This window comes from Manacus vitellinus, unplaced genomic scaffold, assembly GCF_001715985.3.
Source record: "Manacus vitellinus isolate BGI_N305 unplaced genomic scaffold, ASM171598v3 scaffold_14_pilon, whole genome shotgun sequence".
NCBI lineage: Eukaryota > Metazoa > Chordata > Aves > Passeriformes > Pipridae > Manacus > Manacus vitellinus.
The window spans coordinates 9,728,354-9,799,189 of NW_021939063.1; the positions used below are offsets into that span (position 1 = coordinate 9,728,354).

General features: G+C 44.0%; 2 protein-coding genes and 1 long non-coding RNA gene across 4 annotated transcripts; 1 reads left to right on the plus strand and 2 right to left on the minus strand.

The window, feature by feature from the left end:
* Positions 1-9,790: 9,790 nt before the first annotated feature.
* CCDC51 (coiled-coil domain containing 51) lies at positions 9,791-14,305 on the minus strand. Of its 2 annotated transcripts, XM_018068440.2 has the most exons (5): positions 14,154-14,305; positions 12,827-13,067; positions 12,345-12,691; positions 11,845-12,009; positions 9,791-10,644 (listed from the first exon to the last, which is right to left on the minus strand). In XM_018068440.2, the coding sequence occupies exons 3-5, from the start codon at positions 12,660-12,662 to the stop codon at positions 9,868-9,870; spliced, it is 1,260 nt and encodes a 419-aa protein (XP_017923929.1). In that variant the 5' UTR covers positions 12,663-12,691; positions 12,827-13,067; positions 14,154-14,305; the 3' UTR covers positions 9,791-9,867. The 2 variants fall into 2 exon arrangements, with proteins under 2 accessions (XP_017923929.1, XP_029814164.1); XM_029958304.1 differs by lacking the exon at positions 14,154-14,305 and having other exon boundaries at positions 12,827-13,220.
* Positions 14,306-14,511: 206 nt separating this feature from the next.
* On the plus strand, positions 14,512-19,369 carry LOC108638883. Its single transcript, XR_001920121.2, has 4 exons — positions 14,512-14,562; positions 14,640-14,695; positions 17,047-17,134; positions 19,195-19,369. It is a non-coding gene; the product is annotated as an uncharacterized LOC108638883 (long non-coding RNA).
* Positions 19,370-23,035: 3,666 nt separating this feature from the next.
* Positions 23,036-34,225, minus strand: CCDC174 (coiled-coil domain containing 174). The gene is made up of 11 exons (XM_018068441.2): positions 34,152-34,225; positions 32,782-32,886; positions 31,797-31,897; positions 30,810-30,868; positions 29,563-29,743; positions 27,614-27,709; positions 26,635-26,771; positions 26,158-26,252; positions 25,811-25,958; positions 24,906-25,040; positions 23,036-24,105 (listed from the first exon to the last, which is right to left on the minus strand). Exons 1-11 carry the CDS (start codon positions 34,191-34,193, stop codon positions 23,174-23,176), a joined length of 2,031 nt encoding a protein of 676 aa, XP_017923930.2. The 5' UTR covers positions 34,194-34,225; the 3' UTR covers positions 23,036-23,173.
* Between the last annotated feature and the right edge of the window lie 36,611 nt (positions 34,226-70,836).

The window sequence follows — 70,836 nt, forward strand, 5'->3', positions numbered from 1 at the left end:
CGCCTCCAATAATAGGACGAGGAAAATGATACCAGCACAATGAAAGACCAGCTGGCACATTCCCATAAAGGCAAAAGCAGCCCTCCTGTGGTTTTGATGAACAGCAGAAGATGAATCCTTTCAGATACAGTAATCCTGCAATCAGATACTCACAAGAACCACAAATAAATGCAAATCAAATCCAGGGCTTTAAAAGATTATGGGGAATGCAAAGGAGAGTCAGTAGAGCACACCAGATCCCAGCATCCAGAGCACAAAGACGTTTCCCTGAAGATCCAGGTGAGCAAAAAGGGCACCAGTCCAAACCCTGCTTTCTGAAACTAGCTTATATCTAGAGGGCTAATTCTTACGAGAAAGCAGGCAGGCTCATGCCTCCTCTGACTGCTACCACCCTGCACAGCCTGCAAGCTGAAATGAATCAAAGTCCTATCATCTTCCTCCAGGATACCCTTATGCAAGTTTGGGAGGGCTCAGCTTAGAACTTGGCTACAAGAGACAATTTGAAGTTTCAGGAGAAAAAAAAAACAGCTACAAACAAAAACAGAACAGATGGAGAGGCTGTCATGAGGAGGAGAAACTGAAGTCCTTGTGAGTTTGCTTTGACAGGCAGCAGGAAGGACTGAGACAGAAAGGAAGATGACAAGAGAAATAATGTCAATCTGCCCAATTCAGAAGTAGAGCTTTTTCCAGAAAAAATCCCAAGAATTTGTGGGAAGTGGCTGCTTCATCTTCTGAACTTCCCCTCATCTGTTGTTCTCTCTCCCCAGCCAACACTAAACTTGCTAAAAAAGATACCATGCCTCCCTGTACCCATCACTGCTGGCTAAAGGAACCCCTCTAGAAAGTCAATAGCAATAGTGGGAGACAGCAAGTGCAAATACTTTTGTTTTCCCGTTGGACAGTGCTGGATAGCACACACCCCACACAGGCAACCTGGGTGGGTGCTTTTTCCTTCAGAGCACACCCAACATACAACTGGCATTGCTTATTTGGCAGGCAGCCTTTTACCAGGCTCACGGGGCCACCTTCGGCAGCAACAGATACTTTTCAGACTTGTTTCCTCGCAGTCTCTGCTGGCGTTGCCAGGAAAGCCCAAGCGTGCCAGCAGCAGCAACACTCGCAGCAACAACCCTGCTCCACACAAAGACTGGCACCGAAGGGAACGGCTCTGCACGCTCCTCACAGCCCTCTGTCAGCTATTCCCTCTGCCCTTATATGGGAACATCCCGTGGCCCCGCTGGGAATATGATGCTGTTGGTGGACATGAAAGGTAAGGCAATACCTGAGCTGTCAGCAGGCGAGGACAGAATTTTTCTGTTCTGAAAAGCAGGCAGAGTCTTGGAGCCCAAACTCTTCACAGCGCTCACGTGAGAGAAAGCAGAGATTAAGTGTCAACTGCTGACAGTCTGCACCCACCTTTCTCAAGAGAGTTATGCTGGTGATTTTAATCTTATTAAATATTGTTAATCGTATTACTAACCTAACTCTTTTCACATGTTGGAAGAAATTTGAAGAGAAAATTCCATATATGATCATGCTATGGTAAATGCTTTCTACCTAAATCTTAACTCAGAGCAAGTCCCTGGCTTACAGATTCCAGTTCTGCTACACAGAGGTGTGGATGAGCATGGACATAGTCCATTCAGTACCAGACTACCCACGAGTCACCTTCCCCGCCAGATTCTTTTCTGTCCATAACCTGTTTGCTTTCTTCTCTCTGGGATTCTGTTAGACATTCCTGGCCTCTCAAAGTGACCCTACTAAAACCTGTGCAATTCCATGCCCCATTTGTAATAAGGGGAAACAGCAATTTCCCCATTAGAATGCAAAACCACGTAGCACAACAGCTCAGTGCATCAGCTTCCTCCTGATTCGGGGTGACTGTTTTCATCACTGGCTTAGCTCCTGACGTCACACAGACACATCGTTAATATAAGTCATTGATTTCTGCACTTTATACACAAGGCAAAACAATCCTTTGACCCCTGTTCAAAAAGTGAGGCCACAAATGAGCAGATCACATTCAGCCTCACACAGAATAAGGCACTTGTTCAGTAAAATACTGACCCCGCTGTTTTACAAGGCACAGGGTTGTAGCCCCTTCCTTCAGCACTCCAGATATTCCCCCAGGACTATTCCTGTTCCAGACTGTTGCCCTGAGATAAAGCAGCAGCAACAGAAAGTTTAGATTCGAGAAAAGAAAGAGCTCAAATTGCAACTTCTGGAACAGAAAACACACCTGCTCGGGGAGGGGGGGACGCAAACACTTGCTGCAAACTCTTCCAAAAGGAATGCGTTCAAGGTGGAAAATGAGATCTCCAGACCAACAGGAATCAACCACTCAGTGCCATCCCAGGCGTGGGGCGAGGGCCAGGCACCCCTTCCAGCGCTGCCGCACGGGCTGCCCGACCGAGCCACCGCACAGAGTGGGCCGACACTCCCTCGGAGCCCTCGCCAGGGTCGCCGGGGGGCTCGCCCCGTCCCAACCACCCTCGCCACCGCCCGGTGCCTGCCGCCCGGCGGAAGGGCTCGCCAGCTCCCGCGCCCGCTCCTCCCCTCCTCCTGCCGGGGCGCGGAGCGCGGCGACCTCCCACGCTCTGGCGCGAAGCCCTCCGCGGGGCTGCCCGGGCCGGGCGGCTCTCCCTGTCCAAACCGGAGCCCCCTCGCCCGCCCGGGAGGCGCCGCCGCTCCGGAGGGGTCCGCGCCCACCCCCCAGCGGAGACAAAGCGCGCCGCCCGGGCGCACCTGTCGCCGGCCGCCGCCTAGACCCCCGGCAGCAGCTCCCCCGCCCGCGCCGGTCCCGCCGCCGGCGGTGTCAACCCGCGCCCCCTCCCGAGCCCCGTCGCCCGCCGCCCTCACCTGCGCGGCGGCCAGCCCCGCTCCACTCCGCTCCGCCGCCGAGCGCTGCCCCCACACCGCGATTACCGGTCCCCGCCCCCGCCGCCGCCCGCCCCCCCTGAGCGGCCTCCGCCCATAAGAAGACGCCCCCCGCCGAGGCCACGCCGCCGCGCGCGCCGGGTGCTCTGCCCGCCCCACGCCGCGCTGCGGCGAAACCCATTGGCTGCCGCGGAAGGGCGGCCGTGCGTCCTTCCTCGCGCGCTCCCCGCCCCCGGCGCGCCGTTGCCCGGACCCCCGCCGGAGGGCGGCGGCGGAGCGGGGCTTCTGGATGCCCTCGGCACGACGGGCCTCTGCCGTCTGCCGTTAACGAGCGAGGCCCGGGGAGGGGAGGCTGTTCTGGGCGCTGCCGCCAAAACGAGTGGCCGCTGCCGGCCGGCCCGAGGGCGCAGCGCCGCTGGTGAGAGCTGGGCTTAACACTGTGAGTTTGGGAGGAAATCGCAGCGTTTCTCTCCTCTCTTCATTTGTAGCGATGCGACTTTGGTGTTGGGTTCGACAAGCCTTTGTACTCGGCTGTCCTCAGCCAAGAGGTGCGAGGGAGCGAGAATCTGCAGCGGGCACGGGCCACAGGGAGCAAAACAGCAGCAAACCTGACAGCGAACCCGGTCTGTACCTACTTAGGAGTCACCCTGGACACACACAGCGTCGGGAGACTTAGGCACAGCCCAGTTCCCAGTTGCAGAGTATTTGTGAACCAGCACATTAGCGAGACTGAAGAATGTGACAAAAGCATACTTATCTCCAGTTGCAAAACAGCAAGGACATACCATTCCACCTGAAAGTCGGTGGAGACAAAAGCACCATAAAGCAGAAGTGCCTGAAGTGATATGTGTAATATAAACTGACTGCTGGTTTTGTGATTTTTATTCCTGTGAAGCTGGAAGCTCCAGTCATGAGCAGAGCAGAGGCTGGTGCACTGTATAAGAGACAAAGACATTTCTTGCCCTCAAGAACTGACTGCATAAAATCCTGTCTCTGAATTAGGGGTGAGTTCTGTCAGTAACAGCTCTACTGAGGGACAGAATTAATGCTCCCATTTTTCTCGCTCACAGTGTAACTTCTGTGTTCCCCAGATGTGCTGCATTCTGTTGTGTTGTTGATCAGAGAATATACAGTTAGTCTAACAACTGACTTGCTATACATGCAGTGACCAACTGTAAGTACTGGTCATTTGCCTGCTGAGCTGACTGCCAGATGTTTGGAGACCACGGACAAAAGATGAAATTATGACCTAAGCACCCAGCCACAAATGCTGTTTGGAAAAAGAACACGTATCTGAGGACATGCAGAAGTGATACAGGAGCTGGAGGTGTAAGCAAACTCTGAGGAAGAGTGGACTGGCCTGGGCTGTGCAAAGTATAGAGTTCAGCATGTTCCAGGGGTGCCCATCACTTTTCCTTTTTGGCTACAGATGAAGATACAGATCTCCACTGAAGACATAAAGCTGCTCTGAAAGTCTGAATCAGAATTCCCTCCCACATACATTTCTGGCATTTCAGAGGAACATAGTTGGTACAAGTCCCATGTCCAGAAGTGTCATTAAACATCTACTCTCTTTGTTACAATACGTCAGTCTCTCGTACTCCCACCCTCAACCCCCAAAAAGACCATTTTATGAAGGAAAAAATATGTCTGAAAGTTTAGAGATGCAGAACAGTCCCCAGGATCTGGCAGCATGATCACAGTCTCCCAAAGGAAGGATTATTGCAGAGGCAGCTTCCGGCTGCCTCTCTGGACCTTTGCTCCTTGGTGCTTCATTATGCTGAGGAGTCCTTGGGGCCTACTGTATGCAGAGCCCATGAGGACTCTCATGAGGAGATGATCCCTTACTTGCTCTTCTCCTCATACAGAAAAAGCCACCTGATTTCCACGCCCTACCCACTGAATCGCTCTTCAGCTTAGAGCTCACTGAACAGAGAATTATCATCTCACTAATCAGAGACATTTTAACTGCACTCAAATTGCATCCACCAAAATCCAGTTTTGGTGACTAAGAGCATTAAAAAAAAAAAAAAATCCCAACTTTTCTCTGCTCCAACCCATTCCTGACTCAAAACGCTAATCCTCTTTGTGCCTTTCCTCCAGAGCCAGTCCCAACCTGCAGCCCCTTCCGTCTGGCAAAAAACATCTGCAAGCTTCACTTAAAAAGCAGCAAAAAGTCCCATGAGAGCATATTGGCAAGGAGCAACTTTTCTTTCTGCCCCATGGCAGGGCTGGTACAGGGAGCTGGCTGCTTTGGGAGCAGGGCAAGAAGAGCTTCTGTGCACTTTAAGGATGTTATAGTGCTCCCCTCTTACCCCTCTTACTGTACTTTCAGCCCTCCTGAGTGATGTGGGATTATGCACTCCCCCTTCCGGGAGGAGTTTTGATCATTCTGCACAAAAATCTTGCAGTTCTTAAAAAAAAAAAAAAATCAAACCCGAACAAACTCTAGAGAAAAAGCTGTCCTCAAACATTACACAGCTGAAAATCGTATCACACAAAACGCAAATATATTGAGGAAGAAACTTAAACAGTTTTTGATTTCCATTTATTCAGAAGCTTTTTTTTAAAAAATATATTTAAATCCCTAAAGGATCCTCTTCTATAAAAGCCCTTGTTCATGTCTGGTTCTAAGCAGGTTAGCTAAGTTTCTTACATAACCATTATGATAATCACAAGGCTAGCAGCTGCTTATGCTCCTTTTGATTTTGTTCTCACTCTTCCTCCCCTCCAAGCAGGGGATGAGACGGTTAAGAAAGTCACAAGGGATGTGTGAATACTGTCTATAGCTTCTGGGAATTAAGTGCATTTAGAGCAGTAATTCAGGGACCAACAGAAGGTTAACTCTATCTACCCTATTTCATACCTGACTCTGTTTCTTTCAAGCTTTCAGTTTGTCAGAACATTTAGAAACAGCATTAAGGTCTTTGTTATGGTCTTTTGGGTACCTACAGTTCTGCTCACAGCAGTCTGCCAGTGTTCAAGGATCTGCTTTTGAATACGAGCAGTGCCTAGCACCCCAGAACCTTCAGGAGCAGAGCAAGAGACTCTGAGCACACACCTATTTGCATAGGTTTACTTTTCTCCCTGCAGAACTCAGCAAAACAAGCTTGGGATGCTTGTGGCAATCCCTTTATCTTGGAGCCTGCTGCTGTATTTGAGCACAGACCCTCTTGGATTTTAGAATTGCCAAGCACCAGAAATTGCACTTCTCTATGTTTTATAAGGAAGGTTATGAATATAACTTGCTAGCAGAAATCTGGCAATAAAGTACAGTTCTAAATATATTATGGACAAATCCAGCATTGTCTCCCTTTTCTTAGCTAACAAACCTCACTCCTACTGCAAGTCTCAGTCCTGTTTCTGAGGTAAACAGGACATCTCTACCACTCCTAAGCTCCACAAAGAGGGAAGTATTTGTTTTTGGAAGGTATTTTGTGAAAGGAACTGTCTTTTCCAGACAAAAAGTTACAAAGAAATCAACAACAGCACCTGCGACTTCCGACCAGGATCCTAGAATGGAACAGTCAAAACTGGAGTGTTAATAAATAAATACATATATCCTGATTGTGACACTACATATAATTGCTTTTGTCCTGCCTTCATAAGCAACATTTTCTAGTCCTTTCAGAGTGAAGGAATGGCAACTTTTCTCTTCAGAATGCACCTACTGTTAGAAGTCTGCAGTGACCTCATTCAAAGTTATTTCCATAGCCACGAGGCTGTTTGCTTTTGAGTTACTAGTGGTTTCTCATGAAGCAGTAAGAACTCAAAATAGCTTAGCTCAGGCCACTGCCTCTCATTTTTCTATAGTTAATGTCTATCAAAGGGCTTCCTGTTGCTCTTATTAGGTTCCCTCTCTAGCTTAGCTTCTGCGTCTTGACAGACAGTGGAATTAAGTCGAATCAGCACAGGCTTCCTCTGCCCTACACACAGTAACCAGGTCTGTCCCTGGCCTCACTAGATCTGTACACGCTATTGCAACCACCATCCCCCCAGACTGATGAACATCTGGGACACAGGGCTGGCTGAGCCATCCTGCCCAGAGAGAGGTCTTTGCTCATAGAAAGAGCAAGAATTTAAGTCTCAAAAGGCCGTGGCAAGCAGAACCTACTTGTTGAGGAGAGCTTCTGCTGAGAACCCTCATTCCAGAGGTAAACTCATCTATTATGAACCTTATTAACAACCCAAAGGTATAGAACAACAGAATGCCTTTTTTTTTTTTTTTTTTTTTTTTTTTTTTTTTTTTTAACTGAAGTAGCCCAGAAGAGCACAGGCAACAAAGTATTCACTTAATCCTGGCTGAATCATCAGGAAACATGCACTGAGATGTCCCTCGGCTTTGTGTAAATCACTGTTGCTACTGCAAATGTACCTGAACTAATGTGAGTGCCCAGGTAAACATCCCCAGAGAGCTGTGCTGGTTTTGTTCAAACTCGTGTATTTGCCACCTGCATTACCATGACAAAGGTTTAGCATAAAGTAGTAAGCAGATTATACATATAATCTATGTTATAGCATTCTGCTGGATATTGCCTTCAGCCAGCTCAGGTACAGCTGCTACTGCTGCAGCCACACCTTCTGGCTTTGGGGTGCACATACGGTGCAGCGCCAAACTGCACATTTAGATCACTGCCACAACGGAGTGATGATTAATCCAGGATTGAGGGAATACACAAATCTTCTCTCCTAATTATTATATAGTCACAGTTAATTACAAGGGTTTTTTCCTAATTGAAATTATTCTGCTGTCACTTCACATACGAGGATTTAGCAAAGAAGAGCAGAACTAAGCGAACCACAGTAATCGCTTGGAACAAGGAGCTTTGCCAGCTGTACAGAGCTGCACACAGAATCTATTCTTGAGTCTTCAAAACTCCCTATAAAGGATGAGACCCTGTTATTTTCATCCTGATACGTATCACACCTTCCAGCTCTTCTCAAACTTTAGGCTATTTCAAACAATCATTTATCACAGATTAATTTGCTACTGTTCATTGACTGTTCATACAGTCATTGACTGACTTTTGCCTCCTGTAACTCTGTGTAGAGCTAAAGCTACTGACTATCATAATACCATCTTTAAAAGGGTAAAAACCAGACTTCTTTAGAGCAGTAAACCATCCTTGGGTTTTTATTCTCATGTACTGTACACAAGTTTAGCTTCAGATCTCTGCTCATTTTTGATGCCACCAAGTACAATTCAGTGAGCATTGTCGTGACTTTCAAGTTTAGCTGCCTGACATTCAGCATTTAAAAACCATGTTCATATATATATAATCCACACTTTCAGTGATATTGAATAACAAATTCAGCCAGTTACATAGTAAGGAGGCCCTACATTATGTCATTAGACTAAAAAAAACCCAAACAAACTAGAATAAAATTCCGTTTGTGACTAGTGGCTAGTGACCAGTGCTGGCAAATTACAAATAGAACAATTGCACTATTCCTTCCCCTTTAATTACACGCTTGCCTCTTCTTTTCATCAAGCTCCTGCAAGAAGTACAACCTGTAAAAATATTTGTGAAATGATAAAATGAAATCTTACAGACTTGAAAAATTTTATTGATCTGTATGCACACTTCTTGACACAGCTAAGTGTATGGGAATTTTTATCCCAGTTTTCAAGCCAGTAGATCAAACTTCTGCCCCAACAAATGCTTGTTACTCACTTCCCACTCCAAACACTCAATATATAAATCAGCAGTGGAGCTTCCCAAAACCACCTTTTGCACATTTCACCTCTCTTATAGGTAGTGAATCATCACAGTTCATTCCTAATACTATTTATTCCACCATTCATTATGGAGCTGGATTTGTGATTTCCAGTTCAAATGATTCTTTTACTCTATCGTTGATCTAAACGCCTCATGTGTAATCCTCTCTACTTTTGCTCATGATTTCTTCACAGTTTTGCAGTTTGTCCATGCACAAAACATTAGGAGTCATTTTACCAAGCAAGTAGAAATTTTTGCCCTTAAGTTTTTTGTTTGTTTCTGGTTTTATTTAGTTCTAGGTACAATGCAGGTCCCATGTCTGTACAGCGTGTCTCGTGTATCACCAGGCTCTGTCACTTGGTCCAGCAGTGGCCACAGTGCTGGGCAGTGCAGAGGTTGTAGAGCCTCGTGGTGTCCTGGTAGAGAAGAAGAGGAACCATGGGGAGACACTGATGGCTCTGGGGGAGCACAGGACTTAGGGGGGTCACTTCAGCTCAGCTCTGGCACTGTGCGGCTGGAAGATGATGCCTCCTTGTGCCCCCAGCTGGGGAGAGGGGAACAGTGGGGATGGCAGGACATCAGAGCCCATGGGGCTGGGCCCCAACACTTGGCTGTGCCAGCAATAAATGTGCCTGAAGCCCAGAATCTCAAGGGGCCTTGGAGGCAGCCAGGGGCTGCAGCTGATGGGCCCTGGCAGTGCCTGCTGTATGGAGCTGAGGGTTGGGGCTGGGTAAGGGCATGTGGCTGAGGCTGGGTCAGAGTGTCTGGGGATGTACCTGATTACACTACGGGGCCTGTCTTGGGCAAATGGGGGCAGCAGGGAGGCAAACTGGGGCCCAGCGGGGCAAGTTAGAGCCTGATGGGGACATTTGGGACCGCTGTGGGGTGACACGGGCATTGGGAGCAACAAGGGGAACAACCTGGGGTCTGCTGGGGGCCATTTGGGGCCCCATGGCTGCAATCTGGGACTCAGAGGGCCATTTGGGGATGCTGTCTCGATATAGAAGACTAGACAGTAAGAGTGAAACAGTGAATGAAATCAACAGATCAGCTGTAGCAATTCCTTTGCTTGTTAAATGCACAGCACATGACAGAGACTTAACAGGGATCCTGCAGCAGAATATGGACCACGGCTTTACAAGTTTTTCAAATATACAGGAGAAGGCATAACGAGAAACGCTAAGGCAGCTTTATTTGGACTTGTACTCTAACTACTTAGAGTGCAAGTTTACCTTTATTAATCTAGCAAATTGTGGCAATTGATCAGGGATCAGTTCCCTTTAAGTATAATATAGAGTACAGGCAGAGTAATAGCAAACATAGCACACGTCAGTGCAGTGCTGTAAATAGAACTTCTCTTGATTTGCGTTTCCAGTCTCCGCTCGGTATCACACAATTCTAAAATCACATCTCTCACAGCAGAAGCCTGGCCCTTGCCCTCCCCTGAAGACCTCGGGATCACCCTTTCCGTAGGCCTAGAGTGGATCGCCAGTTTGACACTCTGCATCTCAGACAGCACCTGTGCGATACTTTCCTGCAGACTGTTAAACTGCTGCTGTAAACTCCCTAGACATGAACTGACTTGTTTAATGTAGTTTAGCTGTTCGTTTAAAGGAGTTAAAAGTGAATCTATTTTTATGGAGTCATTCCTGGTTTCTCTAGTTAACAAAGCGCCCTCTTTTACTCCTCGCGACGCTGTTGTTTGCAGCACACTTTTCAGGTCTTCTATGACATCACTGAGATCCTTCTGCTGTGAGTAATGGTTGGAGGCCTGTTCTTTGATGGCTTCTTGTAAATTTATTGGGCCCTTTTGTGCTTCAAGCACCAAGACTTTCAATTCTTGCAGCCTTACTCGATTTACATAGGTGGAACCCAGAACACCTATAACGGCTCCCAGCACAGAACCAATAATAGACCAGTTCTTAGTTTTTTCAGCTCTTGTGCGCTCTTTCTCATGGCTTTCCCTTACAGCTGCAGAGAAGAGAGAGAATTTTTCTCTCTCTGATTCTTCTGCATTTAAATATGCAGCTCGGTACCTCTTCTCTTCCTGCAAGAAATATAGTGATTAAAGGAGAAGGTATAATATGAAGCTATATAGTCTATAATAAATTAAAGAAGTCCCATAAACCCCGAAACCCTGATGCAGATGAAGGAAGGAAAATTGGGAACATCCATTAGTTCGGTTTCAGAAATTTTCCCTTAAATGTGGGATTTTCTTTATTAATCCTACTTAAGTCAATGAGACATCATTTTAAGTCAAAATTGAGAAATGGAAAAGGTTGTCAGGAATCACAGCTGAAGATCCTGTACATGAAAATCTGTCAAGTGCTGATGACAGAAAAAGGGTATGAGTTCACTTTTTCAGCCCTGATAACTTCTCCAGACACCACCCTTACTACACCTTTCACTTTCAAATCCCTTCAGAGGGCACTGAAAATAGGACTGAAAAGGACATCTCAGATAGTTTCATCTGATGAACACACTTCTTATTCTTCTGCATTCTCTATTTTACCCTTCTTACAGACAAACGTCTTCCCTTTCTTCCTGCCTCTCTCTGAATTATTTTTCCAAGTACATATTTCCTTTGTGAGATGGCACCACCACCTTACAGACAGCAGTGACTTGAATTCTACCCTTCTTCATGGTCATGCAGAGCTCAGTTCTTCTTTAAGTCTCATCCAGACAAATCTGATCCCATATTTAGACAATTACAGCTCTCTAGTTCTTTCCCAGTGTTCTACCCACTGATGCAGGAGCTCAGTTTTCTCTCAGACATTGGTACCCACTCCTTGCCTGAACTTTGCCACAAGTGTACCTGCTTCCAAGCCTGCTCCTGCTGCTCCTGCAGTTTCATCTGGATTTCCTGGGTGTCACAGCCACAGAAAAAGCAGCTGAATTTTCATGGATTAACCAGAAAGAGTTTCTCTCATCATATGGAAGGTTAATTCACTGAATGGCAGCTTTTTCTTGACTACTCATGTACAGGTCACCACTACAACAACTAATTCTCTAGGCTCATTATCTGCAGTTTTCTTCTCCAAATTTACTACCCTATTTTAGCATTAACATATACAATTTGCATAGTGGATCAAACCACTGATAATAATTAACTAAAGCAAGGATCCTAAGAAGTTAACTCGGATCACTTTCTTCAGAACTGTCAATCTACAAAAACAGCCACTAGTGACGGAAGCAAAGCACACAAATTTTCAACATATTTGCCAATGCTAAAGTACCAACAAATTACCTGCAGCAACCTGTGTTCCAGAGTAGCCAGTTCTAAATACTGGGTGTCATCCCGAGAGACCCTGTCTAAGCGGTCCCGAATTTCCTTCAGTTTAATCTGTTGGGCTTCTACATTTTCACGAGCCTCTCGTACTATCCCCCGAGCTACCATAAAGACATTTTCTGCCTGAGAAGAAAGAGCATTTATTTTAGAAACTTATTACCATACAGACCTATATTGCTATTCATACAATTTTTTTGGGGAGGGGATGGGGGATCTGGGGTGGGGGGAGGAAAAAAAACCCCAACAACAAAACAAACCACACTCCATTTCAATCCAAGAGATAAACTCTATTTACTACATGCATAGCCTGGAACACATTCACAGTACCTGCACAGTCAGTCAAAGCAGAAAAAAAAGACATGATTCTCCTTGGAGGATCTTTCCTGCCTCACAGCCAGTGATTATGCTACACAGCTTAACTCATAAGTTTTAAAATTCCACATTATCTTCATGTTTACCTCTGTTACTTTCCCTTGAGCCTCTCGAACTTCATTAATTCCAACAAACTCTTCATATCTGTCCCACCAATTCTTGCATGTTGCAGACACTTTTTGAAGGGAGTTTTTTCCCATCACAGTCCCAGTTTCCGTGAGCCGATGAAGGAGCCCCATGGCCATTTCTATGGCAGACTTGGCTTCAGGCCTCTTGGGCTCTGAGGAGCAGTAAGTCCTCACTACATGTAAATTCACTTTGGGACTCCACTTCATCAACGAATGGTGGTATTGCAGGCCACAGGACACTGAGGACACACTTGATTTATATTTCATTGGCCCCATGTCTTCAACTTAATCACGGAGTAAATGTGCTACAAGTAAGAGGAATAAAAATAAAAGTTATTGAAGTATAGCTGATTTATAGCTCTTAAAACTAACTACATGTGTACCAAAACCAACCAATTCAAGAATGGCTAAACCATTGCTGGTTTTACACCACTGCTTACCTAGAAAACTTTCCACTATTTCAATAAAGTGCAATTGTGCCACAGATTCCTGCTTTTCTGCTGTTAGGAAGTACTCCCCCCATGCTTCATGCTTCTTGATTATTAATTCACTCACGGCGTGCACACCAGTCATGTGCAGATCCAGGGCCAGCAGGAGTAGCTTCAGAAGAATTTAGTGCTTCAGCACAGCAGTGACTGCACTACGAAATTCTGCCTTATGGTTTCACAGGTACTCACAACTCTACAAAAGACAGAAAAAGAAAAAAGACAAGAGAGGGGAAAAAATCTTGTTAATAAAAGTGGTGTGGCTCGATCATTTCCTTTATCTTACACCGTGCCAGATACGTGACGTGTTGAAGGGTGCGCAGACAAAAAATAAAAGACAAATAAAAAACACATAAATGCTGAACTGAACACAAGAAGTATTCCCATGACAGTGCCTAGAAAAGGCACCTCCTACAAAAGGAAGAGCCACAAGATCAGAAAAATCTCATATAATGAACACACAGCTGGGCTGCATTTTAAAATGAGCTTAAAATTCTTGCCTACACTGCAAAAGCAGGCTGCTAGTTATGGTTTATTGTCTACTATTGTAAATATGATCTTAATTTTCTATTGAGTACATTCCTCCAAAAACTGGAAACAGGAAAACTTTCAAATAAGGTTTAATATGAAATTTGAGTATGACTATATTAGGTTTTGACTAATAAAATAAAAAACCAGGAATTACTGAGAAAGCTTGATAGCTGTTGCAGAGTATTTTTAATTATTTTAAAACAATAAAACAATGTTAATTTTAGGTGGCTATACAGGCATCTCCACAAGAAAGGGTTGTTCCATCTGGAAAGTGGTTTTTCATCAGCTTTTTAGCTGGCTAGCTAATTTTGAACACCACAAGTTCATTCCCTGCTGAGTATTTCTAACAAATAGTAATAACGCCAAGTGGCACTATGAAAATCTTAGCAGTTGTTTTATATGCATAACAACACGTAAGATCAAACCCAGAAGGCATGGAAATGAAGTGAGTTCTCTCTCCTTCCAGCATCACTCACACATGTCCCTGTTTACAACACCTAGTCTTATACTGCAGGCCATGTACTAAACCTCAGCTCAGCTTTGCCTGTTCCAGACTGCAAAATTCCCCTCTTTTAATCGCATTACTACACGAAGAGCTTTAGCAAAAGTTCAGCCTATTGGAATATAGCAAAAAGAGGGAGAAAGCTGAGATTTTAAGGAGAATTTCTATGCAGACAAGTCACATACAGCCAGTGAAGAAAGTGATCTCAGCCTGAGCTCACAGGACACGAGAAAGTTACGAGAGGTTAACCTGAGATAACCTGCCTGGCTCCGCTCTTGCTTCCCTTGTAAGAAACGCTTTTTCCGCCTGCAGCCCTTCACAAACACGCCTCCCGAAGCTGCCGCACACACCGACAGCCGGTGCCGGGCCAGACCGTTTTACGGGTCCGTCTCATCCCGGCCCAAAAAAAGGCGAACACAGAATTCCCGCCGCGCCGCCCCCAACCCGCAGCCGTTTTTCCCCCATGACCGACCCCCTCCGTCCCTCCCTTCCCCGCCCGGGCCCTTTCCCGCGCCGCCCCGGCCCGCGCCCGGCCCCGCCGCTCGCCGGCCCGGCCGGCCGCCGCTCCGTACTGCCCGGCCCCGGCGAAAGCGGGCGGCGAGGCCGAAGGGGCGGGAGCGGCGGCGGAGCGAGCGCGGAGCCATGTCGGGCCGGGAGGGTAAGGCCGGGCCCGGGACCCGCCGGTGCCGCCCGCCCGGCCCCGCCCGGCCCTCACTGTGTCCTCTGTCTTTGCAGGCGGCAAGAAGAAGCCGCTGAAGCAGCCGAAGAAGCAGACGAAGGACCTGGATGAGGTAGGGCGGCGGGGGAGGCCCCGGGGGCTCAGCCCCTGCGGGCCCGGCTGCGTTGGGTGTTCCCTGACGTTTACAAGAGCATCTCAGTGACAGGACAAGGGGGAACGGCCTCAGATTGAAAGAGAGTAGGTTTAGATGAGATATTAGGAAAAAATTCTTCACTGCGGGGCTGGTGAGGCCCTAGCACGGGTTGCTCAGGGAAGTTGTGGGTGCCCCATCCCTGGAAGTGTTCAAGGCCAGGTTGGACGTGGCCCTCTCTAAGGCCCCTCCCTGTGGCAAGGGGTTGGAACTGGATGATCTTCAAGGTCCCTTCCAACCCAAACCGTTCTGCGGTAGCATCCCCCCCCGTTCCTGGTGGATGCAGCAGTGCTGGCTAATGGAGGAGCCTGGAATGCCCTTGCTGAGGTCTGAAGTCTATAAGACAATCACTCTGGTCCCAGGAGCCTGAGACAGGGTACAAACAGAGTAGTTTGAATAAATTAAGTGCTAGTGGATCATGTGTTAGAGATACTCAAACATAAGGGCTCAGAGTATCGGTGTCAGCTGTTATTTCTGAGGATAGTGGATGATGGATGAGGCACCATTGACTGGAAAAAGGCAAATACAGTGTCTCTTTGAAAAAGGGGAAAAAAAATCATAGCTTTCTAAATAAGCTTTATTGTTAGAGAAATGGTAGAACCAATTAAGGGCTTACAAAGATCCAAGTTATAGTAATATAAAAATTAATAGCCATTGTGGATTTTAATAAAACTGTGGCAAACAAAGGAGGTTCTCTCCTGCAGCAAGGCAGTGCATGAGCATAAACCCCAGGAGATATGAGGTTATTGTTGCCAACTCATGTAGTGTTCTCAAATGCAAGGCAAGAATGGGGCCTTGGAAGGTGACAGAATGTGATGGTGCAGCTTGCTGAAATGCTGCACTCTCAAAGCATTGTCTGCAAGGATGTGCTGAGTGAGGTTTTGAAGGATTTTGTATTTGATCAGAGTCTGAGTAATATTTTGATTGGTGTCTTGGGTGGTTGACTGACTGACAATATGGCTTATTCTTTTGGTAGGAAACAGAAAATCTGGAGGAGCCACAGACTGTCAGAGACAAGACTAGTGCTCAAAGAAATCTTAACAAATCAGGGAAAGTTTGAAAAAAATGGATTATTTAATTAAGCGTATGTGCTAAGTCCCTTTCTTTGAAAAGATTGATGAAGTTATAAAATATGAGCGGAATGACTGGCTAAACTGCAGGTCCACATGAAAGGATCGTATACTGAACACCTGCAAAATCAGGTGTTGCAAAAGAAGAAAATCATAAAGATATATTAAAAAAAGTCTTGTGTGTTAAACATGATGTAATATTTATTTTTCCTCTCAGCCCTGCAGTACTGCAAGTACTTAGGGGCAACACATTGCAATAAAAAAACCCACAGAAGTGAATAAATGTGAGGGATTAATTTATTAGGAAAGACACTTTAGCCTACAGGACATAAAACAACAAACAGGAGAACCTGGAGATAGAAACAGAATATTCTGTTCTTTGAGGAGTAGTTAGGAGAAGTAATAGGGTGACATTGCAGTAAGAGAAGCTTTAACTGAAAGAAGAGGAAAGCTTTGCAGTTACAAAGGTAGTTGAGACATGGACTGGATTGGTGAAGAGTCCATGGAATCTCATTTGTCAAGGTCCTCAGTTTCGTTACCCAAAGTCCTGAAGGCCAAGAAAAAAAACTGTGTTCCCTTTCAGTCTTGGTATCTGTTAAGAATGTGTGTTTGAGGGACACAGTATGTCTGAGCTGTCCTGAATTCCAGAGGCTGTTCCAATAGGGATGCTCAACAGCTGGCTTGCCTGTACATTTTGCCAGCAATCTCAATAGATTTCTTGGAACTAATACGAATATATTAAACCCAGCAAAAGGTGACATATGTGTGAGAGGATTTATTTGAAATGAATGCTTTTTTAGGTAAAAGCAACCTTTTTACTTACATCCTATGTAATCCCAAATTTTGTTGTGCACCAGGCTGCATGTGCCACTGATGGCACGTTAGTGAATGGTGTTAGGTTAGACAAACCTTTGTCATTCAGAGGTATCATAATCTCAGAACAAGGTTATGCCAGGGGAAATAATTCCAGAAAGACCAAACATACAAAGTTAAAGTTTAGCCATTGTGTTGTGGTACAGCAAAAACCTTGGTGATAGTTCTGCGAAGTTTTGCACATTTAGCAGCATTCAGCCATCCTGCCTCAGTCCGGTCAGGTGTTGGTTGCTGCTGAGCATTACGTTTGTTTCTCAGTGCTTGTCAGTTGTTCTTCAATTTTGGGTGGGGGGAAGAGATGTTAACAAATGCTGCTGTTCTTTCCTTCAGACAGATCTGGCATTCAAACAAAAGCAGAAGGAGGAGCAAAAGAAACTTGAGGAGATGAAAGCAAAAGCTGCTGGAAAAGGGCCTCTGGGTAAGTGAGGTGCCATCCTGACAGGAGAGATGGAGGACTTGCTGACTTCAAAAATTTAATGTTTTTTCTTGACAAACATTAAAAGGCAGGTACCTCTGGGTTATTTGACATAGACCAGCAAGTTGATGGCAGGTACAGATTATATGTAACAAATAGAGGCTATTTATTTTTCTTTCTTTTCTTTGGCTGTGCAATTTCACCCCCAAATTCCTGATGCAGGTTCTGGTTTAGCAGGTAAAACACTGTGTTTGGCATGCTGACCTGTTCTGGTGGGATGTGCAGAGACACTCCTACTCTCAGCATACCAGCCTTTTCTTTCCAGGTGTATTATATGTAGGCTTTGCCACAGTGTCCCAGGTTTAACAAATCCAGTGCTTGTCCTCTGAGAGGATGAATTTCTTCTATAGTGGGAGATTCATGGCAGAAAAAAAAAAGATGGCTGGAAATCAGTCTGGCTTCAACCTTTTTGCCTTTAGACTGTAAAGGATGTGGTGTCACAGAGGAGAGTTCACAGGGTGCATCTTGGTGGCCCACTGAACCTGGTCTCTGTCTCAGTGACAGCAGGAGACTGTTAATGTGAGTCTGCACTCACAGACTGTTCAACTCCACACTTGGCTTCCTATTCTTCAGCAAACTTTCAGTCTTGAAAGGTCCCAGAAAGACCTTTCCAATAGTCCCATAGTTTCACTAACAGCCTTTGCTATGGAATCTTGTTGGATGCTGTGTGAAAATGTAATTATGATGATATGGATTCACTTTATCCATACACCTAATTATAACCTCAGAGTTCCAGCAGGTCACTGAGGAAGGATTTACTCTTTACAGAAGTCCTTTTTAACTTTCACAACACTGTTTATCCCTTTGCTTTGTTCCAGACTCTCTTATCTTCTAACAGATCGAGGTCAGACTGCATCTGTAGTTACCCAGTTCTTTACAGAACCTATTCAGTATCTGGGAGCTTTGCTGGCAGTCAGTGAGTCCTCTGACATTGTGGCTGTACTGATGTTTCAAATCTTAGCCAGCAGTTCTGCATTTTCTCGTTAGAACTTGTTGGTGCTGTTGGAGGAAGTGCCATCCAGTCCCACTGACTTGGGGTGGTTCTTGTTTATCTCAGATTGATCTAGCTCTTCTCATTTATCCCTGTACAAAAAATGTGTGGGTGTGGGACTCAGAATGTCTTTGGTGTTACAGAGTGATGCAAAAGAATTCCTTGAGCCTCTGCTCTGTCCTTACCATCCTAAACTCGTTCTGTGTAGGTCGCTTCAACTCACAGATCTTCATAGTTCTTTCCTGCCATTATTACTCTGCCTTTTTCTAGGCTGAATGTCAGTCATGTGGTCCTTGTCTGATGCCTGCCAAAGCAGGTAACGATTGCTGTGTTACTGTGGCAGGCTCAGCCTGTTCCCAAGAGCCTCAGCAAGGCAATGCTGCTGGAATCATGGTGCACTGCAGAGACTGTTGTTGACCCTCGGCCCTTGCAGCCTGTCTTGGTGCAGCCTTGCTGTTCCCTTCCCACTGGTTGTACCTGACACATGGGGTGAAAAACAGCATTTACAAAAAATGCCACACTTGTTGCTGTGTCAGTACGTGGTGTTCTTTCACCCTGCTTTAGTGTCTTCAATAATAGGACTGCAGGGAACAGATAATTCCAGAGAACTAGAATTCTCATCATTCCAGTACCTGCTTCTGTAGACCTTTGATCCCAACTTTTGGCTTTGGTTGCTATAGGGATAATGATGCATTTATTTCCTTAGCCTCGAATTTGATTTGACCAGACTATGCTCCTGCTGTATAAGAAATAAACATTAACAATGGAGGAACAAAGTAACTCTTGAAATATTTAGTTCTGTTGTAGATTCATGGGGCATATTTGCTTCCAGGAGAAACTTAGTTTCTAATGTTAAGTCAGTCTCTCATTCAGAGTAAAGTGTGTGAGATGAAAACCAGTGGGGATCTGGGCTGTACAGACGCCCAAGGGGGGAATCGACTTTATGAGGAACTGAATTTGTAGCTGAACTGTGTCACAGTCATCTAACCAGCTGTGTTGTTTCTTTTGGCAGCCAGTGGTGGAATAAAGAAGTCTGGCAAAAAGTAGTTTGATTAAACTGCAGGGTAAGAAGTGATCGAGTTACTCAATGGATTTGCAGACTTCAGAGAGTCATGAAAACTCACTGTCATTTTGGGAACATTGTACATTTTGTTTAGTCTGAATAAATACTTTTTGTTAAGATGTGATACTTTCTCTTTACATCTCGGTTTTGTTTAAAAATGGCTTTACTGTTTTATACTGGAAATGAAATGTGACCTTGTGCACCCTGAGTGCATCTGCTGGGGTTGGTAGTCATTTGCGAGAATAAGTTTCAATTTCTGCCCTCTTTTGACAATGGGAGACAGGGTCTGAGTGTTAAAATCTGCAATGCCCTATAGTCCCAGTGCCTCCTGGACGTACACTTGCCTTTGTCCTACAAAAAGTCACTACACCATGTTTTCCCGAACTTCTGCATATTGTCATCACAGCTCCTTTACACTCATGGAATGCCTTGAGTGGGGGGAGAAGGGAGGGGAACAGTCCTTAGGAGACTGTAACTTTACTATTAAAATGCAGAGCTGTGGCAGTACACTGGGTGTGGAAACCTCAAGGAAGAGTATGATGATCCCAAGGTAGGAGTTAACGGGAGGGGTAGAATTAATGCAGAGCCCTTCTTACTGAATAGTAAGAGTGGGACGGAGACTGCTCCTGCTGTCAGGAGGGGTGGGTGATGGCTGCGGGGAAGGAATGGCTTCTGTGGACAAGGAGGCACTCGGGTTGCACCGGGGAGAGCTACATGGGAAATCTGGGCTCGTACACATTCTGGGCTCATAAGGAAGAGAGCGCAGGTCTCGGTCGTCAGCGCACGAGGTGCAACTAAGAGGGTTTCCTTGTTAAAAAGACATTTTTAGAGGGCTGGGGGCGGGACCGGGCGGGGCCGCGCCCGGGGGTCCCTCAGCGCGCCCGGGCTCTGCCGCCCCCGCGCGGCGGCCGCGGGAACTGCGGGGGCGCGGGGCTCCATCGCAGGGGTGCGGCTGCGCACGCGCAGCGCTTCCCGCCGCCCGAGCTCCTGGGGCGGCCCTCAGAGTGCCCTCAGAGTGCCCTCAGTGCCTTCACAGTGCCCTCAGAGCCCCCACAGTGCCCTCAGAGTGCCCACAGTGCCCCCACAGCCCTCAGAGTGCCCTCACGGTGCCCCTAGTGCCCTCAGAGTGCCCTCAGTGCCCCCACAGTGCCCCCACCGTGCCCCTGCTGCCCGGCGGTGCCACCCGTTGTAGCAGCCTCAGCTCTAATGCCAGCAGTTCACAGTCGGATCAGGTCCCTGCTGCCCTCCAAAGGGGTGAAAACCAGCCTTTGACGGCACCAAGAGCGTTGGTGACTCTAAAGGTACTGCTCTGGAGAACAGATTGAGTCCTGCCAACTCACAGAGCTGGTGAAGGCCGGAATTCACGCTTGAATGATTTGTGTGTTTTGGATAAAGGTAACTTCTGTGTCAGAAAAATGTTCCCACAAAGATGTAGGACAAAGGTGCCTTAGATACGGAGCAGGGACTGCCCTGGCTCTGTGCAATGGCTGAAGGCAATGAGAGCCACCACTGGTGCATTTTGGGGCAGAGCTCAGTTCCAACACATGAAACACAACCACAGGCACTGTGCTCACAGTTCTGCGTGCTCAGAGTGAAAGCAGAAGCTGTACTTATATCAGTCATACACTGAAGGGGGCACATCCTTATCCACACTGCCCACGTGCACACCCATTTTCCGCTGGTATCAAAGTAGGTAACGTGGGAGGAATGGTTTAAAGGAGAAGGAAGAGAGACAGGGAGACAACATCCTCTAGATCTGGCCAGATTATGAGAGAAATAAAACCCTGGCAGTGTATCAATAAGAAATTGTTTGCCCCAGGAGGTACTGAATGAAATGAATGAGGTTGCCAATCCCAGCCAAGCTAACTTGAGGTGGTCTGAGTAGAGGACAGTGAACAGAGATGTGTGCTCTACAGCATGAGACAATATGCAAAAGCCTTTCAGCCAAAAATCAAGACAAGAGGGAAGAAGACCAAATGGCAAAGTGACAGATCTCTGCTGTGGGAGAGCTGTTCTCAATAGGCTTTACTTTAACACAGGCACTCAACTACCCTCCTGGCCAAGAGTCCTCCTGTGTTTTATATTAGGCCGTGGAAATGAAGCTGAACAAAGGAACAGTTTGATTGTATCTTTTTGCATAATGTTATGTAATAAATGGCATTTCATTCCTTACTGCAGCTACAGCTCAATGTTAAACTAATGCAAAGACAATATAACTCCTAAATCACATATATACATAAAATGACAATGGTCTGAAGGGCACAGAAAAAACGAAGTCCAAAAGGCAGTAGGAAATGGGTGTCAATTAAAATAGCAGCAGAATAGATGCAAATATTCTTTGCAGGGAAATCCTTTGAAGGATACAATTGCCATAATCATTTCAAGTCAAGCTCTACTGTTTTATAGGACTTTTCCCACTCTTTAGAGTTAGTTCAGCTCTAAGGAAATCATACCCTGCTCTGAATGGCTTCCAGATACTGATTCATGTGAGGTCTCAAAAAGGAAGCTTTTCTAGCGTAAGTAAGCCAGCCCGGAGAACTGGATGTGAACTTCTGCCACAGATTTGCTTCGTGACCTTCTGTAAGACATTTTGCATTCTAGTTTCCTTTGAAATGGGGAAAGTCGTATTCTCTTACTTCAGAATAAGATTCTGAGACTTAATTAATAAATAATTGTAATGTACTGTTCCTGCTCTGCAAATTCCAGTGCAAAAGCCCGCGATGTAGGAGCTGAGGCTAAATCAGAGTTTGAGGACAGAGAATGTGCTCTGCATGTTGCTAAGCTTGCTCAGTCACCTTGAACATGTCATTGTTCACCAGACTTTGCAGAGCAGCCTGAGATCCAGCTGAATCACACAACAAGAGCACATCGGCTCTGTCTCTTTGGCCAGTTCACTGTTGCATTCAGTTGTTCACTATTTTGACATTATCACTGCCATTTAACAGTCTACAAAATTGCCCAATCTAGCCTGCTTTTCTAGGTCTTATCCTTGTATGACATTTTAAAAGACAAGTGGAGGCATCTAAATTACCTTCAGAAATAAAAATCTTCTACATGACGAGTAAGTATTATTCTCATTTACTAAGATCCTGAAATAAAGTTTGTTTGGTAGAGGTTGATCTGCCTTTATATGTAATGACTCAAATATCACAGGTTTTGGGAAAAAAGTATTACATAAAATAAAGCCATAAATATAATGGCTGATACAAGAAAACTGAACTTGGAGAATTATGAGAGCATTTTCTAAAGCAGTAAGACAGTAATTTCAGGTGTCAAGGCTTCTGCTTCAGTGAAGTGTTTATTTTTAGCCTAACCATCATTATTTATCGATTCCTGCAATGCCTCTCTCCACTCTAATATGCTGCACAGAATTATGAGCTACATACAGACCTCAGGAAGGCAGAAGCCATTACAACCATGTGAACCCCCACTGTTCACTCGATAATATTCTGCACTTCCTAAAGGCAGGAGATTAGTTAGGTAACAAATTTCCTAAAATCCTTCTATATTTGGCAGCCTGCCATTTCCATACTGCTTCTACAGATATCACTGAACTTGTAGGACCTCCAAACCAGAAGCCAGCTGGGGAGCAACAGAGCAAACAAAGAGTTTGATCTTTTGAAAGAAAGTCATTCATACATCCTTAAATTCATGTGTAAATGGCAGAGAGTTAAAATTAAACCTGTACTAAACTAAATAAGTCCTCCCATAAACCCCACATAATTTTAGTAAAGAGAGAAGAATAAAAAAGTACCAACAGGGAAAAAGGGCAACTGTGATGTGAAACAGCTTAGGTGTTCATGAGATTTATTGTGATCTACTTACGGAAACTTGTTTTTCCCATATGTGGGAAAATAATATTCTTGCTGAGCAGATAATTCTATTTCAGTTCTTTAGATCACGGTTTTTGCCTATCTTTTTGCTCAGCTCAAGTCACTTGTCTGTAATAAGACAACATATCATCTAAACTTTGGTAAAGTGGTTCCTGCTTTGGGGTGTCACTGCTGTCGGTCTGCACTGGAGGTGCCACATCCTGGGTGCTGCAGCCACTGGCCTGCGTTCCTGGTGGCACATCTTGGGCACTGCTGCCACAGGTGTGTGTTCCTGGCGGCACATCCTGGGTGCTGCAATCACAGACCTGTGTTCCTGGCGGCACATCTTGGCTGCTGCTGCCACAGGTGTGTACTCCTGGTGGTACATCTTGGGTGATACAGCCGCAGGTCTGCATTCCCAGTGGCACATCCTGGGCGCTGCAGCCACAGGGCTGCATTCCCAGCGGCACATCCTGGGTGCCGTAGCCATAAGCCTGCATTGAAAAGGGCACCTCGTGAGCTCCGTAGCCGTAGCCGTGCATTGGTGGCACCATCCCTGGCGTGCCATAGCCATAAGCCTGCACTGGAAAAGGCACCTCGGGAGCGCCGTATCCGTACGCCGGCATGGAGGGTGGCACAGCCCGGGCTCCGTAGCCATAAGCCCGCATTGGCGGCGGCACAGCTCGGGCACCGTAGCCATAACCCTGTGCTGGGGGCAGCCTGTCCTCATCGTCACTGCTGTCATCCTCCCCTGACGACGATGCCTCCTGAGTGTCATGGCCAGAGGCCTCTGCTGGTGCTGCCTTATCCTGAACGTTGCTGTTGGAACCAGCGCTGCTGCCGTTGCCCTGCACCGATGGCATCTGTTGGTTCTGTGCCCTCTCTGTTTCCAGTTTTTCAGAGGAGGTTTCAGGACTGTTCAAATTTCGACTTCGGTAGTTATCATCTTTCTTTTGTCCCAAAAAATAATCAGAAGGTGGTGCAAATTCTGGATCTCGCTCATCTCTAAGTTCTTCCTGTTTCTTTTCCCACAGTCCAAACATCAGTTCTGTTAGAAACAGGAAAATGGTAGATTTAGCATAGATTTCAGAGGCTGAAGGTCAGTCAGAAAGGGGAGAAACAAATTAGCAAACAGAGTATATACAACTGTGTAAAGCCATCTGAAGTTACTTTTCCACCTAGTACTACATGGAAATATGAGAATCTAGTGCAGATTCCTTTACTGAACCACACATATTTCACTTTGCATTTTAGATTAAGCTGCCCTCTGCTTTCTGAGTGTAATATTTACTGCATAGTACAGTGCTGCTTGAGTGTCAGATACTAGGATTCCTCAGAGGTAGGAAAAAACCAGTGTCTGGCAGGAATAGGATTTAACAGATAGGATCTGAAATTTTGGAGCTTTAATGGAACCACAAAGTTTCCCCTCACAACGTGTCATCACTTTTTATCCTCATCGTGTACCTGTTTGTGTAAAACACCCTGCCATCGTGTAACACAAACCACAGAAGTACATCAAGAAGAAAGCACACTGAGAGACAGTAAATCTTATGAACTATGAAATTTGTCATTCTGTCAACCTGTCTGGATCATCCAGAAATGGAATAACTCATATAGAAGAAAAAATTATGGGGATGAATAACTCATATAGAAGTAAAAATTATGAGGATGTTATAGCAGCTACTGGCACTTGTCGGTCACTGCCCTGGACACTGGATAGTCATCGATACCAAGGCAGAAAGGACTTCATTATTTCTCAGTCTTACCATACTTTGTCACAAAACAGAAATGAAAGTAGCAGCATGCATGTTGTTTCCCAATGATGTTCCTGAATCTGCATTTTCTTACCTTTGCCTTTATCCCACTCTCGGACATAAGGCACGCCAGGCTTTGTATCTCTTCTCTCCTGGATGACAACCTCCACCTTCCTGCTTGCTGCAGTAACTCTCGGAGGTTCTGGCTCCTCAGTGACAGTTTTCAGCTCTGTGTTAAAGGAAGAGACAGAGGGTTTGTCAGTTACAGGATAAAATCTATATGAACCTCACAGGTAAAAATAAGAATGTTAGCATGGTATCCACATTTCATTTACTGGATAAAACCATTTACATTCTTATTCTTCTGAACAACTGTAACAGTGAGCAGTGGCACGTTACTGTTCTTCCTTTCCAGAACACACAGTTAATCACTGGCATAGAATTTTGACACAGTGAAATATTAGCTACGTTTTACAGTGGGAGACAGACAGTAAATTTGACTACCAGTGTCATAAGGGAGACAGTGCAGAGATAGGATTAGAATTCAAATTCATCATCATTAATCCTACAGTCAGCTGTATCTCCAATTTACAGACTGCATTGAAATTGTTATAGTGTATACTGTGTGATATAAAAAATAACTTGTTACTCCTTTTTATTCCACCTCCTCTTAATAAAAAAAGCTAGTAAAATGTCAGCAACTCTAACCTCAACCTGCATAATTAACCCATATAATTCCTGCTGTCAGGTGGGAATCAAAAAAAGGCTACAATCTACTTACTATATTTCTACCTACATTATTAATCTATTTCTAGCATGATTTTATATCTACACACATAGGAACTCTTGCTATCCTAACAGTTACACTAATTGTATATATAGAACACACAACACCAATATATATTAAATGTCCAAACATAAATCTAAATTAGAGTCTGCCCATCCATAGATCAAGTACAAGTTGAAATAACAAAAACTTAAAAAGGCAGCAGTTCATACCTCCATTCTCCAGTTTTTCTGCCTCCTCTTCTAATCCTGCTTCCCTTAACTTTTTAACCTTCCGTGCTCGAAGTTTGGACAGCCTTGCATCTAGAGCTGCCTTTCTCTTCTCTTTTAGCTGTTCACGTTTAGTTCTCTGATCCAGTGTCTTAACAGCAAAGAAAAATATGAATTAATCTCTCTTCACAAAGCAACTAAAAGCAATCCTTATCAAGTACCAGGTTTAACAGGAAAAAAGAAGCCTGAAGTCAGGCATCACCTGGTGTAACACTCACAGAACAAATCTATGACAGTGACCACTGAAACAAGGCTGCCCTCGTGTCCCAGTTTGCTCTTTGCACTCATACCTGCTCCCTCAGCATGTCCAGCGTTGCCCGTTGTTTATGCCTGAGTTCTTGGTCCCGAGAAAAGGCGAAGTAACCAACACCAAGCTGTCTGGCCTCTGAAAAGGAGAAACCCAATAAATTTAAGTTACACTCAGTTTGTAATAGACAGTAACTACAGGCACCAGGCACCCTGCTTTCAGGCATGGAATTACTCCCAACAACATACATTGTACAGATGGCTAAAAAGGGCTTGTTTCAGATGACACATAAAGTGAAGCTTCCTGAAGGAGAACAGAGGAGGAGTCTCTGAGAAATACACTTGAGAAAAATACAGTTTGAAGAAAAATAGATCTAGATTTAAGTACTGGTAAATTATAACAGTTATAACACATACCTATTCTTTTTCAAACAGACACAGGAAGTAACTTTCCCTTGCTTCCTCTACAACTAATCTCTTTGGTGATACAAAGGTAAGTGATACAAAGTATGGCACTGTACCATTTTCTCGAATGTCCTCATAATGTATGGGTCCCATGGGTTTTCTGAGGGCTTCTTCTTCTTCCTTTTCCCACTGCTGCCTCTGAAGTTCTCTTCTCATATCTTCAGATAACAGAGTATTCCCATCAGGTTCTTGTCTAATTAACAACAACAACAAAAAGTTAGGGATTACAGAGCAGAACTTAACAGTTTTACAGTATCAAACAGTGAAAGTATGATTGGGTCTGATCCAGTATTGCAGCTTTCACAAAACACAGATCATTTAGTAATACAACATTGATGATTCTGGTACATGAGGACAGAAATACGAAGTTACCTCTAGAACAAGGTACTGGCAGAACATGTTAATAAAGACTAACAAAATTATATCCTTTTTCAGAAGCTTTATGAAATTATTATCAAATCACAAAACAGAAGATGAAATAATCATGGTTATTGGTATCTGCAGGGATTCTAACAGTCACATAGAGAAACATTTCAGATGTAACATAAGAAAATGAAAGGTATTTGAAATAATAAGAAACCATTTACCCTAGAGGTCCATGCCAAATATTAATACCCGATATGGAAATAATTTTAACAGAAGACCTGTCAGCTGTTTAATGGAAGAGCAAAACCAAACAAATGGAGGTCAAACAAATTAATTTTAAATATGATGAATTTGGAATTGGTAAAAGACTATTGTCAGTTTCCAGGTTAAACAGAACCAGGAATCACTTCCCTGGAATTTTATGGAAGGTATAATAAAATACAGTTTCTATACAGGGGCCCCATTTTAAAAGATACAACAAATATCTGAGATTGCTAAGTCAATTTATTAAAACCTTTCTCTGCAAACTATGCAAATCTAGAGAAAGCAGTACCATCAACGATTATGGATTGAGAACAGGGTGACAAAGCACAGCCTTGCCTCCTTCTCATTAAAACAATGTATGTTAAATACTGAGAAGAATATGCAGCTCCATTAGAGAAACCACACCTTTTCCCCTGAAGTTCCTGATCCATTTTAAGTAGACTTGGCAAATCCTTCTTCATACAGCGTCTAGATCGGCCCAAGAAATCAACATAATCAACCCTGTCATGAAAGAAAAACAGAGATTTGATGCAAAACTCCTATTTGCAGATTTATAGAAATCTTAAGCAGAAGGTAGAAGTATCAACACTTTCCAAAGGGTACTCATCACCTCATAGTCTCTGTGTGTGACTCTACTTTTCACTTTACATGCTCCAAGGTTAAGAGGACACATTGTGAACAGGGCATACAACAGTTGTAACAGGCATTTACTCATCTTCCTTTGAGCTCCCTGTTCCCCTTGGCAATAAAATGGTGTAAAAGATGTTCAAAAGTAACAATGTCACGTAACTTTAACAACAAGATGAAACTCAGTCTAGTGCTTGCTTCCCATGGTGAAAATAATGACACAGCATCGATTTCTTGTGGATGTGAAATTGTTACAGTACATTTCAAATATCAGTCTAAGGCTCATTCAGAATAGGCTGATAGCGTGCGTTCAACTGGCATAACAAAGGCTGACTAAAATGCAAGTAAAATGTTCCTTTGAAGCTATTGTGCTTCTTATTCAGCTCTTTATAGTATTGAACACTTGATTTACAGTTGTCAAAAAAGCTGATAAGAGCTGTACTTATTATCCTGCAATTATCCCATTCTAAATAACTGATATTACATCTGATAATCTGGGTTCCAAAACCCAAACTTTTAAAGATCTGTACTTTTAGTAAGTTAAGCCTATTACACAGTTTCTAAGGATATCTACAGTTTAGTATATACTCAGTGGCCTTCAGTTTTTATAGTAAAGATTTAACTATGGCTGCAGAATAATTAGCATTAATTATGCTAACACCCAAATATCCTCATTAGGATATGGCCTCACTGAGATGGCCAATAATATGTGTCACTGACGAGAGATGTAGGCAATGATAGCAAAGCACCATGTGAACAGTGAAATGTATCAGTTTAATTTTCTGATACTTTACAGTGCTGGCAGCACAAAGCAGTTTGAGCCCACCACTCATTGGTAGTTTCATCTTGAATTTGAGTATGATGCTGGTGAGGGGTCTCTCTGCCTTTCCACCTCAGCTGTCTGCTGGATTTCTGCTGGATTCATTCTCCCAGTTTATTCTGAGACATTACATTGCAAATCTTATCTTGGCCGAATAAATTGAAGAATGGTGGTGCTGTTTTGTATTGGTTACTGCTGGTTTAAACAGATTACCAGAAGTGAAATCTCATGTTCCTTAAGCATTTCAAACAAATGGACAAGGAAAATGTTTAGTCAGACTGGTTTCTTAATTATTCCTATGTCTTGGATGAAAAATTAGTGGTTACTTGGAATGACACAGAAAACTGTCAGAGACTATTTGCTGTGCTGCAGTTAAAAAGTGGAAGAAATGCTGGAAAATCATGTTCCTCTTCCAACCAGGGTTTCTCTCCTTTAAGAGCAGGTCTTACAATGAAATAACTGCTCATTTTGTAAGTCAAGCACAATTAAAGAAGGGAAGATGAATACAATAAACCCCCCAAGTTTTTCTAAAATACATTTCAATTCAGTACATCAAAGTGTAAAAATTGTACCCACACTGTGATCAGAACTCCCATAAACTATGCAAGAAAATAAGAGTGGATATTATGATGTCTCCCTTATAGTACATTTCCCTGAATGCTATTTCTCAAAATCCTGGACATAGATTCTATTGCAGGGTTACCTGTGTGGAAAGGAAAGTAACAAGAAGGACTGTCTTTAAAGGAGAAATTAAAGAATGTTTCCACCTCTTCTCAATGTGCAGTATTAAAACAAAAAAAATAAAAAAAAAGGATGCTGCTTCACAAACTTTGGAGAATAATATTATTTTCACGTGCAATTGTCAAGAGGTAGCCAAGGACAGAGAAGCCCAGTCAGTAGCACCAACCATTCTTCCTCCGGGTCCTCGGGTGGTGGAATGTCTGCTTCAAGTTGAGTTTCCTCATCATCTGACTCTCTTTCTGAAGTCTTTCCAGCAGCTTCGCTCTGCCCCAGCTCCTGTACTTCGTGCCTTTTGTCTATGATCTTCTGAGTGAAATCCACCAGGTACAAATCCTCGGTTTCTTCATCTAAGGCAGAAAATCGATTCTCAGAGAACAGCCACGAAAAGAACAGAGCTGAGCACAAAATCAATACCAAATAGCTACAATCAGCTTTTCAGCTGCCAGCAATGCCCTTGGCCACACTATTGGGGAATATTTAAACCTCATTCAGTGTCAAACAAACCCGGAGCTATCAATTGGCTCCACGGTGATAACATCTATTTCTGAATCGAAGTTTTAGGGTATTGTGCACAGAACAGAAAAGGCTGCATTCTCTGCAGCAAAACATTCTCTGCTCATTAACTATTTCAGAAGCAAAGGGTTTGTCATGTAACAGCTCAAATACTTTTTTGATGTTTAACATTTGGTATGTTGGCAGCAGCCCAGCAGTCACAAGGGTACTTTTTAGAAAAGTAGAGAAAAGTGGTGGGGTCATGTGGACAAATATGGACATTAGTAAAGAAAACAGAGATTAATTGCAAGGAGATTTGTATTCTGTTTTAATTTAATAACTGTTTCTTGCAAGGGACTGCATGTGTGAGAGAAGAAAGGGACAGATTAGCATTCACTAACTCTCTTAGCTGCATGACTGGCATTCATATATGGACCAGCCAGACTCCCCTCCTGCTCTTCTCTTCATAAATGTCCAAGAATTAGAATGCAGGACAGAACATCAGCAATGCAATCCAAAGACTGCACAATGGAGAATAAATTAATTTTGTTTTTCTAAGATACTGTACTGAAAAAAACAGAATATAGTCCACCCACCTAATGAATGAGTCAAACAAGCCCCTAGTGCTTTACTACGTCAGGCAGTCCTTCAAAAAGTAATTATTTTATTTTCTCTGGCAAATTTATTTTTTCTCCCTTTCAAAGCAGAATAACACATGTGAATCACTTTGTATAAACAACTTGAAAAAATTTCCCATGAAGACCAGCCGTGAATTCATAGTGTAGTTGCTGTCAAACACCATACAGTCAGAAATACTAACTTTTAGGGTGAACTTCTCAAAAAAACTGTGTATATATATACACACACACACACACATATATATACATGCAAAATACTAATTTTAGACTGGTTTTCCTTCACCTGGAAAGTCGCCTTTTGTCATTTTCTCATACAGCTTTGCTTTCTCTTCTAGCTTCTTCCTGAAAAAGAAAACAAAAAATTAACATTGCAATCCCACCAATTCCAAACATAGATCAAAGTGATCAATTTAGCCTTAGATAAATGGAACTGGAAAGTACTGGGAAGGCTTGAGATGTTTATTAGAAGCTGACTTATCCCCGGGTTTTGTTTTGAACCTTCACTGGCATTTCTGAAGATACACAGTTATCCAGTTCCAGAGTTTATACTGAAAATACTTTTACTGAAGTTACAGAATTAATCTTAAGTGTTATCTGTCAAGTAGGCAAGAACATGATGTAACAAGTATTCCACCTCTATCTAACTACTATGGTCTGTCAGATAAATACTGGAACCTAAATTATTATTTGCAGCTATGAGATAGTGGAAGACAGTTTTACAGAAAAAAAAAGAAAAAAGAGATAATGTGGAGTTAATCTTCAAAACTGAAGAGAAAACTGTAGTTAATTTCTGGAACTGTAGAAGACAATTTTGAAGAGCAAGGAACTACTTAAAGAAGAACAGCAAATAGCTTACAAATGGCATTTTCAACATATATCTTTTTGTACAACCAACCCATTTAGAAAATGAGGCAATCCTTGCAAGAAAGTGAGCCATTTTCTGTTAATTCCAAGAAACACTTTGCTAGAGAATTCTAAAGTGTTGCTGTCCTGGCTTGTGATTCTAAAGATGACTTAAAAAAAAAAGTATTAACCTGACACATATAGACAACTGTGATAATGTGAGGGCAGGTATCCCTGCAAGAACATGACACTGCTGGGATGCAGTTTGTACTTTACTGGTAAAGAGCATGGAATTGATGCTGGTCTTACTGGTTGGTCTAATGAGAACTGCTGGCCCAAAACGTGTGTAACTTGCTTTTTGTGCTTTTCTAAACACTGAAAATCACATTCTACAAAGCATTCCTTTCTTACAGAGCCTAAGAGCTACCTTGATTGATCCAATATGTCCTGCTCTTCTGTCTTCTGCTCAACATCTTTTGAGGCTCGATTTGCAACTCCTGTGTTTTGTTTGGTCCAGATGCTTGGTTTCTGTAGAGAACCATTTTGTAACAAAAAATAAATGAAAATACTGAAATGGTAATGATTACAAAAACATTTCAACTCCATAATGCAAACACTGCAAATCAAACATAAAAGACTTTGTAAATAACATCTTAAACATGTTTGACTTGAGACTATACCTGTGCTGTGGCATACAGCAGGTATGTCCTAAATTAACACAGACTCCAGTATGGTGTCAGAGGGAAGGACAGGCTGAGAAGCTAAAAAAACCAAAGGCACTCAAAAACCAGACAAATTCTATTCTGGCAAAGATGTTAAGGTTAAAAAACCCCCCCTAACAATCTTGCTAATTAAGAACATAGTAACAAAGCTACAGATTGTTTCTATTCTCCATTACCTCCATCAGTTGGCCTGTTTGCAGCGTAACACTGTAAAAGCTGTGTGTGTTTGAAATATGACAGCAACAGCACATTCTGCTTCTAGAAAGCTACACAATGAGTGAAACACAGACTGCAGTAAAGAGCAAAACATGAGAGATAATTGTGTGTTCATTATGACACGTCACAAACACACAGCAGAGCTTTTAGCAAGGACAGTGACTCTGGAAGAGTCTCTCATCCTCCATCCTTCGGAACCATACAAGATCTTAGATGAAAGAAACCCCTTTTCCTTAGGATCCTTAGGGAATGAAGATTAACAGGTGATTTAGATGGGCATAAGCACAATATTAAGTTTTCTGCTGTGCACAAGAATGTCACCAGAAAATGAAATTTAAAGAACAATCTCATCACGTACATTTTATATTTGACCAGTAACACAGCTCTAAGCATTTATTTATTTATATTTGAATATTAACTTCCTTACTTTAAGGAGAAAGAATGACAAAAACAACAATGGAAAAATATTTCTACCTTATTAGAGGTTCTGGGCTTTGCAAAGACACCAGCATCTTTCAATAGCTTTTCTTTCTTGAATTCCTCTTGCTTTCGGAAGAGTTCAGCTTTTAGATCTACCAGCTACATCACCAGCAAAACAACAAATAAATAACCAGGACATATCAGAAGCATATACATCAGTTACTGCAATAAATAACTGTATTTCTAGTAAAACAATCTGCCATTTACAGTTATATGAGCCTTTGATTGCATTTTTATGTGGAACTTCAAAGCACTGATCTGATCACAGAGACCACTCAAGTTTACAGCAAACATACAGAATGTAAATTATGATTAGGGATTAAAACAACCCCCAAGGATATCCTTGGTTCTTTTCTACATGAGAATAAGGGAGACATAATTCCATACAGATCTTACCAGCCTCCTGAGGGCAAACAAATAGAGAAGGACTAATGAAGTAACACTACTGAATACAAAAAGGGAACTTTTAACTACTAGATAGTGAATAAAATCCTGTCTTGGGAAAGCATTGATAAAAGTTTTCTTTCATAAAATTTGTTTCCCACTGCTTTATATACTGTTTATATAGTTTTAGATTTTCTTTTTCTTTTTTTCTTTTTGTTTGTTTGTTTGGTTGGTTGGTTTTTTCCCTAAATATATAAGTGGCATTGCCATCTATGACCAAGGTCCATCTCAGCTTTTATTAGGAAAAACATCATCAGCAGGGATGTCATCTTGGAATTACAAAACTAGTCTGGAAGAGGATATTGTGCCACTTTCCCTGCAAGTCCTACAGAAGACAAATTTCACAGATGTACATGAAATGAGGAAAGCAGAAGACTTTGGCATTAATATTTGTCCCAAGAACTAAAGCATTTGCTTTTCAGGTCCCTAGAATAATGACGTGTAGTGCTGTAAAATCAACCTTTTCCCCACTGTTTAGAAGTGCCCTAATTTTATATGTACATCAGGAGTGAGGGCAAATCCAACACGGATACACTCAGGTTTGGAGGGCAGTGTGTGCTCCTGGTCAAGAAAGAAAGGGGGACAAACCCCAACGCCGAACATCTCAGACCCGGGATGTGAAACAAGGCGCCAGAAAAGCCCTTTAATTCAGCGTTTGCTGCAAGGACCGTGCATCTCAGTGGGCTTAAGGCGAGGGCACAGAACACCAGCACCTGCACCAGCACCACCAGCACCATTCCCCTTTCCCGGTGCCCTGTTTTCCCTGGAAGCGGTGGCACCCCAGGGTCGAGCCGCACGGCCTGCATCAGCCGGGCCCATCCCGCGTGGGCGCCCCGCATCTGAGCACAGTCGGCCGCCCTCCCAGCCGCGCGTGGGGAGGCGAAGGGGCTCATTTTGCCGCTCCCCGGCCCGTCACTCACCGAGGACGCGGCCACGTCCAGCGGCTTCTTCCTCCGGTCCATGGCGGACCCGCCGCCTTCCGTGCGGCCCTGCCGTAAAGCGCGGCGGCCGCGCGGCGCTGTCGCGACAGGCGGTGAGGGCCGGCGGGCGCCCCCCGCCGCCATGTTGGGGAGGTCAGGGCAGGGCATGAGAGGAGGCATGGGAATTTTACTCACGGTACCCCGGAATGCCCAAATAAGGGACAGTATACTCTTAGAGAAGTCCCAGAGAATTAGATAAGGGATGTAGCTCGAACGAGCAGGATGTAAACTAAGCCCCGTGTTCCCAAATAAGATAAAGAACGAGCGTTACAGTTTTTGGTGGTGGAACACAATGACGCTGTGCCTGCTCAAGAACTGAGGTCAAGATGACGGAGAAGACCTGGAAGAACCAAAAAAGGACTTCCAGTAGGGGTGTGAAATGAGGGTTTCTGGCAGGCACGGGCCAAACCCTTCAGGTCTCCTGTCAGAAACCTCCTGTGCAGCTGCAGGGCTGGAGCTGCTGTGGGGACGCTCTGAGCTGGGCCACTGTGGCGAAGAATTGAGCTTGGCAGGGGCTAAATGAAGAAGTACGTGGTTGAAACTTGCTACCAATGTTGTCCCAAACATGGACTTGTTACCCAGGGCCAGCACCAGTTCACACACTGAGGAGAAGTATTGCTGTTTTCTATTCTAGTTTGCTCCAAGTGGGGACGTGGGTGGTAACCCATGAAAGGCTAACTCACCTATCGTCAAAATTTCACACTATTCATAAATTTGAACAAAGGCATCAGCATTCATTGGTTACAAATTACAACACTTTTCTCTTAATTAGTACTCAACGCCCAAGTTATATCTCTCACTTCTCATGCTAATTAGTCCCCAGGCACAGTTCTTCCTTCTAGTTGAGTCTGGGGTCTATTTTGAGTAGGTGATCAATGAGTCGGTGGTCATGATCTCCCACTGCTGGAATTACCTTTCCCACAGTTACTGCTCAGTGCTGACTTTACTCCTGGTGGCTCTCATCCAGACAGCCCATTCCTCTTGGGATTGTGTTCTCTTTTCCTTAAAACAACAGATTAACCAAGCATATGATGCTCACAATGCAATTATTAATCATAACTGTCCACCTACAGCTACTGGTTAACAACTGAAAAAAAATTGCGAACTTTGACTCAACCCCCTGTTAAAATTTTGAGGGGCTTGATGTCATCAACAGAAAAAAACAATAACAAAAAAACCAAGAACCAAACCACATCAAAAAGTCCCAAGCACAACCAGGAAAAAACCAAAACAAACCCAAAACTCTCTTTCCTGCCTGATAGGTGAGTGCCACAGAGATGAGAGCTGGAGACAGCCACGTCCCTCAACACCCATCTGGGTTCAGCACCACTGCCCTCTGGGTGCCTTGTCCAAGCCCTGAGCTGTGTCTGTCCTGTTGTCCTCGGCTCTCTGCCTGCATGGATCCAGCTGAGGGAGGTGAGATTTCAGTCACAGCTTTGCAGTACCAAAAAAATGTTGTCCATAACAGCCAAGTACAAACCCACCTACAGCTTTGTAACCTCAGAGAGGAGCACAGGTGGCTGTTGGGGAGCAAGGTTCAGTCTTATGCTGGGAAGCTCTTTGTATTCTTTATCATCCCCCTGGAGAAATGGGACTGTCTGATAGGTTTTAATTCAAAGTGATTCTGAAGAACACATTTTAACTGTGGTTGCAAGAGGAAGCTACCTTTCACTTGTCTTTAATAAAGTGGAAAAATATAAGGTACTTCGATGTTATTGCTTGGCAGTGTGACAGCTGACAGAAGCACCAGATACAGTTCTTTTGATTTTTGAAATGTGCTGCCTTTGTGTTTGGCAAGCTGGGTCAGGCCCACATTTAATAGTTTACGGACACAGGATTGCAAAGCTGACAGAGATACTCAGTTGCTAAGAAAGCTGCATCGGTATTCCAGGGAGTGTGAAGTGTGTATTTGAGAAAGAGCAATTTCTGGCCCTAGTGAAGCTGTCTTGCTTTTGGTTTTTTAAAAGGAGAAGGGGAATTGGTGAGAGACAACAGATATAGAGAAGTACAGGTCATATCAGAGCCATGAAGTTTAGTATTTTAATCTGCAGTGGAAGAAAAGAAATGAGCGTTACTGAAAAATAGGACAAAGGAATGGAAACATCTGTGCTGTTCTAATTTAATCACACTTCAACAAACCTCACCTACCAAAAACACTGAGAAGAAAAGACAGCCCAAACCCAGCCTCAGGTTGGTCCTGATTAATTCCCACCTTTTATTTGGAGGCAGTGTCTGTGAGGGCACATTTCCCCCCTGAAGTGCATTAATCCTCCACATTGCTCATGTTCTACATTACAGCAACAGGACTCTCTCACCTGTCAGGGTTTCCAGTGTTCCAGGTGTTGAGCACTTTCAGGAGCTCAGGAGTATTTTTATCTTGGGATTCTCGTAACATGAAGTTCCTGAAGAGCTGACAGCCAGACTTGGTTCTGGATACCTCCTTACAACTGCAGGTGCAAAAACACATCAGGAAATCTTGGTCTATTGAAAACCTGGCCTGTAGAATATAATGGCCGTGGCTAAGATGGATGGTTGAGGCTCTGGGATAGAAACTCTACGTGACCAGCTTTGGAAATATAACACTAGACACTGTGTAGGTACTGCAATGCTTCTTGTTCTTTTCTGACTTAAATGTGAAATGATACAAATGCTGAGTCTATTTAGGATACTACTCTGGAAGCTACTTTTTTACCTGTCTTTTGTCTCTCCCCTCCAGATGCCTGAAACGAACCTTTGCTTGCAGGATTCCTTGGCACAGCCTAAGCCCCGGTGAGGCTCTTTGCAGCTCCTTACTGCATTCTGTCCCCACTGCTGCATTTTCCCCTATGACCTGCCCATAGCTCTTGTAGCTTGTGACACCATCCTGACTTCAGCTCCTTGTAGCACTTTTCTTCTTTACAAGCAAACTGGTCCTGTCTTGTAATGTTAGAAGCATGTTCTCTTTTTCCCTGTCTACAAATCTGTTTGGTTTTTTACTTGCTCTCTCCTTCCTGGACTCTGTTGTGTATTTACCTGTCTGAGCCATGCTGGAACAGCACTTTTTCTGGTTTGAGTGTTGTAAAAAATGTCTCAGTATCACCTCAGCAGCCCTCTATGTATCAGGTGTTACTTGGATAGTCTTAGGGATAGCCTTGGAATGAGGCCCCTGGAGGTGTCAGCATCACTCTTAAAATGTTCCTTTCTGGTTGAGGGTGAGATTCATGATAAGGGTTGTAGGGAAAAGCTGTGTTTTTGTAGGGAAAAGCAGTTACACGACAGGATGTAGAAAAAGGAATTAATATCAGGAATATTAATTCCAGCAAGCTGGCTCATGTTGCTGGGAGCGAGGATCTGCGCTTGCAAGAAAATAGGTTATTTCATGGGTAGCAGAGATCTGGCTGGGCATGCCTGGATTGGGAATGAGTCAGAGCCACTGATGCCGTACATAACTGATGGACTCGTGCAAGGAGATAACCTTTAGCTCACGTTCTCTCCCGGTTAACGTCAGCAGGCAGGGATAAAAGCAGACCCGGGCGGGAGGAGCGAGGCTCCTGCTGGGGCCGCGGGGTCGCCCTGCTGGGCTCCCCTGGAGGTGGGATTCGGCACTGAGTGCTCACCCACTCAGATGGCCTTCAGAGCACTGTGTGTTGGTTCAGTGGTCTTGTGTTTACAGCCAAAGAACTGACAAGCTTTCACACGTATTGTTCCCTCAGAAAGGCTTGGTGTCAATTCTAACCTGTGGAGGGCTATTCTGCGCATTTTTTTTAATCCAGCCCAGGCATTCATAAAATGCCAGTGAGGGAGAAATAAGAATATTTGCAGGTTGTGAAGCAAAATCAGCTTAACACAAAGGAATTAGGTGAGGAAGGGGAGGAATCTATCTCTGTGTGTACAGTAGAGCCTCAGTGTGTCTGTGCTGTGCTTATTTCTTATCAGAAATATGTGAAAGCTGTATAAGCTACCGTATCTGATCTCAGACTGCTGATAGCCCTGAATTCCTGGGGAATAATTGATTCGGCAATTCCAATTAGTAGGCTGCTCATTTTAGCATGAGGCCTAATTGTGTTTATTTCCACAAAGCTGCATCAACACAAAAAGCTTGTTTATTATTTTTGAGGCAGATGGGAGATCGCAGTGGATTGTTCTAAGGGGATTTTGTATGAAACAGTGGTGTTTCAGTGTCTTGTAACATTGGTGAGAGATGCTGCACACACTTGAAATGAATCAATTGCAAAACTTTGGTGTGGATTTCTCCTACATCCCCCTACCAAAACTAGACTTACCCGAGCTCCAGACCAAATTATATTGAAGTTTGGAGGATTTGCTTTTCTGAGACTGATTCTCTTATCACAGACAGTAAGGTTTCCTCCTACCCTAAGGCCTTGATGTCTGTCTTACTTTCTACATCTTAGCTTTAAGATGAAATGAAACCGGGCAAATAACAGCTGGACATTTTGTGAGATAAGCCTCAGTGCCAGGGCACTGTGTCCTCACACAATTTCAGACCCACTCAACATAAGACAACTCATCCATGTTTCTCTAAGGGAGGGAGAAATTCCTTCTGACTTTCTTTTTAATTTTTTTTCAGGCTCTTTGTCTTGGAAGTTATCACATGAAAACATTTGTGCTATGTCAACAAAAATCTTTTCTAAAACAGAGGAAGATTTTTCTTTTTTGCTTTCCATAGTTTTGCACATTCTTGGTCAGCTGGTGTATTAGTTTGTGGAATCTGTGTGTCTTAGTGTGTATGAGGCCAAAAATTACTGTGGCAGAAGCAAAATTTTTGCAAACTAATTGTTGCAACATCAGAGATCCAGAAATGTGTATTTCCTTCATAGCAAAGATTACATCTCTTCCCAAAATAAAGTCCCAGCATACCTTTCTTTACTTACTTCTCAATACTTTCCTAAAGGCACCTGAAGCATACCCTAGGCTTTTGTAATTTTGCATGGGATTTCTTCAGCAAAACAAACAAGCAAAAAAACCCCAAAAGCCCTTTGGTAGAAAGCCTAGATGGATAATTGTTTTTTTGCAGGAAGACTAAAACTTAAAGTCATTTTGGTAGGTAATTGGCAGGTGTGCAAAATAGGAGAAAAACGGCAATTCTTTGACAAATGTTGGAGTTCCTTTGCATGATCCTAGGCAGAAAGTCAAAACTGCCATGCATGTGGCTCTATTATTTTGCCTCTTGGGTCACAAGCTGCAATGCCAGAGTGCTTTTGTGCTAGTTTATTTTTGATTGCAAACTCAAAAATAGGCACATGCTAAATTGAACTGAGATCTAAAGTAGCCTTGTCCTTTTCTGTGGGAATCTGTATTTTATATGCAGTTTTATAATGCACTTTAAATCATGGCTTGTGTCAACAATATTGTCCTCTCTTCTCTCTTTGTATGTGTTATGAGAGAGGGGCTGCCGTTATGTGCTACTTGTGTAGAAATTGGAATTCCTCTCAAATACAGATGGAAAGTAGGGATTTCCTAAGAGTATCCAACAACTTCAATCAGAAATAGGCTTAATGTCATCTTACAGCAGAGTCTGTAGGAGGGACATAGTTACTGCAACTGGAATTAGGAAAGAAAACTCTTATTTTTGCCCATTTTTTTTTTTTAGTAGGCATTTTATCAAGCCTTGATGAAAATGGGCATAGTGACGCTTTCTCCATTGGGGATCGTTTGCATAAGGAAAAAGAATGAGCACCAGTTGAAAAGATGAATATTTTTCACTATTTTCCTGTACTAAGAGGTATCAATACATATGTTTTCTAAACTGGAGATGTAAGTAGCAGCAAGTTCCAAAAGAAATTGGCTTATCAATTACATTGAGGAGTGGCTGTGGATATTTTCATTCCCTGAACAGAAACTCTAAGCTGTTGGACTGCACTGTGCTGTCCATGGTTTCTGTGTGGCTGGCATAAAAGACAAACATGCCCTTTAAGGAATTGCTCAGCTCCTTGAGATTTACCCATTCATCTGTCCACCCTCCTTTCACCATCTGTTTCTTCTGCTGTGGACACGTGAAGTTGCTCCATCCCTGCAGCAAAATGCAGCCTGGATGGTTCACAATCAGGCTTTTGCACGAAGCAGAGTTTTCCTGTCTTTGCAAGCACGGATGGACTTGCCTCTCTGTCAAGGTGTAGCCCTATAAAGAAGCTGGATTTTGTATTGCAGCTGCACATCTGCAAGCTCCTTCAAGACACTACAGACCTGTATTTCTTTGTCTCTAGGTCGGGGATGCCAGGCTGGAGAAAGTGCCTTGTTTTTTGCCTGCGGAGAATACAGGACAGAGGTAAGGCAAGAGGGGAATACAACAGCAAAGGGGGAGACTAATCTAGGGGATGCTCATGGGAAGGGGTTCAATGCTCCTTTTTCTGCTCATTGATATTGTTAAAGCTGCAGGATCCATCCCAAAACTTGTGACTTTTTATTTAAAAGAAACAAAACCACAACGTAGCTTTCCCATTAGAAAACACACTTTTAGCATGAAATCTATTCCCCTTCCAAAATGCTGACCCAGATGTTAGTGAATGCACATGTGCTTTGCATACAGTTCTGTCTTTAATCTGAACCAGGCCTAAGAAATAGAGCTTTTACAGTGGTAAAGTTGTGTCTGTTAAAAGGCATCTACCAGAGCATAACAGTTGGGAACTATTAAGCTCATGTACCTACTCTATGCTCTGTTTTTCTTTTAAAGAAAACACTGTTCTGTTGATTGTGTCAGGTAGATGGACACATGCTCATTGTAGCTGTAACTTTAAATCCTATTAATGTTCATTTAGTGTCACAATAATGATTAAAGCCATATTTATATCATGTCTACTGCTTGTAAAATGATCCTGTTTATATCACACTGTTTGACCTGAATTATTTTAAACCATCAGGCTCATGGTAGAAAGTTCAGGTTTTCTGACATGGTGGCAGGAATCTGGGTCCTGTAGCACATTGCTAAACTAATTTGGAGGAGGGAGAATAATTTATATTTACTATTTCTTGCACAATATCATTGAATTGCTGTTGATGCTTTTAAAACATATATTGAATGGTGTTATTAAAGTGTAAACTGAGTGGGATTTCAGTCCAGTACAAAGCAGTGTGTTCTTTTCCCCCCTAACCACAGAAACCACTAGCCTGAGGCTTTTCATTTGTCTTCTCAGACTAGAAATGCCAGAGCATGTGTCCGTTTTAAGAATAAGTATATCTATATCTATATATATTAAAAAGTCTTTGTTCTCTGGTTATGAATGATCTTTGAATAGCTCTTTGAGATACAGACATGAAGACATCCCTTCTGCACACTTGGTATTTATGGGTCTAGTTCTTGACACTGAGCAGAAGATTAGCTGGCATAATAGAGCAAATTATGGCTCTACATGTGCTTTCCTGATGTACTGGAACAATTAAATCTGCCCACTTGGGCAGGACACATCTCTGGCACATGATCATTTTTACCTTGATGCACCAAAGAGAATTAAATCAGCATAATTGTGTATGGAGTTTCTCTACCATATGGGCATTGGTTACCTAGCAGTCATCTACCATCTGCCTGCAGAGATGGCTAAGTGGCAGCTATGATTAATTTATTAAGAGAACAAAACTATCTTGTATATATAATCCTTCTCTGATATTCGAGTAGTGAAAAGCTGCTGTCAGATGTTTTAGAAACAAGAAACTTTATCCCCCCAACGTATCTCAAAGGCTTAGTCCATTCTAGTTTGGATTCCTCTTTAGTTTCAACAGCTAGGTTTATCTGCAATAAAGTGTTCTTCCACTATCCATCATCCCATCAGTTGCCCCAAAAACATGAAGTGAAAGAGGTAAGTTGTCTTTCTGGACAAAGTAGTTGAGCACTGTGAGAGTTTAGGGAAATGCTCAAAAAGCTGTTATAGCAAATCTTCCCAGAAAAAGAGAAAGCAGAGTCCAAGGAAGACAGCGATAGCTGTGGATGGCTCGCTCCCAGCTTCCCTCTGCAGCAATGTCCCGGAGGTGAGTCGCCGGCGCTGGCAGTGGGACCTCAGAGCGGTAGGTGGCACTGCGAGACTGTTATTGCAGCTGTGTAATTTCCACCTCAGCGGTACCGTGAGCCCCCGGCAGAGGTGACCTCACACAAATGAGCGTCCCCTTCGCACTTCCTTGTCATCTCTCCAGCACTAGAGGAGCTAATTGGTTTCTTCTCTCCATTCCTCCAGTCTCATACATGTGAAGTTAAGTGAGAAATAAGACAAGGGGAGAACCCAGACTTGCAAGAAGAGCTGACCCTGGATTTCTGGCTGTTAGATCATATTCTGTGTGGGTTAGTGGGACTCAAGTTTTGGCTTCTGCTTTGGCCAGCTCTCTGCAGTAACAGTCAGACAAGGGCTTGTATGTTAAGTAGCATGAACATAGCAGCCACCCTTTTGATCTCACAACTGACAGTGGCTTTGTGAGAGATAAAATTGAAGATTAAATAGGTAAGGAATTCTCCAAAAGGGCTGTTAGCTTTGCAAGGACACAAAACCATACACCTTAAGGAAATCCACATTTCCTTTGCTTGAGTGATCCCTGCCCTGTTGTTAAACAGGACTCCAGGACTAATACAAAGGCTACTCCCCATACAGGCCTCCCAATACAGAGGTTACTTAGAATAGAAGTCCAGAAGGCACTGAAATGTTTCTATATTTATCACAAAAGAAAACTTAGAGTGATTATAGATGTTATTTTAGAAATAATTGAGAAAAGAAATATTGAGTCTCTTTGCATAGAGCTTGGAAGTGTGTGTGGCACTGCTGCCATTAGTCAAATATAGACAAGTGGAATGAGAACTAGAATAATACTTCAAAATGAATAACTACATCAGGCAAAAGTCCAATGATTTCTTTATTAAGGCCTTGATGAATTCCAACCAAGTCCTCAGCTATACCAAGGAGCTGTACAAAATGTGAATTCCAGTATTTTATGAAATACTGCAGGGGAGGGAGCCCACACTACATGGAAGTGAAGGGGGCTTTACATTTTTTAACTCTTGCCCACAGCACTTGTTTCCTTGCTAGCTGTTTTGGGAGAGATCAGAAATGGCAATTATTGTCTTTTTCCGTTCTCTTTCAATGTAGATGCAAAATTACAGAGTGTTTCTATTAAGACCAACAGTCAATATCAATGATTTGCAACTGTCTTGCCTCCTCTGATCTGAAATAGACTGCAGTCATTAATGTGTTAGTGACAGCTGGGGCTGGGTCACACTGAGAGGGACAAGGAAGCAAGACAATCATAGTAATGACTTTTAACATATGCTGACAGGGCTGTAGTGTTGCTTTCTGCACCCTGCTCATTTCTTGAACTGCTTCTGTTTATCAACCAGAAAAAAGGAACCGTACTTTTTTCTAATGCCAATATTGAAATTTATCTCCATGAAATACACACAGGGATGTGTCTTACTGAGAGATGGATGGGTAGTGTTTCTCTGCTTATTATCAGTGTGTGGTAGCTCTGATGGTAGCTCTGAATGGGTTTTGGTGAAATAGTTGAGTCCTTGATGCCAGCTCTGGTTTAAGGGAAGGTCAGGAGGGAGCCTGAGACTGTGGCATGAATGAAGGCTGGGTCCAACCCTGTCTTCATGTCCTGAGCCACCTGCCACTGATGCACAAGAGAAACCTCACAAACTCATTTAGCACAGCTCCTAGTTCATGGGGTCAGGATACAGTAGGATCAGCAGGACCAAACAAGTCAGAGTCAAACCTGCCAGCTGCTACCCCGAGTCTGACTGTCCAAAGCAACTGGGATGGTTGGTTTTGTCCTCCCTTCCCTTCCAGTGTAGTTGTAAATGGAGTTCTGGGCATGGCAGATACTGCTGTCATGTTAATACAGGGCACAGAAGTACTTCCACTGTGTTTTTCTTTCATGGTTGTTGAAAGACACTGAGCTATTCCTGGGAGAAATGACAAATCCCTGGAGAGCAACTTTTCTTACTTGCACAGCTAGTAACCAAGAAAGATGTAATTTGGGAGTGTAGGGACAGCTTAGAGATCCTTCCCCATAAAGAAAAGTTTGTTAATCGGGAAATCAAAGCAAAATGTAGAGTGTGTCCTAATGGGAAACTTTCACAGGCTGACATCTGTCTGATACCTGGTGTTCTGGGTGGTGCAGAGCCAGCTATCCCATATCTGATACCTCTTTCACTTAAGTGATTTGCAAAACTTCCCCGAGGCAGCTCTGCAATGAGGAGCAGAGATGAAACCTTCCATAGCCAGAGGCAAATCTTGCTGCTAAGTGAATGCCTGGAATGAAAACATCTAGGTAGAAGTGGGATGGTTTGGGGATCTCTGCTGTGGGTAAATGGTAATAAGCACTTTGATGGTAATAATAATGATGATAAGCACTGGAGAGGATTATGTGGCTCTATGAAGGTAAACACTTGGACATGGTGGAAATGGTGACATTTTATTAGTGATGCGGTGTGTGTGTCTAAGGGGGAAGATTGTGGTGTGTGCAGGGGAGAAACTAACAAATGAAAAAAGAGGAAGTCCTGAAAGCAGTTTTGAAAGGGAAAGAACATATTTCCATCAACAGCATCTTCAATCACAGTTTAGAAAAGTGGCTCTTCATTGCTGTGACTGAGTTCAGTCTTGTTGTTAAATTCTCCTGTCTTTCTAAATAACAGTCCAGATCACACAGCAACTTCACAGTAACCCAGGCAAAGCTGTCTTCTGCCTGAACTGAGAGGCCTTCACGCAGGATGGGACCAAAAGTGCTGTCTCTTATGTTGCAGGGTTATAAGCAAATATTAACAGTATTAAGCAGCTGTATCAGCTGCTAGCACTTCAGGCTCTGCTGTCAGAGAATAACATGTATAATAACAGAAAAACATGTAACATGCACGGTCACCTCAGCATATTGAATTTCTGACACATGCCTCAGTAGCCTGGAAATCAATAGGCAGCAGCTGCAATACTGCTCTGGCCACTGCCCAGCCCTAAGCCTCACTGCTAGCAGGGGAGGAGGCACAGACCTCTGGGTCTTGCTTAAACACTGATGTCGTGGGGCAAGTGCTGAGGAAGACGCAAAGCTTCTCTGGCTTTGTCTCTGTGTAGTCCTCTCAGCACCATCTTGTGAGTTGCTGGGTAGTCACTGGTAGAACGGGGAGAATCTCTGTGGTGTGGCAGTGGCAGTAAGCGACAAGACTGTTTGGGAACACAAGGTGGACAGCCAGTGGCATGGTTTTGGCAGAAAAGGTGACTGGTGTTCATGACTTGCTCTGAACACCATCTATAAGTGAAGAACTCTCAAAGGAAGCAAAGCCAAAGCTTCAGCACAAGTATTAGCCCAGCAGTCAAGTCAGCAAAGACAGCTTTGTGCCCAGGAGCAGAGACCTGATGACAGTGGTTTTGAGGGAGGAGGAGAACCAAGTGGAGATACTTCATACCTCTGAGTTTGCTGGCCACAGGCGGCCTCACTGCTTCAACACTCAGAGCTCATTGCACAGTTACTTTGCAGGGCTCTTGCAGAATGAAGATGATTTGGAAGGAGGTGAGGGACTGGTCTGAGCCCCTTTGTGCTTATGATGTAATTTCCAAGGAAGGAGGTGAGGAACCAGCTCTGAAGCTGACTCCAAGTGTGTCTTTGGGACAGAAACAAGGAACACTTGAGTGCCCTTCTGGCAGGAACAGAGCACAAAGGTGACCATATCCTCATGGTGTTCATAAATGGGGTGTATACTTGTGTCACTGAAATCCAAGGACATTCTCTCATTCTGTCTAAAAGGTATTTAGTCGTTCAGAGAGATGAGTATCAGCCCTAAGAGGCAGAATGACAGATTGTTTCCAGCCTTCAGAATGTAGTTGGACATGAGTACTTCTGCAGACGTCCACAGTATGAATGTGTGCCCTGAAGTGCCTGACAAGAAGCAGGCAACGAAACAAGTAAACTGTTTGTACTGCTTGAATTTAAGGCAAAAACAGAACCAAGTTGGATTAGTAAGTAAAGTTCCTATTAATCAACCTCTGGTGGTGGTAGCAAAGTGAAGATAATCCATTTTAAAACTGCCTTTAACCTTCTACCATGACAGGATTATTTTTAAATTCTATGATCTCAGTGCTGTTCACTGCTGTGTGTGGATTATGGGACACACAGCTTCATACAAGTGAGAGTGTAGCAGCCAGTGAAACAAACCCATCCTGACGCTGTGTTGTGACAGAGATTGATGCCCTGTATTCCCAGTCCCATTCCACGTGCCTGGGAGGTGAAAGGAGAGACTGGTTCTTCCTTAAAGCAGCCGTGTGTTATTTACATATCATGGTGGGATGGAAACAGATTTCCCATAGTCCCCTCCCTGCCCCATGTACAGCTGTAAGGGTACAGGGTACACTGCTTCAACACCCGGGAAAGTAGCCCAGTCTTGGTAGAGAAAGAAAATTTATCTTTTACTTAATTAAGTCATGAAGTGGAAGCGAGAAAGGAAAATATTATTCTAGACACTGAAGTAGATTTCTTTTGCATAGAATTACAGAGGTCAAAGTAATTTCTGGCTTGATCTTAACTATTGAATGCTGCCTGGCAGTAGCACTAGGTCAGTATGGGAGTGAGGGAGCCCGTGGTCCTCTCTGTTTCCCCAGAGGGTTTCATGATGCCTCCAGACCACTGTTGAAATAATGCAGCCTTTGGGTGCCACCTCCCTCCTGGAACATCTTCACTCAAGCTGCTGGGAATGGTGGACGGACAAAACACCATTCCTAAGGGTTTCCCAAGTGCCAGATCCTCACTGACTCAGAAATGGCAAGAGGAGAGCTCTTAAATCACTTGTTTTGGGGCTGAAAGTGAAGATTGACTCATTTCATTAACTTTCCTTGTTGCAGGGAGTCAGCTTATTCTCATTGTGAGATGATAAAGTGAGGGACCTTCAAGGTGAGGGAACACATGACAGGAAAGTTGGCTGGAGATATCTGTAGGCATACAGATCCAGGGCAAAATCGAAGCAAAAAAGCCTGGACTCTCTCCCTCAACCCTTTCAGGAAGATTGGATTTGTACTTGGGAGCCTCCTCTCACCACACAAGTGGCATTACCGTCTGTGTTCCTCAGTGGGGCAAGAACCACTGGCTGCTGAAATAGGCAATGCACAGGGCACAGTTAAGTCCTCAGTTGATCAAAATAGGTCATCCTGTCCCAGGGCATGTGGCCAAAGAGGAACCTCTGCCTCACAAATTTGGTTTTACAACCATTTCTGCAGGATGGTGCAGCTGAGTGGGAGGACAGCAGCACCCTCTAAAGTTGTGGCAGTGTTCATGTCACAGTGGTGCCTAAAATCCTGCAGCTGGATATTTCAGTTATACAGACAGATTAGACATTGCTCAAGGACACAGGTATTCACTTGTGAGGTGTTCTATGGACTTCCTGCTGCTTGAAATATCCCTCCATGATTTTCCTCCAAAGATGTAGCACAGCATCTGTCTTACATTGCTTCTGCTTATGAATTCCCTACCAGTATTTTTAGCTATGTTTTGTTTTCTCTAACACAGTTTCCCATGTGAGTACTGAAGTTAGCACTTGAGAAAATCTCGCCACACTAGCTTTGGCTCTTTCTACAATAATGGATGTGTCAAATTCAATTCTTAAGAGCTCTGAGCTGCTTTTTGAGCTAGTAATGTGCTTGCTATTTTCATGTTTAATTATTTCTGTGGCACAACTGTCCTTTAAAAAGTAGTACTGTTATAGCAATGACAGTCTAAAGAGACTTAAGCAAAATAGTATTTTGAGAGATCATCCAGTGTAAATGGCAAAACTAGATGAGCTTTTAGGCACAAAAAGTGTCGATTTGACCTTACTTTTAAAAGCCCCTTCTATGTCATGTTTTCTTCAGACTCTCATTACTTTCCCTGTAAGTAACAGTAGATCAATAACCGTCACTTTTCTGGGAATCCTTTTTGAATGCCTAGAATCTGGATATCATCAAGCAATTAGAAAATACAGCTGAGGAAATTAAGGCACAGAAAGGGCAGGTGATTTGCTTGTGTGGGTGGTTGAGTTAGTCATATAACTCCACAGAGCTTGTTTCTGTATGCTGGGTTTTAACTATTGGAAGAAGCATCATCTTCCCCCAGGATGCATCTTGGCTTCAGATTAGTCCTCAAAAAAGCTTCTGAGTTTTGCTGTCAGAATATTTGGTGCATATCACAAACTTCCTATAAGTTAGCATGATGTGCCCTAGTCCAATCTAGCTGTGGAGTTGTGATTTGTTGTGAGTTCCAAAGGTACCAGGAACATCTGCAATGAAATTGCAGGGGGCTGTGTTTCTCCCCTGAGGAATAAGCTGTGCAAATGTGCTGTATTTAGTGTAAGGGAAGTTGCTCTTTAAGAAGCTGTAGCTGAGTGGGGACTTGATCCATTCTTTTGTTTCCAGTCTGATAGTAAATGTGTGCAAAAATATCTTTTTGCGTCTCTGAATTTTTCTGTGCTGCTAGTGGAGGATAGGCAGGTCTGAGCTCTGGCTATGTTCCTGCTGCTGATAGTCCTCAGGAAATCTCTCTTAGAAGTGATTGCTCCAGCTGGCTGGAATAAGCCTTCAGGTGCCATCACTCCAATCACTGTCCTTTAAACTGATGGGTAACGCCCTGACTAGAAATGTGGAAGTGAATCAGGCTGGACTGTGCTGCTCTCTGCTGTGATGGGAACCTCTCATGCAGTTCTCAGGCATTGCATGCTGCTGTCTGCCCTCTGCAGTGTTGCAAACTCTTATGCTTAAACGAAGAGGGCTCATGGGTTTATGATTATCCCATCTTAACTCACTGGGAACGCATGCTACAGCACTAACTTCAAAACAGATCCTCTTCAGCCCAGCTCCCATACTGGTCTTCAAGAACTTGGGAGGGGGGAATAATAATAAAAAACCCTAGTTTAACTGTAGGTCTTTAAATCAAGTACCTCAGTCAGGTTCCTCATCAAGCAGACTCCCCCAAAGTCATGGACTTTCTTAGGTTTCTGCTTTCAGTCCTTTCTGCAGAAACTGTTTTTTTCCCTTGATGTGCTCAGAGCTCCAGGAGGTTCTTTCCCAAGCAGATTCTCTCCCAAGTACCTTGGGGTTGGGCCACTACAGTTTTCATCAGGTGTTGAAGAGGTTTCCAGACCCCTACTGCCCAGCCTGGCATACTCCATACCACATTTGGCTGCCCTGTAAGTCTGGCTGGCAGCTCCTGAAATGGAAAAGCTTCTCAGACGTGAGCTGTGGGCAAAGCACAGAGGGTGAAGCTGCTGCCCCTTAGCAGGGTGCTATGCTGTCCTACAACATCTGCTTTTCATGCAGGTAGGGACAGAAAAACTGGACTAAAAATTAAGCTGAATTCCACATGGATGCATCTAGATAGGTGTATTATTTTGCTATTGTAGCTGCCCTGTCCAATCTGGATGGTGTCAGACACTAGCCTTCCAAAACTGGAATTAGCTCATGCTAACCCAAGAAGAGTCTGGTCCCTAATATTTGAGATTATAGCAGATGTTGCACATAATATCATCACTCTCACAAAGGGAGGCAGAGACGCAGAGTGAGACCTACCCGCCAGCTAATAAAAGACCTCGTGAAGAACAAAAAAAGCTGCTAGTCATTGCAGAGATATGTTGCCCCCAGGAAATTAAAAACACGAATGCCCTGGCATACACAATAAGCATCTCCTTTGTGTCCCTGTAAAAGCACTGAAACCTCTGGAATATTAAGAAATGACAAAGATGCTTTTAAGTCCCTGTCTCCCCCCACCCCCCATACACTTTAGCTGCTTGCGAGTGGTGATGAAAAAGATGAAGCAGATCAGCCTGGCTGTTGTGCAACTTTATTTACCAGAGAACCCAACTTCAGAATAAACGCACGCGTCGATGCGCGCACCTGTGTGGGGCTGCCAGGCAGCTGCCGCTTGGTGAAGGGAAGAGACGCCAGGCTACAGCTGTAAAGGGAATGTAGAACGGGATCAGTGTGCTCTCCATCCCTTTCCCGGGCATGTGTTCTGTTCAACGCCAGCCGGCGATTTGGGACCCGCAGGAACGCCACTGTGGGTCGCAGCCCCGGTGCCTGTTCGCAGCCGGGCCCAACCTGTCTACGCAGACCGCACCAGGGGAAAATACACAATACATATGTATTGACAGAACCGCTTCCAGCCCCCCCTCCCCCGAGCTCTGCCGACTCGCCTCGCCCCCGCGGCGGGGTGGACGCACCTGCCGGCGGAAGGCCCGGGCTGTGCGCAGGCGGGCGGGCAGACCGCTTTACCCGTCCCTGGCCCCGCCACCGCCGGGCGCCGCAGCACCGCCGGCATAAAGCGCGGGGAGCCCGGCCCTGCGCTCGGCAGCGTCACCCCGCCGCTCCCGCCGGCCTCCCCCGGCCCCCTCCAGCCCGTTGCCTGCTGCCCGGGGGCGGCAGCGCTGCTCCTGCCGCGATGCCTGGCTGGAGGAAGAGCCGTCGGCCTGTGCCTGCACGGATCAAGAGGACGGTGAGCGCGGCGGGGGGAAAGGGGAGCTGGAGGTGCTCGGGTTTGCCCTCCGCCTCCCCTTTTCTGTTGTTCTTTGAGGGGTGAGGGTGGTACATCTCTCTCTGGGAGGGGGACAGTCCTCTGCTGGCATGGAGCTCCGTGGATGAAGGGGTTGGAGGAGGGATGCTCTTCGTGCCGGTAAACTTTGCCGCAGCAAATCTGCCCGTCCATCCCCGGGCGTGCTTGGTCTCTGCTTTGGGGTTTTCTTCTTTGAGTGATGGGGGCAAACCTGAGCGAGAGGTGGCTGCGTGGTGCTTTTTGGATATTTAGGGAGGCTTGCAGCATCTGAGCCCCAACTTTCTAAAGCTACTGGTGATGCTGTTTTCAGCTGGCAATTTTTCCCAGTGCCCTACTCCACCTGGGGATTAAAGGGTTTGCGAATTGTACAGAGGACGTGTTACGGTAATCTGCTTCCTATTATGCTGCTTACTGTTGCTCACAGTGACTGTGAATTATTTTGTTTACATGCTCAAGAGTGTGATGTTAAATAAGTGCTGGACCTGCGGCTCATAAAAGTCGGGAGAAGACATCCACAAGGTGGCACAGCATAAGGGAGGTTTAAACGTTGCACTCCGGCTCCTGCGTTTGTACATGACCAGGGATGAGAGTGGTGGGGAAAGTTTACGTCTTTGAAGTGAAGCGCAGTTCTCCCGTGCTCTCAGTGGACTCAGGTGGAGGAGCTGATCAGGGACGGGCAGAAATAAGAAGGAACGTGTGCCTTACGAACCTCAGCTGCTTTGGTGCAAGTAGCTAATGGCAGGTTTTTCTTTTGCATCCCTTCACCTGACTGTCTCTTTAGACTATGCACTGGTAAGCAGACTTACCAAATATCTAAAGTGGCACTGTTGCAGCATTTGGTGTAAGTATTGCAAAAATCGGGCAATACTCTGACCCTGCTGGTTAATAAGCACAGAGAGAAATTGTTCTGCTAGATGCCCTATAAGGTGTCAGACGTTAAGCTGCTGTGTCTTTCTGATGCTTGTCCTTGCTTCTACTGCTTTGGGAGAACACCATCTATTTGCTCTAGGACCATGGCTTCCCCTCAGAGCCTCCAGCCTCCTGAGCTAGAGCTATTAAAAATCTTGTCCTGTAGAACAGTAAATTAATCCTCTGCTCTACACACTGAGACCTGTTGGCATGAATTCAGCCCTGTTATGGTGCAGTGCTTTGTAACGCTGCCCTGATGCAGCTGACAGGGATGCTTCTTGCACTGTTGGACCAGGGATGGCTTGGGGGGAAGGGGGCTTATAAAACCTCTAAAGTGGTGAGCTCCTGATGTACAGCTGTGCTGGGTTAGTCTGTTTGCCAGGTTACTCCCTCTGTGACATCATATGTGTAGGTATTGGCTCTTGTCTCTGGGGTCTGTGTAATGCCTTTCCTCCTCACCTCCCTTCCCTCTGACTTCAGTCCCAGCACTGCAGTGAGTCTGTGACTGATGTGCATCCCTTGAGTACATTGCATTTATTTCCACGGGTGGCTCAAACAGTAGTTGGTGTTAGGAAGTTACCATTTAATCACAAAATAGTTTATCTGGAGGGATGAATCTCGCAGGCTTGAGCTGATGTGCTACGAAGAGGAGGAGGTATGTGCCTGCTAAGGAATGTGCTGAGTTTGTAGGGAACTTCTTTCCCCTTTCCCTAAGGCGACTGGTTTGCTGGTTGTGTTACAGCTCATAATTCTGCAGGGGCAGCAGAGGAAGTATTTGGTAATGTTTTTGTAGCACTGCAGTGTTAACAGGTATGGTACAGGCTTTAACTGGATGCTAGAAAAGGCTTTACGTCATGATGTGTTGTTGCTCACGGCAGGGGGATTGGAACTAGATAACTTTTAAGGTCCCTTCCAACCCAAACCACTCTATAAAAACACTGCAAGAAATCTCTGCAGGGTTCTGTTCAGATTTTGATTTTGCAAACCAATCTTCAATCAGTCTATGAAGAAATACAGACTTCTAGGTTTCCTTATTCTGAGCAAGTTATGTCTGCCTTGTTGGCATCTCCATGCCTATGCAGATGTGGTAGGTGTGGGGTTTTTTATATCTAAGCTGGGGAGCTTCTCCCCCAGGCCTGGGTGTTCTGACCCATTAGAGTGTTCACTTCCTCTGAGGATGGCAGTACTTGAGCTTCCAAAGGAAGTGTCCTGGTGTTCAGCAGGAGCACAGTTGTGATTAGAAGAGTGGTGTATTTTGGTTACTGAATATAATGAGCATCTCTTGCAATTTGCAGCCATTCAGAGCTGGATTGGAAGCTTCATTAATCACAGTTGATATTCAAAAGGTCAGCCGTGGTAAGTCACACAGGGAAATGCAAGATATATGTGAACTGTGCGGAAGTACAGTTGCTATTTCAGACTATCACCCACAGCGGGACCCTTCATGCATGTTTTGCCTTAAAATTTCTGTCTCTTGGAAGATGAGAGTGACTTCTGACCAGTGTGCAGAAATGCTTCATTTTGTAAAGTGTTGGGAACAACATTTTGTTATTTCCAATCACAAGAGACTTACACATGGGATGTGCTACTCCTTACTCTGTTTCATACAGGGGAAAAAAAGAATTGATGTTAATGACTTGGAAATTCTTGGTGGAAAATGTGTTCTCTTCAGTCTGTGTTGGTAACAACCTTGTTATTCCTGAGCTGAGAGGTTGATCAGCTCCTAACCCTGCCTAACTGTGGGGTTGTCTCAGACCTGGAAGCAGAGCTTAGAGCATATTGCCTGGCAGTTCTGCCCATCACTGTGGGACAAGATCTTGTGCTGATTTACATCCCTGATAACTGGTCCTCTTTTGAGTCAGTAATGAGAACTACCTGGCTGTGCCAGACCCTTTCCCATCCCAATTTTCCTCCTTGTGCTGCTGTCCTTTATGTGAGGACTGCAGGATTTGGACTGCATGCTAGCTGCTCAGAGGTTTTCAGTAGCAAAGGAAGCAAAGGCTAATTTCTGCTTTAGGAACAAGAATGTATGTGGGCAGGTGGGAAAGTCTCTGTGATTTTTGGCATATCTGAGTGGATGTGGAAACTGTATGTCTAGAAAGGATAAATGGTATCTGCAGGCTGAACAGTGGAGATACTTTTATCCAAACTGATGAAAGTGAGTGTTATCTAGATGCACAGGACTTGTAGAAGACAGGTCACAGTAGTGGGCAGACAACCTTTGCTAAACCTGAGATGTTTTTCTGCTTCTATGAGGAGCAAATATAGAATTTGAGTGTAAATTTAGGTGGTTGATATAATTCCCTTTCCTCTCCCACATGGTTTTTCTTGAGTAAAAGCAGAAAATTTGACTTTCACCTTTAAAACTCCAATATGATGCCTTATAAAAAGCCCAAACTCAGACCTTTAGAAAGACTGATGTAATGGAATTACAAAATGTTGAGTGAGTTATCCACCCCTTGCACGACTCATGGGGCAGCTGGAAAGGAGAGGAAGGGGAAAGGGGCAACTCAGACCTGCTCCAAAAAGTGACAATATTGCAGGATTGCATTGCTGCTGTTTGCTTCCTTCCCTTGTATATGGCTCCGTGCTGGTTACCTTGGAAACAGCTGTAGGAGCATATAGGGGCATTTTGCTGCTGTGCAGCCATGAGCAAAGGTGTCCTGTGGTGCATGGAAAAGGAAATCCTTTGTGGTGCAGGTTGATTTGCAGGATGAGGGCAAAAAAAAAGGGGATCTTGCAATGGGGTTTTTACTTTCTCAGCTGCCCTATTTTACTGCAGGCACAGTCTGGCAGGAGTGGGACCCTTGGGAAAATTTAGCGGGGGGTGGATTTTCATGGTTTTGGCAGAGCTGTTTAAATTTTTATAATGGAAAGGTACAAATATCACATCAGTCTGTTTTGAGGAGGCTTATAACAGCTGGGCTATGGACATCAGCTTTTTATTCTGTCCTCAGAACAGTGTACTGGGATGTTTTCCTCCATAGCTATGAAACTATGGTTATGACTGGAAATGGTATTCTTTACTTATTCACATGCATCAAGGAGAGACACCCCACTAAGATGGAAACTGGCTGGTTTTGCAGGATTAGCAGAAAATTAGAAGATCTTCCACTGAGTTCTATGCTGTTTGTGACATGCATGTTATATGTAGAATAACTAAAATAGAATAACTGTTTAAAAAAAATGCAAATTGTCTTTTGTTCACTTACCCATAAACATTTTGATCTTGGAAACAGTGTGGTGTGCATAACTTTAAATCTATTCTGCTGCTTAAAATTAAGTGTTTTGGTCTTGTGCTTACCACATCAGAAATAATTCAGTCGTCCAGAAAGGAGGTTTTTGTATTTATCAAGTCATCTTAGGACTATCGTCCAGTGCCAGGTTGAGTCTCTTCAGTTTTAAGACATTGCCTTACAGAGTCCTTTTGTCCAAACCTACAATGCCATGTTCTATTGTACTGGCACTCAATTTTCAGTAAAGAAATTCAGCTGTGTAGCTGTCGCTTAGGTAGTGTGTATGAGAACTGTTCTGAGGCTGAAGGACTGTTACATCTGTCTGCTGTATAGATACATGCTGTATTTCTGCATGTGATACTCTTGCTTTACAGGGCATCTGAGCTTTGTTGGAGATGAGGACTTGTGCACAAACAGTGCTCAGGAATTTATGGGCTGCTGTTTGTTGGCAATCCTCATTATACAGGCCACTGTTTTTAAACAAAATGTAAAAATAGAGGTTCTGACTCTCCGGTGAAGTGTGGTGGGGAGTTAGGACTGCACGAAGTCTGTGGTGGTAATGCTTAAGGGATAATGTTCACTTATCAAACTGATAGGACAGTCAGAGCAAATCCTGCTAGACTTTGATGGGGTCTTTTTTCACTCATTAATATGTTGATGAGGATTTGGCACCCAATGAGTGAGTAGAGTGCTCTGTGCTTGTCTGCTTCCCTCCTTGCTGGCTGTCACACTGCTGAGTTTGGGCTGCTGCCTTTGATCCTGTACTTCAGCAGTCATAAAATTTAGCTCTGATTGAGAAGTCTTGCACAACTTGAAGCCACAAGGGTTTTATCGAATGACTCTAAAGCCTCATTGGAATTGGATTAAAGACAGAGATTGATCATTATGTTGCTTTTGGAAGTGATCTGCCAGATTTTACAACCTGAATGTGATCTTGTATCCGCAGAGTTTGGCTGTGTGAAACTGTATGGACGTTGTGGGTTCTGTGCTCTTGTTTATGCTGTTAGAATCTGTGGGGCTTCTTGAGAATGAGACTTTATTAGCAATATTGAGTGATGGTGCTCAGTGCTGACCAAGGCATCAGCTGCAGGGATTTGGTTTGGCATGCTCTCTCTTTAGAGCTGCCAAGTTTGGAAAGTGTTGGGGGGGAACCTTTCACAACTGAAGACCTTGATGGAAACCACGAACTGTGGTAGCCAGGAGAGTTTTGGAGTGAGAAGTGCCAGATCTGTCTGGATTCAGGCCATACTTGCTGTTCTCCAAACCTGTTGGTGTTTCTGTGGGCTCATGCCAAGTGTAGTGAAAAAGCAGGACACAGATGCGATCTTTGAAACTGCTCCAGTCTTGAGCTGTGACTGCAGCTGCTGACCCAGAGGTCTTCTGTTACTCTGGGTTGTACTTAAATGAAGATTGTGCAGGTTGAACCAAGGTATGTGGCATGTCTGAGGTGATTTATTCACTCTGCCTTTTTTTCATTTGCTCTTTGTCTCGTCTAAGTAGACACAAGTGCTGGGGAGCTGCTTAGTGATAGGCAAAGGAGGGGTGTCCACCTGGGCATGAGCTGTATGCCAGGTTATCCCCTCATATGGCTAAAACTGTGTAGGCCTTTTCATGTGTGTCCCATTTTACTGACTATTTTGTTAATTATTTGGCTTCATTATAGTGGAGTAAAATTACTTATTTTGAAAAGAGTTAATTTAGAGCTGTAAATATAGTAGAATAATTATAGGAGTATAGCTCTACTGAATTATCCCTTTGTAGATGAGCCCTAAGAGAGTGAATTGGGCATTTTTGGAGCTTTGCATCACATAAATGGAGCCATTTCTTTTAAAAGCCAGACCTAACCCTTGAAGTTCAGAGCAGTGATCTATGCCCAGAAGGCTTGCGTAATGTCTAGAGCAAGTAAAAGTTTTTTTTTCCCCATGATGATCTCTTTTCCCAGAGAGGCCACAAGTCTCCTGCTCCAGTGAATGTTCCTGTGTATGGGGACTGCTGCTCCATGCCCTTCTTGGACTAAATGCAGTTACACCACCTAAATATCTGTTTGCATTCCTGAAATAAGTATAGCTACTATGGACTGGCACTGGTGTAACAGGGATTGGAACATAAGCAGTGTTTGATCAGGAAAATAAATCCCATGCTGATGGTTTCTGTTGGAAATATGAAGTGCTTGGCCTGGGTGAACCACACAGTGGAATTAAACATTCCCTCTTGGAAGGGTTTGCATTTTGCCCCATTATACTTGGTCTTCCTGTGAGCTCCTTCCATTGATAGAAAATGTAATGAAGCTTTAAAATTCAAGTAGGATTTTCTTCAGCCTACTTGTTTTGTCAAGAGAATGAATTATCCTTTTTATTTTCTCCCATTTTTCTCGTCTATCTTTGGAAAATAAAGGAACTCAAATAAGGTTGCTAAAACAAATAAATTCTACAATCATGATTTCCTTGTTACTGACTTTCCCCTCATTAATGTTAGATGAACTTGGTATCTACAATTACTGGCTTTCACTTTTGAACCAAAACTGTTTTCTGGCTCCAGCAAAATTTGCTGATTCCACTGATAGCACTGGGAGAGACGCTTTCCACCGGGAAATCAGTTCAATCAAACGTATTTTCCTCTGACAGCTTCAGGTATTTGTCATCAAGACCACTCTGCCTTTAAGGGGAAGGGGCCTATTGTGCTATTGGAGATCAAGGAAATGTTGTGCATTAGGATGGGGCTTTATCTGTGTCTTATCTGTGTTAAGTAGAGGTGTCAGTGACCCTGTCAGCTAAGCTGCTGTGGCTTGACGAGTAGAAACCTCTTGCTGAGACTGCAAAATAAATTCAGTGCTACAATCTTTCAGTTGTCTATAAAGTAACACACTTTTTTGCTTAACAACTTGATTTCCACTGTGAACAAAGCACTAAAGAGCTCTTGTTTTAGTACTTATATTAACCTCAGCTGCTGCTTTGTTGCCAGTCAGAGGCTCTTTGGGGTATTTATTTGGATTATAGGTGTTGTCACCTTTTCTTGTACGTGTGATGCTGTTAGTCATCCTGGTGACAATTCATTCATCAGTACAGAGAAATAAAGGTCCCAGCTCATGTTTGAGTATTGCCTTATACAGCCCAGGAGGGGAGATGCTACTAGAGGCAAGGCTTACATCAAGCCTGAGAGATCTCACTTGGGTCCCATGGGATTGAGCCGAGATTGGCCTCTGGATTTTTTTTTTATTGTGTCTTTCACTTATAAAAAAAATATAAAATTTTTTCTTCTCTGTTCTCACGGCAAAGTTGAGATGATTGTACAGTGTCTGGGCACAGAGGGTCCCTGTCTTATATTTGGTCCCAGTTTGACTACAGTCACCACAGATGCAGGGTGTAGACTGGGGTGGGGGTGGAGGGCTTGTCTTTGTTTGCATTCCCTTGCAGCAGAGGCCTTGAAGATTTAGCAACAAATGAGAAAATGAGATGCAAAGAAAGAAGGAGAAAAATAAGATAATAAGGCAAACTGTCAGGCAGTGTGACAGTTTTGCAGAAATTAGTGATGCTAAGTTGCTCTCTTCTTATTTGGTATCAATGAGCTTTCCTGATGCAGGTTTAGTTTTTCTATGTGTGTTCCAGGAACTGCTGTTTCCAGGAGTGGGGGCTCCTTCATTAAAACTATCTTGCCCAGATCCATAGCTTTTGATTACTGGAAGTCGGGGAAATTCTCTGGGGCTGTCACAGCGGGATGAATTTAGTGAAGAGCTGGGAGAATGTTAGTATTTGTAGCAGCTTGTCTAGGGGCTATGTGTTAATCCTGAAGAGAGGGTACTGTTGGGAATGAATAACTTGTTTCTAGATTAAATGTTCTTTTGTTTACTTTAATCTTGGAATAGGAGGCAGTCAATCTTCTTATTGTACATGCAGTCATGTCTATAAAAAATACCCTCACAAACCTCCCTTTTGGGATGGGAGGGCAGGTAGATCTGTGCGAGGTGCAGTGGTGCTGTCTCTGTCTTCTTTCCCCTTGGGAGCGCTGTCTTTTCAGCCTTCTTCCATCTTTGGTTTTCTCCTCTGAACTGGGAAGATACGTGGTCTCTTTGGCTGTCAGTCTTCAGCAACTTATATAAACCCTCCTGTGGCCTCATGCTGTGAGATGTGCTCCTGTGGAATGCGTCCCTCCAGGTCCCAGGAGGAGAGCAACTCTGTGCTTGGTGAAGGACACAGCTGCTCAGAGCTGGTCTGTGGTTGACCCACACACCTGATATGTAGGAACTGGACATAATCAACAGCCCCTTTCTGCTTCCGTATCTTGGTATCCAGAGAGGGTGTGGAATTGTGGATACTGTCGTGGCAACTGTCAATGTTCTCCTTTTGTCTCTTTATTCCTGCCAATGGCTGAGGCCCTTTAAACTGCAGGAGTATTTTTTTTCCTTTGTATAAGGATGTCTTTCTAGACCAGTAAGAAAGAATGGGGAGTGGAGGAACGAATTTGAAAGCTAATGTTCAGTCCCAGGAAAAGTGCACCAATGACCAGGAAGCAGAGCCGTTGGCAGCACTGGAGGAGATGAAAGACAAGAATTGCTTTAATTGCATTGCAGAAATCAATACAAGTTGCTGGAGAATGAATAAGGATGAAAAGAAAAATAGCCTGGTGTTCCTGCCTTTTTTAAATAACATTTGCAAACAGCTTTTGAATAACTGGCTTAAATTGGTCTTTAACACAGAAGCTGTGAATTGTGGAGGTTCCTTTTCAATTGGAAGGTAGGTCAGGTAACATGTTTGAACTCTGTCTTCACTGGAGCTGTAGACTGACCTGCTGCCTCTAGGCTGTTTCAAACAAAAGCAAAGTTCAGGCATGCTGCAAATCCCATGGCAGGCATTTAGATGAGCTATTGATGGTGTGAGCAAGCTCCAACTTACTGGCTGTATTTTGCTACTCCAGAATGTTTCATGGACTTTGTCCTTCGTTGCATCCCATCCAAACACATTGTGCAGTAGCACCTGGTTGCATTAAATAGCTGCTGTGTTCCCCAACAGATCAGGCTGTAGTCCACTGGTAACTGCAGCAATTCCAGTGTGGCTGGCACTTATTAATGAGGTGGTTAGTGTTGGAGATGGAGCCACAGGCCTTTTGGTGCTGTGTGTAGCTCTGTTCCTGACCAAGTGTAGGGCTTGGAGCAAAATAAAATTATAATTTAGTTTCTAAGTGTTGGGGAATTTTTTCTGTCAGTTGAGATTAATGGGAGTGAGGGGTTCTGTACCACTTGGAAAACCAGTCTGAAAACTTCTGCATGCCCCAGTCTTCCTGTCTACAGAACGTGAATAATGATTAGACTTTAGAAGGTTTTGATGCTCAGATCAAAATGGGCATGGAACTGCAGTTATTAAGTGTAACTTCATGGCTGTCTTTCTCTGCTTAGCATCTTCATATTCAGAATTATGCCAGCTGTGCCAAATATTTGGAAAAAATGTGATAGTGTCTTTCTGTCAGAGGGTTGCAAATCTGTTGTATCATACAGCTGGGCACAACAAAAAGTTCTGTTTCAATGGGCAAAAATTTCCCTCTACAGTAATGAACTGTGCTATGAGTTTACCAGCTATCTAATCTAGTTTCCATCCGTTACATCAAGTGATGATCCTCTAGCAAATTAGGTGCTGTTAGCAGCATTTCTGTCAGCCTGGGTCTGGCTGCACATCTAGGCAACCTGCCTTTGAGGAATTTCAAAATTTGCCCTAGTCAGTCATGCTGTTTCCTCAGCCTCTGGAGACTGCATTTCACATGTAACACAAAGCTGAGCTGTCTGTCTTGCATGTTTAATTGTATTTATTATGCTTTCCCTCCACCCATCACCTGCCAAGGCTGTTTGGCCATGTCTAGGGATGGCTTCTGGGTTGTTTTGTTCAGAATAGCCATTGTAATTGGCTTTTTGGCATATCCTGTCCTACTTTTAATATAATTCCTTTACAGTTACTGCGCTTACACAGGAGCTTGTTAGTAAGTGGGTGGGGGATCAGAAAGCAAAACATGTGCAAACCAGGCTGTGATGGTGGTTTCTCTAGGGCTTGCTGTAAGGTGTCCTTGCCTGGGGATAGGCTGTGCAGGAGCTGTGTGCCTCCCACTTGCAGAGCCAGGCTTGCTTCATAGAGAACCCCGCACTGCTCTGGCAGCTGGCACTGCCCCTGCACTTTGGGGCTGCCCCTTGCCAAGGGTCACGTCCTGCCTGGAGAAATTCAGTGACAGGCAGCACTGCCACAAATGCCATCCAGTTTCTGTGTCTGAATAATTAAGAGGGAGCGTGGCTTTTGGCCAAGGAGCACTGTCCTCTGCCACCCATCTGCTTCCCTTACTGTTGCTTGAAGCAGCTGCTCCTCTCCGGGGGCTTCTGGGCACAGCAAGGGGGTGCAGATTCCTGACTACCCTTCATTGTCTTGCCACTGACATATTTAGTCAGCTTTAAGTCCTCAGGGTGGTGTTTTTCTGTGCTTTTCTCTCCTGCAAATTCATGCCGTGATGTTTAATTGCAAGCTGCAGTGGTGGTGCTGGGTTTCAATGCAGTGGTGGAGAGCACAGAAGTGGGAGTGAGGGATAGCAACTGCAGGATTGTGGAGTGAGGGGGCTTGTTTCACTGTTATCTCTCTCTGCAGCTGTGAGCTCCTTACAGAAATCCAGCTCTGCACAGCTGGCTGTAGGCTGGAGGTGCTGCTCAGTGGTGTGCAGAGAGAGCAGTGTTGAATTGCGCTGCAGGCAGGTCCCTTGTGCTCCGGTATTGGTGTGATGGGCACGCTGGCATAGACCCCGTGTAGAAGTGGAAGGTCTGTTTAGTGGGATGTAAAGCAAAACCACTGACAAAGCAGCCCTTGCATTGCAGGAGCAGGTGATCATGGCAGCCTCTGCAGCTTGAAAACAGCTGAGGAATTCCCTGTGTTATATGACTGTGTGCAGATTTTTTTAATGTGACTCTAACTCTAGGATGAATTGGCTCTAGAGGCTTTTCATAGCCCTTGAGTATAATATTATAATGTAATATCTTTATTAACTGTGGCCCTGTACAGTGGGTTAGTCAAGCATTTGACCTGTTGAACCTCCACCTCAAGTAAACACCAGGAAGGCACCCCTGAAGTTGTTACAGCCTTCAGCTTTGCAAACTCATCTCTGGACACTGTGCCCCACTGCAAACCTTACTACTGGAGCCCAACAGATTTCCTGTGATGAGTCAATGCTGAGCCATTGTGACAGTCAGTGTGTGACTGCTGTTTCCTATGTACCTGTCACCTCCTCAACCTGCCACTAACCAGCTGGGTTGGTTACCCACTGGCAAGCTGTTAAACTCATTTGGATGCAGTGACTTAGTCAGGCTCACAAGTCAGAGGTGAAACAGATGCTATCATACAACATAAACTTTGATCTGGGCTGTCAGAGTGTTGCTGATGGTGTTTTGGGGTGCAGGATAAGTAATTTATGCAGCTAAGCAAGCAAGAGGATGGAGGTGGTTTTTAGGACTGTACCCTGACTGGATGGGTTTATTAGGAAGTGCAACTCTCCCCTAGTGTATAATATTCCCATTTCACTGCAAGAGAAGACAGACACAAATCTACTCATCCTCCACAAAAACTCCATGTGGAAAGGTGTCCTCTTTCCAGGAGGTAGTTGCTTCCCACCAAGAGGCTGAGTCCATCCTCCTGGCCAACTGCAGTGACCCAGCATAGGAAGGGACCTCTCGGGTCTACTTTCCCTGTAAGTAAGATGTTAAAACACCAATCATCCAGGATAATGCTCTTTCATGAGCTCATTGATTTTTTTTCTTTTTTTTTTTTCTAGCAGAGGGAAGTGAGTTAAAATGATGAGTCACTGACCTATTTGAAAATGAACAACCTCCTCAGTGCCATTAGGAGCTAGTAATAGATCATCCTGGACAAGAGCTGGAGAAAGGGGATTAAGGGGTCTTCTGAAGTCTGCTGTTGCTCTACACTGTGTGTGACTGCTGTTGCACTATATTTTTTTTTATGGGTGAAGAAGCAGCACACCTTATATATAAAAAGCCAACAACTTCTTGTGAGTGTAATTGTGAGAGTCTAATCCTTGGAAGTCCAGTTGTAATTGTTACAGACAAAGAAAGAATAATTACAGACAAAGAAAAGGTAATAATACAGCTAAAATTGCTATACATGCCTGTTATTCAGTGAGACGATATGATATTCATGTCGATGGTTTCTTCTTCTCCAGTTAGGATCTGCTTTGGGTTGTTTTTGTTTGCTAAAACACTTTCACACCTTTGCTCATCAGTCTGCAGCACCAGGCTATGTTACAACTTGTGTATGTTGGATGCTGTTTGTTCTGTTCATTATCCCTACAAGCAGTTTAGTCCAGCTCCAGGTGTGCATTTCTTTAACTGATCATGGGCAAGTTGTTCAGAGCTGTGGGGTCTCCACTGTCAAGTTGGTGCTTCATTGCTTGCCACTGTGTACTGGTGTTCCCTTCTGCCATGTCCTATATTCCCGCTTCTCAAGTGCATTATTTCTCTGCAACTGTTGTCATTGTGTTGGTCATAAATCTCATTCTTGATAGAACAACTGCTTGCTGTAAGTGCCCTTATAAAACTGTGGTGGTACCATGCAGAGGTGTACCACAAAGCTAAAGATACCTGGCCAATTACAGAAGTTGCTGCCATAGCTGTATCGAGTAAAAGGAAGCCTTGGGCAGACAGGAAAAGCTCAGACAGAGCAAGCCTGGTGAGTCTCAGTGCTGAGGCCTTGCAAGCTCAGTGCAGAGCTTACAGCCAGTTCCTGACCATGGCCATGCTGTGTTGCAGGGCTGTGTGGTTACACTGCTGCCAGCAGAGAGGATGCACTGAAGAGTCATTGGCAATAAGGAAAGAGACTGACACTGTCTTGTGCTGGAAGACAAAATCAGGGATATGTGCTTTGTGTCTATGCTTGGCTGTGGTCTTCCTGCTGACCTGCTGGTCTTGAGTGTTGTGCCCTTGCTGAGGAAATGTGGCAGTGGTGGGTTGTGTGGTTTAAGCTGGTGCAAAGCACCTCTTCCATTAGAGATCTTGAATGGGGGTGTCTCAATTATCTTGCGGGTAAATTCCCTGCAGTTTTTCTTCTTAGTGAAGTTGTAGCTGCCCTTTCTGTTCCCCCCTGCCCAGGCTGGGGAACTGCTTGCTTATGCTGGGCTTTAGGTAGCCACAGGAGTTGTGGAGAACTGAGTGACTGCAGGTCTGGCCTCCTTATTAACTGGTAAAATACTGAGATTCTTCTTTAAGAGTAGTGATGAACAAATGTAAAATTTTAATTTTAATATCAAATAATACCATACTGATTTTTTCTTCTTGTACTGTAGGCTAACATTGAGCCCATGCTTATTTGCTTTCTCGCTGCTAAAATTTCAGTCCCTACCCCTTGATTACTATCTCTGGTACCTGCACTGGGCTTTGGGATAATAAAGTGAAAGTCTGCTACTGAAGTATCTTCTCTGTTTTGCACCTAGCTGTGATTTTGGGAGTTCAGTCAGTGTGCAGATATGATCAATAAAGCTGCTAGTGATGTACTTTGCTATTAAGTCTTAGTTCATTGATTTAAGGAGTTACCAGGAACTAGGGAAGTAACACGGTTAATTAAGTTAATTGGATTGTAAGGTCCACAGGGATTGTGCCTTTCTGTGTGTTCTCTGAAGCACCTCAGACACCTCCGATCACTATGAAATAATGACTTTTTCTTTCCACACACTGGCAGTTTGAACTATTTTGTTACTTTAAAACTATTTGCATTTCAAGGCAATAAATTTCTGCACGGGCCATGGAGTTACAACTTTGTAGCCCTTGGCTTTTGAGGTTCAGGTAGAAATGGAGAAGGGGGATTTTAATAGAGTTCAGCTAAGTGGTCCCAAGGAATCTGGATCCTTGTATTTGTTTGCCAAGATGTCTCGCTTGCTGACTACTTGTGCTCTTAGCAAAAACCTGTGGGGCAACTTGTAGTGCATTGGTGCTTTATCTTGGCCTTGGAGTTAATTTTGATTACATTTTTCTTGCCATCCAACAAGGCATATTAAGAAATAATACATCATGCTCTAGATAGATCTGTTCTGTGGCATCCATTTTTCATGAAAATAAGTAAACAGATCTCCCCCTGTCTGAAATGGAAATTTATTCTGGGTATATAAAGTGAAATCCAGCACAGAGGTATTGTTCCACAGCTTGTATTTCTTCTAATTTATAGCTCCTCTTCTTCTCCAAGTGAATTGGAGTCTTTATGGGTCTGATTTGGAGGTGTTATAGGTCTGTAATTTATGATTTTAAAATTCCATGGTTGTTATCTTTGTGTTCTTTATGAAGCTCTGCTGTGGGGGTGTTCAGATAAGGTTGTATATTAAGTATTGGCCAATTTCCTAGGAGCAGAACTGGGATTATAAATTACCAGAAACATTCTCAGTCAGCATGAGATTGTTCTCATGTTAATTTCTTTAACTTCTTTTGAAAATTATGGGAGACGAACTGTGGAAAGATGGACTGGATGAAGCCATTATGTGGTGGCTAGAAAACTGTACTTGGGCTTACTTGGACAGTGATGAGTTGTCACTGTGGACAAATAGATTGAGATTTCCCTGGTATCTGTTGAGGGTCTGGTAGAAGTCAACCCTTTCTTTAATGACCTTCTAAAGGAAAAGAGAATATACTACTTGTGTTTTTAAGATGGTAGCAAATTGAAAGCTGTTACAAAAACATTGGTGAAGAAAGCGTGGGCTTGGTGATCTCTTGAGACACCCTCAGAAATGTTTTCTGATTCCCATGACTTTATAGGAAACGCGGGGAATAAATTGTATGGAGCATGCATGAGGACTTAATTTGATCCTTCTATGAATTAGGACTTCTTTTGCTTAAAAAATGAGAGTGAAGGGAGAAAGCCACTTCTGTGCTGCTAGGCAATGCAGCCATCAAGTGAAGAAAGTTGTTGAAATTCAGGTTGTCTGGTAATTTATTTTGAAACTGGATTTATCCTTGAAAGGTTGAAATGTAGATCTGAGCTATCCCTGAGCTGTCTGTGCTACTTGTGTTGCCCTTTTTGGAGGTCCTGTGACTATTCCCCATGTTTCCAGTTCTACGAGAACCATCTGAACCTGGAAGTTAGACAGTTGGTTTTGATGTGTGTGTGGTGTTGTGTAGGGGTTTTTGTGTGTAGGTTTTCTTGTTTGTTTTTGTTGTTTTGCCAAAATATTAACACATTTTAATTTAGGACATATCTGCTGTCCCAAATCCAGTTGAGAGCCACTTAGCATTTTTCCTCTTAGCTTGGCTGTTGTTTTTCTTACCGTTGTTTTTCAAAGTGAAACAAACTGTCATGCATTCTAAAATTTCCATAGTGCTACCTGTGATGATATCAAAGACCTGTTTCCCCTCTTGCCCCATCTATTTTTCTTGTCAGGCTCTTGCTAGCCAAACTTGTGTGTACTATTCTTCTGCATATAGCTATGAAGCAGTGCATTTAAAATTAATTTAGATGTGAGGAACTTGGCTTTCAGTATTTTTTATTACCCAACAGAAAGCAAAGAATATGTGTGGGTTGTTTTTTTTTTTCTTTTTTTTGTGTAAGAGAAAAAATATTTCTTTACAAAAATGCCTTCCTTGAAAAGTGCCTACATGCTTCTTCCCAGGGGTAACTGCTGCATGTGGTTGGTAGAAAATCAGAGGTAATGAAAAAAATGCCTTCCCTGACAGTAACTGAACTCTGTGGGGACAGGTTTTCTGAAGCATCCAAGGAGGAACTGATGATGTGTGTTTGTGATTATTTGTGTGGTTGGGTTTTTTTTCCTCTACACATGGATGTGTATTTTAAAATCTTGCGTGCAGACATCTGCGTTTGCAGAAACAGCTGTCACTTGAGTGAAAGACTGTCTCCTTGTCTGCTGTGCCTGATGTGTGGGTAATCTTACTGTCATCAGTGCCAAATTTATTGGCTACACTGTGATTAGGTGGAGGGCAATGGAGATGTGCAAGCAGTTCATTGTACCTCGCTTGCAGTTGCGTGGCCATCCCTGTGCACAGGAGGAGCAGGAGAGGAGGGTGCTGGCAGGGTCTGCCATTGGTTCATTGTGGTTTCTGGCAGTGAGCATCTATTGCAAAGCTGCTGTGAGATGCACGACCAGCTACATAGTGCTTGCCCTCCTTAGAGTTTAAAGCTTCCTAGGTATTTCTGCAAATGCCTCTCCAGTTTCTCTCTTACCTTGTCTTGAAGTCCCATTATGCAAGATTATTTCAGCTGCTGCAAGAAGCTCTTCTAATAAGCTAGGAGAGTCTGCTTTATCAGCTCTTCCTAATGTTGGCAAAACCCTTTTTCTCTCAAATTTCCAGTGCCTGGATGTTACAGGCTCTCAAATCAGTTTAGAGAGCTTGTGGCTATGTGTAGAGCTGAAGCAGGGCAGGGGAAGTGATGCTCCTGGAGGGCAGGGTGAAGGCTTGCCCAGGGCTCCTCTGTGGACATTGAGTTTCCACTTCTCTAAACCCAGTGGAATATAAATCTCCTATGGTATGGAACAAGGAGCTTTTAGCAAAGTCTTCTGGTGCAAGTGTTTTAGAACTAAAGAATTGTTATTCAGGCTGCAATCTTGCAAATCACATGCAGAACTGAGCAGGTTTGTTCCTTCTTCCCAGCCTACTGAGTCCTCTCGGAGGTTGCTGCTTTTCCCTCTCTCAATAACTGACAGTGGGGTATGAACTGGTCCCATTAAAGCACTTCTGTGAGCAGCATATGTATTACCTGCCAACTTTTCCCAGTGGTGCAGTGCTGGTGTGGGCACTGTGTTGCCTGTGTGGGTACTTCCAGCTTTCAGATGGCAATCCCAAAATCCTCTCTTTCTGGCAGCAGTGATGGCTCTCATCACAGTCTTTATCGCAAGGGACACAACAAGCATAAATGCATCTCTGTTTGAACCACGTGTACACCCTGGAATGCCACTGCTGGTACATATCTCTGTATGTGACTGCTGCTAAAACAGCAGCAAGTCTTGGGCTGAGATGTCCTGGATTCCCCCAGCCTGCAGGAGGAGTTGTCACTGGAAGCCTCATAGTGGGATTCTGGAATGACAGTGTTTGTGTGAGTGTTGCAAATGTTTGTGAGAGGGCTAAACACCCAGTGCTGAAGAAGGGAAAGAGACCACAGCAAAGCAGAAGAGCAGAAGAGGTGGTGCTGATCCTCTTGCCCAGGACCAGAAGCTGCCCTAGGCAAAATGCTGTTGTTAGTGAGCAAGGATGGAAATCCCATGACATCTGGAGGAGGAATGCTGAAGTGCTTCTGGAGGAGACAGGTTGCCAGAGAGAAATGAGAGCTCTTGCCTTGCTCTTGAGCAGAGAGGAACTCAGAAGTTGAACCCAGTGAAGGGATGTGAGGTCAGATAGGGCTTTGTTCCATCAGCCCCTGACTCCCCTTACCCTCCACCCTGAGCATTTGCAGCAGGGAGCCTTTGGAAGCAGTCATTTTATGTTATCTATATGCATACACTGTCTCAGGCAAAGGCCCAAAAAAACAAGAAGAAAGGGAATAGTAAAGCACCTTCAGACTACTCCAAGTGCTGCCTCTGCAGTGGATACAGTTTCCAGCAGCACAAATCACTGCATTGCAAAAAAGCAAACCAAACAGTCTGATTACTGAAATGAGCTCCAAAACTCAAAGTAAACCCTTGCAAGCAGCTCAGCAATAGCTTGTTTAGTTCTCAAGATTGTTTAGGGGGGGAGGAATGAAACAAGATTCAAGCACTAAAAAAAACTTGAAGTTGTACTTCCCCAGTGTTGAGAGTTCATTTTCAGCTAAGTACTTATGTCTGAGAGGAAGATTTGGGTGTAAAAAGAGGGAATAACAGTTTGAGGTTGTTTGAATTGGCTTGGGGGACTGAGCAGTGCAATGTGTCTCTCTTCACACAGAGCTGCAAACAGCTCTCCCTTGTCCCTTTTGTGCCCTGGCACCACCTTGGTTTAGCCTTCCAGTGGGTGTTTGAATCCTCCCTGTCCGCAGTCTTCTTACGTAACCTATTGTGGTATCATGGATCAAGCCTTTGCCTGTCCAGATCTCCTGTGAATCAAGAAATTTGTCAGCCAGATTGTTTCACTGCTCTCTGTGTGCTTATGCAACATACTTGGCAGGTCACAATGGACTTGAAAGCTTACCTACCTTCTGCTCTCGACTAGTGGTGCTGGGGTGTCTAATGTGACTTACTGCACATTATTCTCAAGGTTGTTATGGATCTCTTCTGGGGACTTTTTTCATTTTTATGACTTCTTGTCTCTAAGCCCTTATGTCATCTTCAGTGGTGTCCCAAACCTTGATGGAACCTGACCAAAGAGAAGGGGTGTCTGGCTTCCTCTAGAGCCTCGGGATTGGGGCTTGAAGAAATGAGGCAAGAGAGGACGAAGTCCAGGAGGAATGCAAGAAGGTACACAAGTTAAATACAAGTTGCTGGCTTTATGTTGTGATGGAAGAATGTGGAAGTACCTTTAAGTCTTTTTTTTTTTTTTTTAAAGCTTGATAAAGTTTAATGTTGTAAAAACAATGACTTATTTATTCTCACCTCCAAAATAGACCACCCTGGTCTTGCCTCCTTGCCCAAATAAGAATTGTAGAGTTCTTAAACCACTATTGAAAGATACAGTTATAGCTGAGGTCAGAGGCAAGGAGATGGAAATGTATGAGGATTGTCCTTGTATCTGACTGTTGAACATCATTGGACAGCCAGTCTGAGCTTATTATCTGAAACTCAGTCCTCTGCCAGCCCTTCAATAACACTTCCCATCTCTGTGTTTGTTTCTTTTTGTTTGTTTGTTTATTGGTGTAAGGTTTTGAGGTTTCACATGCACCAGCTTCCTTTCAGCTCGTCAGACACATGTAGGTACAGCACTGGCAGTTCTCATTCACTGTCAGCATCATTTAATTCTCGAGTTCCTTTTCCATATTTCCCCAACACTTCACTCGGAGCAGATGGTTGGAGGCTCTCCTTGTTGGCAAGCTGCAAATGAAGATGCTGTAGGATGAGATTTGTTGCCTCACTTTGCCTGTCTGTCCCCCTTCCTTGCTGCAGAAGGGAAGTCAGTGGTTTATCTCCTTTTGCCTCATCCAGGACCTGGCAGATCCATGTGGATGATGTCAGCAGGGTCTGCTTCCCCCTTTGGCTGTGAAGGGGAGCTGAGGTGGAGATGCCCTTGCTGCTGAGTCCAGCTCTCTGCCATGGTTGGTAGTAAGTGATGGGTGTAATAAATAAGTTCAAGCCCTCTGTAAGACTGGCTGTGTTTTAACAAGGCAGGTGAAGATGTCCAGAGAGGGCGGGTGTCCCATCCGGGAAGCCTCTTTGCTGACCTCAAGGCAGGAGGGAATGGAACTGGAGACTCAGTAAAAGTGAAATTTGAGTTGTTCTTTAGTGGAGGTTGTGATTAGTGATTCAGACATGCCAGTCAGTCCATTAAATCCTAACCTCACTTATCAAATCCTCAGAGACCTCACTTTTAAAGCAGAAGGTCTGTGAAGGTGGCTAAGGGCAGGGAGAAATGAATTATGGAAAGATTTGGTATCCCAAGTTGGAGTGGTGTCTTGGCTGACAGGCAGATTGCCTCTTTCATCTTTGTTGGCCTACTCGAAAGACCAAATACTTGGTCTAAATCCCTGCTGTGTTGGCTCTTAAAAATCTTCATTTAGGGTAGTCCCTTCTGCCCATGTCTCCTCCAGCATGCTGCAGGCATCAGTTCAATAGAAATAAAAATTGATTAGTGTGGTCCCTTGTGAATCCTTCGGAAGTTTGGCAGCAACTGCAAATAATGTGTGCAGCTGTTTAGTGAGGGGGTGAGATGGCTGTTATTCCTCTTAAAAATTGATCAGTGCTCTTCCTGGCTATTGATCTGAGCCTCCTGGACAGAAGATGAGCCATCCCTGTCCAAGGGCACATGGGTGGCACTTCTCTAGGAGACTGAGAAATCAACTCAGTATCTGTGACAAGAAACTTTGCTCTTGGTTCTATCTTGTATTTCAATCTTTTTTCTCTAAGAACTTTCCTTACAGTCATGC

Bases quoted from the DNA above. Each gene is read 5' to 3' on its own strand.
- CCDC51 (XM_018068440.2), bottom strand. From the start codon at position 12,662: ATGGGGCCAATGAAATATAAATCAAGTGTGTCCTCAGTGTCCTGTGGC. The intron at 12,010-12,344 runs GTAAACATGAAG...CTTTCTTCTCAG, and splicing joins CTCAAGGGAAAGTAACAGAG to GCAGAAAATGTCTTTATGGT. The intron at 10,645-11,844 runs GTAATTTGTTGG...TATTTCTTGCAG, and splicing joins TGGAACACAGGTTGCTGCAG to GAAGAGAAGAGGTACCGAGC.
- CCDC174 (XM_018068441.2), bottom strand. From the start codon at position 34,193: ATGGACCGGAGGAAGAAGCCGCTGGACGTGGCCGCGTCCTCG. The intron at 32,887-34,151 runs GTGAGTGACGGG...CTGGTGATGTAG, and splicing joins TGGACGTGGCCGCGTCCTCG to CTGGTAGATCTAAAAGCTGA. The intron at 24,106-24,905 runs GTAAGAAAATGC...TGTTTCTAACAG, and splicing joins AGAGTGGGATAAAGGCAAAG to AACTGATGTTTGGACTGTGG.